Source organism: Oryza sativa, chromosome 6 (genome assembly GCF_034140825.1).
Source record: "Oryza sativa Japonica Group chromosome 6, ASM3414082v1".
Taxonomy (NCBI): Eukaryota; Viridiplantae; Streptophyta; class Magnoliopsida; order Poales; family Poaceae; genus Oryza; species Oryza sativa.
This window is the reverse complement of record NC_089040.1, coordinates 12,045,316-12,116,520: the sequence shown is the minus strand read 5'-3', so window position 1 is coordinate 12,116,520 and position 71,205 is coordinate 12,045,316. Positions and strand designations below refer to the sequence as shown.

Below are 71,205 nucleotides of genomic sequence, written 5' to 3'. Positions count from 1 at the left end.
TTTACTCTGTGAGCTCTTGCTTTCAATGCTTTATAATAAACAATACATAATGTTCATTTAAATGTCTGTACATCAATAACCTTTTTTTTTTGGTTATTGTTGCAACAAAATGATGAAGAAAACACTGAACATCGTTTGATTCAAGCAAAGGGTACAGCTCCATTAATATATGTGTATGGAAAAAAAACAGCGGTCCAGTAGCATGTCTGTGTAATTCAGATGGAGCTGAAGGTACGAACTACTATCCCATTTTCAAATAAGAGCAGCATATTCGTGGAGCACCATGTAAGTTTTGGAGATATGGACAAGCTGAAATAGGGTTGTCTGGGTCAAACTCTGTAAATATTCATATACTGATAATTTCCAAAGTTCAGTAAAGTTATATATTCTTCACCTATATGCATGGGAACAACATATTAATTAGTGTTATTATTTCTGGGACATATTTAGGTATACGACATGTTTTGGTTTATATAACTGTCTAAAGCACTATTCAGATAATGAGGGTTTTATCTGGAAATCACGTCCGCTCAAATGGCCTGGCCCATGTATACGTACCTGTTCCGCGCGGTTCTAGTGTCGACCAACTGCTTGGGGTGGATATCGAGCTGGCTCGGTTTGGCTCGGCTCAGCTAACGATCCAAGTTGGCCACGAGTCGAGCGAGCTAACGAGCCACGAGCTTTTCGTCCACCCCTACCAACTGCTCGGATAGTTGTCTTTTGATGGCAATATAATGAAATGATAATAACCACGTGTTCACGTGCTGGGAAATAATTATTTTTGCACTACTTAGGCTGTGTTCGCATGCACCTTTTCCCATCCCCTCTCCTTCGTTTTCCGCGCGCACGCTTTTCAAACTACTAAACGGTGTGTTTTTTTGCAAAAAGTTTCTATACGAAAGTTGCTTAAAAAAATTAAATTAATCCATTTTTGAAAAAAAAATTAGCTAATACTTAATTAATCACGTGTTAATGGACCGCTCCGTTTTCCGTAGTTAGGTTCCCATCTCCCCCATCCGAACTCAGCCTTAGCCAGTATATGTTTGACACATGTGGTCCATGTTCCTGAAAGTTCGTGTGTACTATGATTTCATTTTTCTGATTAATCTGACCAATGCAACAATGATGAATGACGTTTTGGTTCTTAATTTAGCGTTAGGTCAGTACCAACATCAATTTGGTAGGTTATGACATTTGATTTGTGCTAATTAGTTGGCTCCAATCCAAACTCTACCAAAGGATCGAGTTAATGGCGCATTTTATAATTAAGCAGTACCTCTTGGATCCATTGAATCTACTATTAATTTAATTAGTTATATTATAAATCCTACTGCGTTACAGCAACATGTGTTACATGCCTAGGAACACATATGAGTCAGGTTCATGTATATTCAAATACAACATCATGTTAACGGGGACCCATAACCCGTGACCCGACGGGTTTTTATTCTATTAGGAGCTAATTGTGTTCTAACTCTTGTACCCATAGGTATACTAATGGGCAAAACTCTTACCCATTGGGTACGTGGGTATGGGTCCGTTCTTTACCCACCCATACCCACCAACCCGTGGGTGAAATAAACCCGTTGATTGAGCCTAAAACTATAAGCAATATAAGTTTCAACGACTACTGAATCATAGTATGAAACTCTTTTCACATATTAATCATTGTTCCATTCTAGTTGTATGAAATTATTACTTGATTTCTTGATTATGTAATGTGGTTGTATAATTTTTTTACTTACCTTTGAACGCTAACGTTAATAGATTGTTGCTAGAGAAAATATTGATGGTTTACAACTCTATTATGGCTAATTATAGTACAAAACTATAAATGCTACAAGTCAACTATATGGGTATGGGTACCCGTTACCCGCACGGGTGTGGGTATGTGGAAGATTTTTTACCCGTGATGGGTGTGGGTATTTAAGTGGGAATAATTAGACGTCGCGGGTGTGGGTATGGGGCAAGGGAACCCGATAGGTATGCACCCGTTGCCATCCCTCAACATGTGTCAATCAATGGCTGCATCTGCATGTATTTATATTTTTTTAAGATAAATGAAATAAAAATTTCAGCATTTGCTTTAAAGAAGCTACAACCACTTATTATAGAATTCTCTTAAAGAAAGCAAACACTCAGGCGATAATAAAAACTGAAATAATAGAGCCAACACATAAGGAGAAAATAGTTATTGAAGTCTATTTGTAAATCTCCACATGTAGCTGGCGAAAATTTGCATGACCGTAACTTCTAAGTTTTGACATGTAAAATATGAAAGCTCTTTGTTCTCTTCACACTTTTTGAAATTGTGCCCGTAACCGGAGCCAATGCGTTGCCCTGAAAAACACATGCATATAAGATGTGTTTGGAGACTTATCAAAAATTATATCATTCATAATCAACCATAAGGTAGATGCTCCAATGAATGTGAGTTTTTTAATTTTTGAGTTAAACACCACCAAACCAATTTTCAGCCACATTAGAAATACTATCAGGAGGTTTTTTTTTTTTTTACTATCAGGAGGTTTTAGTCCAAAGGAAATATAAACTATTATCTAAAGAATTTATATGAGTAAGTATAATATAATTAGTTGCATATACAGTTATAGGATTATAAGTAGGCGATAACACATACTTAAAAATACACTCACTTCGCTATAATTTTATTACTAGGTTTGCAGGAGTCCGTACGCATGTTCTTGGTTAACAACTCGAGTCTGATCTTATAAAAACATATTTATGAAGTTCAAATAATTTAGTTCCAGAAAAATGAAGGGAATAATTTTTTTAACCCTAAATTTGAAAAGAAAAAAAATAAAATTATCAAATGACTGCAATCAAAATTTAATGAAATTTCATCATAAGGGAAATTACACAAATAACCGTTTTTATATTTTTTGGAGGTACACCACGAGGACCTTCGGCCGGGCCTACCAAAACCAAGCACCTAGGTGAAAGACTCAAGCCGGAGGCGCGCAACGAAGGCCGAGAAGGCAACCATATGGGCGAAAGCCACATGGCGAAAGCCGTGGCCTGAAGTACGCGGACTTCGCCAGGCGTGGACCTCATCGGAGGGCCACACGGGCGAAGACTGTGGGGGCGAAAGCCTTGGCGCGAAGGTACGGGTTTCACTAAGTACCGAACCTCACCGAGAGAAGGCCCAGCGGGCCGTTGTGTCTTCCGGAGGCTTCGCCAAACAATTGGGCCGAGCCACTTAGTCTAATAGGGGCCATGCATGTAAAGTACACTGTGTACCCCTAGTAGTGTCCATATCATAAGGGTAACCATGTAACTTCCCCTGTAACCCAAAGGGAGGAGTCTATAATAGGGCTATAAATAGTCCCCTAGGGCCATGTAGTGGGGGGATCTAAAAAAATTTTTACTAAGCAATACAATTGACTTTATTTCCAACCACTGTTGAGAGAACCACGCGTTTCGGCGTGACGCAGTTGCGGATTCGACAACAGCTGGCGCCGTCCGTGGCGACCTTCGAGCGAAACCACTGAGAGTGAGAGCGAAACCACTCATGGCACCGAAGAAGATCGCTAAGGAGAGAGTTGCCAAGCGAAAGGAGGGCAGCAGTGAGGGGGAGATGGCCGGCGAAGAAGGACCAGACCCTTCGGCCTTCGAAGCCGAAGTTGGAGCCGCGCCACTTCTGGCGGCAGCGCCATCTCTCCCACCTTCGGCACCGACCACTTCGACAGATGCGGAGACGGCGAAAGCGGCAGCCGCGGCGAAGGCGCTCCAGATTAGGGACGTAATCCTTTCGTCTCAAGCACCGGGGGCGTCTCAAGCCGCCGCCTTGATGCAACAAGCTACAACCTCGACCGCAATTACCACCTTGCAAGCCAACGCCAACGTTGAAGCTCAAGCCGAAGCCGACAAGGGGGCTATGCGTCAGAACATGGCCAAGTTGCAAGATACGCTTCGCCAGATGCAAGAGCAGCAGCAAGCGTACGAAGCGGCAAGACAAGCCAAGACCCACACCTAGCAGTTTTCGACAGTCTTTGCTCAGCCCCAAGCTTTTCCTCCACATGCTGTACCGGCTACCGCATACTTCGCTAAACCGGCCCCGGCCAACGCCGTGCGCCCGACCCCTCACATGACTTCGGCGCCGGTTCGCCCGGCGGCACCTCAAGCACAGTACCCGAAGCCCACTCACATGCCACAAGCAATGATGGAGGTAGCTTCGACCTTGCAAGCACAGTTTCAAGCCTTTTTGCAACAGCCCAATCAACACCATAACAATGTACCAAGAACTTCGCCTCCGGTCCAAGCCGAGGGAAGTCAAAGTTAGGGTGCGCTGGCCGGACAGCTGTTGGGCCAGTTCGGCATGCCAAGTCAGGCAAACCAGCCAGCTCAAGGGGCTTCGCCTCAAAGCCAACTACCACAATTCGACCCCAGTACCGCGGTTCAAGCACCCATGACCTTCATGCAAACCGTGCCCCCCGGGTACGGAACGGCCCCAATGCGGAACCATGCCTGGACCCAAGCCATGTTCGACCCGACTATGGCAATGCAAGTTGCTTCGACAGACCAGCAGACCCAGGCGTTGGTGTTCGGCACGGGGCATCAATCAGCACCTGCAGCTCAACCTCATGTGCAAGCTGTAACTTCGCCATTCGCGCTCCCATACCCATAACTAAACTCGCCCTCCCAGTATGGGGCTACGGTGAAGCCGGGTGGCGAAAAGGGTTTGCCACTAAGCTAGGGAATCATCCCATTCCCCCTCAATTCAAGTACCCTCCCATCCCAAGGTATTCGGGAGAAACGGACCCGAAAGAGTTCCTTTCCATCTACGAATCCACAATTGAAGCTGCTCATGGCGATGAGAATACCAAGGCGAAGGTAATTCACCTCGCGCTCGACGGCATAGCCAGATCTTGGTACTTTAATTTGCCTGTTAATAGCATTTAATCAAGGGAGCAATTGCGCCATGTCTTTGTCCTTAACTTTCGAGGTACCTATGAGGAGCCGAAAACCCAGCAAGACCTTCTCGGCATTCGCCAAAGACTTGAGAATCGACAAGGGAATACATGCGCCGATTCTCGCAAGCACGTTGCCAAGTGCAAGACATAACCGAAGCATCCGTCGTCAACGTAGCTTTGACCGGCTTGCTTGAGAGCGAACTCACAAGGAAGATCGCTTGCAAGGAGCCAAGGACCATCGAGCACCTCTTTCGCATAATTGATGGATATGCTCGAAGTGAAGAAGATACTAAGCGGATGCAAGAAATACAAGCCGAATATGACAAGGCGGCCACAGCCGCAACCGCTGCCGCGCAAGCTTGCTCAAGTTCAAGTTCAGGCTCAAGCCGCTGGTTCGACACATGTGTTGGTTCGCCCATCCCTTCCGGCAAATCAAGGGCAGCCTCCAAGGCCGAACCAAGCCCCCATGACGTGGAAAAAATTCAGGACCGATCGGGCCGGAAAGGCAGTGATGGCTGTCGAAGAAGTGCAAGCACTTCGCAAGGAGCTCGATGTTCAACAAGCAGGCAGCCAGCAACAACCTTTCCGCAGGAAGATCAAGAAGGACTTGTACTGCAGCTTTCACAGACGCTCTTCGCACACAACCGAGCAATGTCGAAATATCCGATAGCAAGGTAACACCCAAGCGCCGAGGCAGTAGCAAGTCAGAGCCGAAGAAGTGCCCCGCGAAGCGATTCTTGATCAAGCACCTCAGGTCGAGCAGCGCCAAGATGCACAGCGAAGAGTGATCCAAGTAATCACAAGGTCTGATCCCCCTTCGCAGATGTCGAAACGCCAGAAAAAGATGCAGCTTCAAGCAGTGCACAACATCGTGTCGGCAAGTGAAGGGGTACCGAGCTACTTGGCGCAGCAAATCTCTTTCGGACCGGAGGATGCCGAAGGAGTTTTGTTCCCACACCAAGACCCGCTGGTGGTATCGGCAGAAATGGCCGGTTTTGAAGTTCGGCGCATTTTGATCGATGGGGGCAGCTCAGCTGATGTCATTTTCGCCAGAACATATGCCAAGATGGGATTGCCGACTCTGGCATTGTCCCAAGCACCAACTTCGCTCAAGGGATTCGAAGGCGAAGTAGTGCAGGTTTTGGGTCAAGCCCTCCTCAAAGTCGCTTTCGGCACACAAGAAAACAAGAGAGAAGAAGAGATACTCTTCGATGTTGTTGACAACCCATACAATTACAACGCCATCTTCAGCCATGGCACTTTGAACAAATTCGAAGCAGTCTCCCACCACAACTATGTCAAGCTTAAGATGCCTGGTTCGGCCGGTGTAATAGTTGTCAAGGGGCTCCAACCTTTGGCCACCACAGTGGCCCCCTTTGATAGGGAAGTTCATATTGTGGATGCCGAAGGGCAAGAAAGAGCAAGACCCACGCCGAAACCTGCTCCGCATGGCAAGGTGATGCAGCTGCAGATAGACGATACCGACCCCACGAAAGTCGTATTGCTCGGCGTAGATCTGGGCGATCAAGAGGTAAACAGCATCTTGGCCGTGCTCAGAAAGAACATTGATATTTTCGCTTGGGGACCAGATGAAGTGGGAGACGTTTCGCCAGATCTCATCATGCACCACCTGGCGGTCAAGCCTGATGCAAAGCCGAAGAAACAAAAGTTAAGGAAGATGTCAGTAGATCGCCAAGAAGCGGTGAAAGCAGAAGTGCACAAGCTGCTCAAGTGTTGATGCGAAAACACGAGGCCAAATTTGGTTGATAACATCAAGGCAGGGGTAATTTAAGAAATTGACCACCTAGAGTGGTTAGCAAATCCGGTATTGGTGAAGAAGTCGAACGGCAAGTGGCGAATGTGCGTCGACTTCACAGACCTCAACAAAATGTGCCCGAAAGACGACTTCCCCCTCCCTCGGATCGATCAACTGGTCGATTTGACCGCCGGATGTGAGCTTATGAATTTCTTGGATGCATACTCCGGATATCATCAAATCCACATGAACTCGGTGGACATCCCAAAGACAACCTTCATCATGCCTTTCGGCACCTTTTGCCATCTCAGAATGTCGTTCGGCTTGAGGAATGCAGGGGCTACTTTCACCAGGCTGGTGTACAAGGTCTTGGGATTGCAACTGGGGTGGAATGTCGAAGCCTATGTCAATGATATTGTCGTGAAAAGTCGCAAGGCATTTGACCATGCGTCAGATCTGCAAGAAACTTTCGACAACCTCCGCGTGGCCGGCATGAAGTTAAACCCAGAAAAGTGTGTGTTCGGTGTTCGCGCTGGTTAGTTATTGGGAATTCTTGTGTCCGAAAGGGGGATCGAAGCGAACCCCCAAAAAATCGAGGCCATTTAGCAAATGAAGCCACCATCGAGCGTACGACAAGTACATAAGCTCACGGGACGAATTGCGGCACTCAGTCAATTATTATCAAGGGCGGCCGAAAGGGGACTGCCTTTCTTCAAGACCCTTCGGGGGGCAGGAAAGTTCAGCTGGACACCTGAGTGCCAAGCAGCTTTCGACGAGCTTAAGCAGTATCTGCAAAGCCAACCGGCTCTGGTCAGCCCAGCGGCAGGAAGTGAATTGTGGCTTTATCTGGCAGCTTCGCCTGTCGCTGTCAGCGCAGCTCTGGTGCAAGAAACAGAAGTAGGCCACAAACAAGTATACTTCGTGTCCGAAGCGATCCAAGGGGTGAAAGTCAGATACATTGAAATGGAAAAACTTGCTTAAGCCCTAGTGATGGCTTCCAAAAAGCTCAAACACTACTTCCAAGCCCACAAAATCGTAGTACCTTCGCAGTACCTTTTGGGTGAAGTGCTTCGAGGAAAGGAAATCATAGGGTGTGTCGGTGATATGGGCCCGGGGGTATCAGGTTTAGAGGGAGGAGGCTGCCCCCTCCGATGCCACGTGGCCCTCCCCCGAGGGGAGTCAGGCCCGAGGTGGGGTGGCGGCCACTCCTTTCCAAAGACTAGCCGGAGGAGGCTGCCCCCCGATGCCACATGGCCCTCCCTCGAGGGGAGTCGAGCCCAAGGTAGGGCGGAGGCCACTCCTTCCCAGAGACTGGATGGAGGAGGCTGCCCTCCAATGCCACGTGGCCCTCCCCCGAGGGGGATCGGGCCCGAGGTAGGGCGGCGGCCACTCCCTGGCCGAGACTAGAGGGAGAAGGCCGCCCCACGCGCCACGTGGCTCCCCCCGAGGGGGGATCGGGCCCGAGGTCGGGCGGCGGCCGCCCCCACCCATGACTACGGGTTGGGCTCCGTCGACCCCCTCTCTAGGTCACCACGTACGGTGGGTTAGGTGTCCGCCTCTAGGTGCCCACCTACCCGCATCTATGGCAACCCGAGCGGTCGCGCCACGCCGCATTTAATGCAGTGTGCAGTGCACTCAACCGGTCTATGACCGGTCGAATGACTGATGGGACCCAGGATGTCAGGCGCACCATCGCGTGTGTCAGGCGACGTGAGCCCGACATATCCCATCAAATAATGATGGTGAGAGGTTCTCATCCTCTTATGCCAGCCGGAGTCGGTCCTCCTGCTCTGGTTAAAGCAAGGCTCTTGATTCCCGGTGTAATAGGAGCCCAGAAGTCTTCACCCATTAAATGGTGACTGACAGGGGCACCCCCCGTGTCAGGCGGCAAGGTTTGACAGGCCCCATCATCAAGACGACGTGCGCTTGGCTTCCCAAGTCAAGAGACAAGACATGCATTTAATGCAAAGATTATAATACTTCTCCACCGGAGCTAGGTTAGGTTGGTGGGCCCATGTGGTAACCCCTTGAGGTATAAAAGGAGGTCCATGCCTAGTGGTGGAGGGGGGGACTTCCGAGCGAACTGGCGCTTGCGTCTCGCAACCCCAAACACTTGTGTTCTCCACTCAATCAATCAAGCACAGGAGTAGGGTATTACGCTTCTTAACGGCTCGAACCTATATAAACCCCTTTTGTCTCATCGTCTTTGGGGGATTGAACCCCCTCAAGATCACACAGCTTCTCTCACCGAATCCTCGAATCTCACCCGCTGCCCCCGGCCGAACTCACAAAGGGGGGGTGTCACGTCCTGATAAATTCATCCCGAAATAAAAATCATTTTCTAAAAGGAATAATAGAATTAATTAAAATTCGAAAAGAAGTTGGCAAACACTAAAATACGTACAAGAAAAATTCAAATGAGGCCCGGAGAATTTTTGTTAAATTCTCCTTGGTCTAAAAGGAGCCCTCAAATTTTAGTGGAATTTTCAGAGCACAAATAATAATTATTAAGAAATAAACAAAGTTAAAATGATTTTATAAAAAGAAAAGCTCTAAAAAGTCCTTTTTTCCCCCCTCCCCCTCTTGGGCCGGCTCGGCCCATCTCCCTCCCCCTCTCTCTCCTCTTCCCCGCGGCCCATTCGGCCTCCTCCCCGCGCGCGCGCCGCTGACGGGCGGGCCCGCCCGCCACCCTCGCTGACGGGTGGGGCCTACCCGTCGTCCCCTACCTCGCGTCGCTCCCGCCGCCTCGCCCGTGCCCTAGCGCCGCCGCCGCCGCGGATTCCGCCGCATCCCGCCGTCCCCGCGCACAATAAAGAGGGGGAAATCACTCCCCGTGATTCCCTCTCCCTTTTCCCCCACTTTTCCCTCTCTCTCTCCCTCGGATTCGTTTGGAAACACTCCCGCAAACCTCGCCGGCGCCATTGATGGAGCCCGAGATCGCCGCGCCGGTTTCCTTCCCCTCGGCCGCCCTCACTCACTCCCAACCCTATATAAACACTCCCCGTGCCTCCCTCCACCGTTTCCGCCACTCGCCGCTCTCTCTCCCCGTCGGAATCGAGCTCGCGCCGTCGTCCTCTCTCTCCGCCGTCGCCGCCGAGCTCCGGTTCGCCGCCGTCGTTGCCCCGGACCATCTCCCGCTTCGGCATCGCCTTCTTCGGGTTCGCCGCGACCTCGCCGACCTCGTCCACCTCTCCGTTTCGGTCGCCGATCGCCGGAACGCCGCCGTCCCCGTCTATCCGAGCCGCGCCGCAGCCTTCCTCCGCTCCGGTCGCCGTTCCCGTCGTCGTCGTCGACCCGGGGTGAGCCGTGGACCGCCGTTTCACTTCCCCCTTCCCTCCCCTCTCTCGGGCGCCGCTCCGCCGCGCCGGTGGTCGCCGGCGGCGACCATTGGGGCGCGGGTGCGCCGCCTCCCGTCGGCTGTGCCGGCGAGGCCGCCTTCGGGCGCGCCCCGCGGCTGCCATGTGGGGCCCGGCCGTCAGCCGCCCGCGCCCTCGGGTGCGGCTGACGCGTGGGACCCACGGCGCCGGCCGGCGTAAGCCGCGTGCACCCGGTCCACCGTGGACCGTGAGGCTGCCGCGTGGGCCCCACTCCCGTGGACCCGGTCCGCGCGCCCCTCCCCTCGGCTGACGCAATAAATCCGATTTTAAATTAAAATTTAAATGAAGAAATTCGCAAATATCCATTTAAAGAGCATATAAACTTCAAATGGCCATAACTTGGCCATTTGAACTCGGAATTGGACCGTTCAAGTCTCTAATTTTTCCTTAAGAAGTCAAGAACCCATTTTTGTGCTTTGTTTCTACTTGTTATATGGGGTTTATTAGAGTAAAAGCCTTTTCTTTTCCGTTGGTCGTGTAGACGCTGCAGCTTCGGAAGATCCGCTCTTTGTGGAAGTTGAAGCCGACGTTTGGGAAAGCGAGCAAGGCAAGTCACATCATCTTTGAACATATTGAATCCCAGTTTATAAAATTATTCTGATTTAAATTATTGCACTATCGCTTTATTTAAATTCCTGCGTTATCACTGTTTTATTTAGCCATGCCTATTTACCTTTGTTATGACCTTATTATTATTGCTATTGTTATTATTACCTTGTTCACCCTAGAATAAACAAAACCCCAACTAGTGGACATTCTATTCATGGTGCCACTAGTATGAATTTAGGTAGATGCTTCGCTGATTAATAGGACAACATTAGGTGGTTTTTATAACTTTAGACTTTGGGAAATCTCATATCTTTTGGACATTATGGAATTGTTGGATTATGGTGGAATTGGACATACCCCTCTCTTCCTCTTTCAAAACCCCTAAAACCTGTTTTCCGGTGGGGTTTGGGTGCATGCCAGTTGTGGGAAGTAGCACCCCGACCACTATAAGGATTAAGCTCGGGCCTCTGTTGCAAAGCACTACCGTACTTCCACATGTCTAGTGGGTAAGGCTTAGTTTGTGGCTCAGTCTGGTTATAAACAAAAGTACACGGATGGAGATGGACGAAATCGGGGGTCGATGGACATCTCTAGGACAAATGAAGGCTACACGAGCTGCGGCCCGGTAGTCGAGATGTCATGGCACAGGGCTGGTGTCCTGCTGCTAGGGGCTCAATCCTGCCTACCTGTCCCGGAGGTTCCGGCCGTAGGTGGGATTGGGTCGGTACTCTTGTCTATGGCTAGGATGGGTTGGGAACTATGTCACGTCTTCCGTCCGTATACCGTGGTGGTATGTGGCACGTGGTTACACGTGAGGAAGATGTGTCTTGTGGGTAAAGATGTACACCTCTGATCAGAGTATAATCTATTCGAATAGCCGCGCCCTCGGTTATGGGCAAGCCAAGCAATGTACCCAAGTTAGTGTTTTAATTCTTAAAATTTGTTCAACAACTAAAATGTGGAATGGTTGGCCTGGGTTGGCTTGGGATGAGCTGGGACCCAGGGTCAGGTTGCCAGTTCGGTCTGAATCATCGTAGGCCTTGGGTTAAGGTAGGTTCGTGCGGGTTCACGACCTTGATTAATAATACTGTGTAGCTCTAGGATCGTCTTTATAAAATGGCTTTGGGCAACTAAGTGACTTTTAAATGCTGTTTTCTGCAAAACTTAACCCCTATATTATTACCCCTTGTACCCCCTTGCATTAATCATGCATCTGCCGGTGTGGCTTGCTGAGTACTGTGGTTGTACTCATTCTTGCTCAATCTTTCCCCTCTTCAGTAAGAGAAGCTTTGGAGAAGATGTCTTAGGTGGAGTCCTGGCTTATACCCCAGTTGAGCGCCTGTGAAGATGGAGCCGTAGGCCCGCTAGTCCGCTGCTGTTTATTTTTGATTGTCAGGCCTGAAGTGCCTTTGTAATAATGTAAATATTATCGATATAATAAAGATGTGTCTTTTATATCATGTTTGTGTGGTGTACCCCGGCTTTTCCTGGGACGGGGATTAATACACTAGCGTTCGGGAAAAGGCAATTTTCCCGGTCACGACAAGCTGGTATCAGAGCCATCTCGACTGTAGGATAAGCCAAGTGGATAGAACCTAAGGACATATTTTATAGATGAAACTATTTGCGAAAGTTCCTTTTTCCTCCTTTCCCTAATGCTATTTGCAAAATGTTTACTCCCTTCTTCCTTCTTCGGATTTCAACTAGTACTAGATGGTCAGGTCAGTGAAGAAGAAGATGTCGTCAATTGTCTGCCGAAGCTCCAGAAGGCTGCAGGATCCGCTAGTGAAGTGAAGGAAGCAGTGAAGCCAGCTGTGAAGCAGGGGTGAAGATCTTGGAGAACCCGTCGCAGAACCTAAGCCACCCTCTAGTGTTTCGTTTGTCGTGTGTTTCCTTGCTTGTGTGTGTAGCGCGTGGTTTGCATCAGTGGGTTGTGATGTAACCATGCTAGGTTGTTTGCTTAATCACCTTGCAGAATAAGCCTAACATACATCATAACAGCAAAAGACTTAGATCTGTTAAGGTCCTATCCTTAGTTTCTAATCTGTCTCTTCCCTTTGTTTTCCCTCTCTCCCTCTCCAAACCTTTGCAACAGATGGCTGACAATGAGAAAGGCAATAAGGTCAGAAGTCAGGACATCGGTACCTCAAGCTCCCGAGTGAATGAAGCACCAGACACCAGTTGTGTGACACTGGTCCAACACCTGATTAACCAAAACCGATTGCTTATAGAGATACTACAGCAGCATCAGACGCCAATTCTGAACCTGAGTCAGATACAGCCTCAAGTGCAGTTGGAGGCAGTCCAAGCACTCACACCACAAGTCAGCATGCCGCCAGCATCCCAAAAGACCGATGGTGGCGTGCCACATGTTGACTCAAAAGAAGCAAGTATCATTTGTTTTATGTGTGATGAGCAAGGGCACTATGCAAGGAACTGTCCTCAGCAGAAAGGAAAAACACCAATGCGAACCGAAGATGAAGTCCGTAAGATGATCATTACCAGCACAGAATGGCCTCCACCAGGAATGACAAAACGTCAGAGAAGAAATACCTTCCGAGGTGCACCACAGTTGACAGAGCATCTTTTAGCTAATGGAGGTAGAGTGTCTGATAGTGAAGATTCAGATCAAGTCTCCTCAGATGATGAAGATGAGAAGTCTCCCCAAGGTTTCAGCTAGAATAAAATGGAACGTAAGGCGTGCTCTCGTTGTGGAGAAATCGGTCATGTTGCCAGCTCGTGTGCCACTACATGCGTTCATTGTGAGGAAGACCATCCACCCGACAGGTGTCCAACGAGCAGGATCACTTGTTTCTTCTGTGAAGGAACTGATCATGTACCAAAAGATTGTCAATTCAGTTTTTTGCTGACGAAGAAGATGGCCAACCAACCCGCCAGTTCCAATGGAGAGAAGCATCAAGGCAACACAAATCCTCGCCAAGATTACAGTTTCAGCCTAACTCCAGTGCCAGGACAGAGGAATCAAAATGAGAAAAGAAAATGCCGAGTCCGGGAAGATATCTGTTGCTTCAATTGTCAAGGAATGGGTCATTTCGCCGACAAGTGCCCAAAACCGAGAAACATAGCTGCCAGCACGTCAGTCCACGCAACTCCCTGCAATCAGAAGCTTGCTCCTCAGCGAATTGTCATCCATGCATCCCGAAGCAGTCCTATAGCCCGCGTTACAACAGCTCCAACTCCAGCGAGTGCATTACCACAAGGTGTCAATGCTCAATTTCAGCCCCAGCCACCAGTTGACAAGACAGAGGCCAGTATCGGCATTGTACCTTTGGATGTTCCAGCACAGCAGCCAAGAAATCAAGTACAAGATGAAGAACCCAAGCCAATGGGAATGAGAAAAGCATCAACGAAACCTCACCAGAGCTAATCCAAATTGTGGTTAACCAAACCAACATGTTGGCAACAGCCTTTCAACTATTACAGAATTGGAACAACCCAGCAGGGGCAACCAACGTTCAAGTACCTACAGTCCAGCAACAGTGCAAGTTATCAGAATTTCTCAAAATTGAGACTCCAACCTTTGCCATTGCCGTCGAACCTATGGAAGCCAGTGATTGGTTGCGCACAGTCGAGAAGAAGCTGGGGTTGATTCAGTGCACAGACCAGGAGCGGGTTGTCTTCGCAACTCATCAGTTGGTTGGACTGGCTTCAGAATGGTGGGATAGCTACGAAGCATCACGGCCAGAAGGACATACCATCACCTGGGACGAGTTTTCATCTGTATTCAAGAGATCCCATGTTCCCGCAGGAATGATCACACTGAGAAAACGAGAGTTCCGCTACCTGAAGCAAGAAGATTTGACCGTCACAGAGTACCTGCACGAGTTCCATCGTTTGGCTCACTATGCACCAGAAGATGTGGAAAATGATGAAGACAAACAAGAGAAGTATCTCCAGGGGTTAAAAGATGAGATCGCAGTGCAACTACTCCTAGAGGAATATGAAGATTTTGAGAAACTTGTGGACAAAGCCATACAACTCTAAAGTGAGCATAATCGGATGAAGAATTGTAAGAGAAGGATTGTCAGCATCCCAGTATTCCCATGTGGTAACCAAAGACAGCGCACGGAGCCACTTCAGATCACCGGATCTTCTGTTGCGCATCAAGAGTTTCCGCCCCAAGAAGATGGACACAATGCAGACAACAACATTAGCAATACTAATGATGATGATACCACCAACAACCATGCTTCTTGCCCCATTAGTGACCACTCAAATCAAGCGTGCAATGTCAACATCATTCACCAAGGTGTCGATGATAGTATCAATGATGGCACCCAAAATGACAACCCTAGCAATTGTGACTCTGAGAAAGACTCCAATGGTGATAGCAACTATGGTACCACTGATGCCAATGTTAGCAAGGATTTCCAACCACCAATTCCAACTCCAAGTCAGAATGATCGTCCCCAGACGGATAGCTCAGCAAAGAAGACGTTGATTTGCTACAATTGCAAAGGACCAGGGCATTACTCGAGGGACTGCCTGCAACCAAGGCAAAGTCGACCTCCACATTACCGCCAATTTACACGAAGCAGACATCCCAATCGTATTGTGGTCACTGGAGCAAACGCCGTACCCGTGAGGCCTCGTGTTAATCAGAACCCATAGCAGAAACAATGTACCGATGCTAAGCACCTTTCCTTTTAGGCAGTGCTTAGTATTCATGTAATGAGGGAGAAATGTGTAATACAGACAAGTTCTATGAGGGTTCTTTTGGAAGATGTGGATATGTGATTATGTGTATAATTGTTTACTGATAAAGGAGACCTAGGGTCTCATTTCAGAGGAACTATGTTCTAACCTTGAGTTAATAACCAACCTGATGATGGAAAAGAAAATCAAGCGATTAACCAAAGAGACATTTGTTTGGACTAAGAGTTTCAGATGTGTCTTTTTCGGATCAAAGGCAAAGACAGTCAGTATAGCTTTTGGCGAAACACTTCAAGGTTTCACTGGAAGGCAGCAAGCCAAAGGACCTCATTGTCACCAGAAGCATCCACAACTCTCGGAGTGAAGAGTACTTGGTTGACAAAGTTTAAAAGGAGATTGATAGAAGATACCAGCAAAGGTGTTTATTATCGGGCAAAGAAGTAGGTCGAAAGGTGATTGATAAGAGAAATCGGGAAAGAACACATCAAGGTCAAAGGTGTAAAGGAATACGTTGAATGCTAACTGAGGACAACATGAAGAGAATAGTGGGAAGTGAACCAACTGTAAAGAAAGTGAATCCGAGTTGCTTGTTCATGAGAGCTATTCCCAGTTATGAACCAAGTGATATGTTCGAAGATAGTCTATGGAGGTCAGATTAAAATCGCATCTAACAACGAAGCTTCAGATTTGGCAGGATAACGATCAGACCATAAGAAGTCCAGCAGTAAAGCCATTTGGAAAGACGTCAAAGCATGTCAAGTGGGATAAGTTGGTTCTGTTGAGAAACATAATTCAAAGGCAAAGTTATCGACCCTTGCATCAAATAGCAGAAATAGCTAGCACCTGGAGACCAGGAAAGCTAATATGAGGCAGTTGGTGGCAAGTTAGAAGTAAATGACAAGCATGATATTCTTATGATGACAAACATGGTATCCTAGTAATGACAAGCTAGTGTTGACGCATGGCATGAAGTGGTAACTTGTATGAGGTTGACTCCGAAGATATGAATCATGAGAAGTTCTGGAACGGAAGCATCATTAAACTACCGCAACCTAGTCTGAGTCAGCTAAAAGGTGCACCCTGGTTCAAGTCAGGTGAAGAGAAGATTCCATCCGCAACGGGAGGTCAAGCCAAGCAGTTCCGAGTGGTGAAGCTTTGCTGAAAGTTTGTGAAGACGGAGCGGAAGAAGTCAAACAAGAAGAGAAAACCACCCAACCTATCTTCTTGCTAGCCTCCTCGAATCTCGGGGACGAGATTCTTGTAAGGGGGGTGGATTTGTCACGTCCTGATAAATTCATCCCGAAATAAAAATCATTTTCTAAAAGGAATAATAGAATTAATTAAAATTCGAAAAGAAGTTGGCAAACACTAAAATACGTACAAGAAAAATTCAAATGAGGCCCGGAGAATTTTTGTTAAATTCTCCTTGGTCTAAAAGGAGCCCTCAAATTTTAGTGGAATTTTCAGAGCACAAATAATAATTATTAAGAAATAAACAAAGTTAAAATGATTTTATAAAAAGAAAAGCTCTAAAAAGTCCTTTTTCCCCCCCTCCCCCTCTTGGGCCGGCTCGGCTCATCTCCCTCCCCCTCTCTCTCCTCTTCCCCGCGGCCCATTCGGAATCCTCCCCGCGCGCGCGCCGCTGACGGGCGGGCCCGCCCGCCACCCTCGCTGACGGGTGGGGCCCACCCGTCGTCCCCTACCTCGCGTCGCTCCCGCCGCCTCGCCCGTGCCCTAGCGCCGCCGCCGCCGCGGATTTCGCCGCATCCCGCCGTCCCCGCGCGCAATAAAGAGGGGGAAATCACTCCCCGTGATTCCCTCTCCCTTTTCCCCCACTTTTCCCTCTCTCTCTCTCCCTCGGATTCGTTTGGAAACACTCCCGCAAACCTCGCCGGCGCCATTGATGGAGCCCGAGATCGCCGCGCCGGTTTCCTTCCCCTCCGGCCGCCCTCACTCACTCCCAACCCTATATAAACACTCCCCGTGCCTCCCTCCACCGTTTCCGCCACTCGTCGCTCTCTCTCCCCGTCGGAATCGAGCTCGCGCCGTCGTCCTCTCTCTCCGCCGTCGCCGCCGAGCTCCGGTTCGCCGCCGTCGTTGCCCCGGACCATCTCCCGCTTCGGCATCGCCTTCTTCAGGTTCGCTGCGACCTCGCCGACCTCGTCCACCTCTCCGTTTCGGTCGCCGATCGCCGGAACGCCGCCGTCCCCGTCTATCCGAGCCGCGCCGCCGCCTTCCTCCGCTCCGGTCGCCGTTCCCGTCGTCGCCGTCGACCCGGGGTGAGCCGTGGACCGCCGTTTCACTTCCCCCTTCCCTCCCCTCTCTCGGGCGCCGCTCCGCCGCGCCGGTGGTCGCCGGCGGCGACCATTGGGGCGCGGGTGCGCCGCCTCCCATCGGCTGTGCCGGCGAGGCCGCCTTCGGGCGCGCCCCGCGGCTACCATGTGGGGCCCGGCCGTCAGCCGCCCGCGCCCTCGGGTGCGGCTGACGCGTGGGACCCACGGCGCCGGCCGGCGTAAGCCGCGTGCACCCGGTCCACCGTGGACCGTGAGGCTGCCGCGTGGGCCCCACTCCCGTGGACCTGGTCCGCGCGCCCCTCCCCTCGGCTGACGCAATAAATCCGATTTTAAATTAAAATTTAAATGAAGAAATTCGCAAATATCCATTTAAAGAGCATATAAACTTCAAATGGCCATAACTTGGCCATTTGAACTCGGAATTGGACCGTTCAAGTCTCTAATTTTTCCTTAAGAAGTCAAGAACCCATTTTTGTGCTTTGTTTCTGCTTGTTATATGGGGTTTATTAGAGTAAAAGCCTTTTCTTTTCTGTTGGTCGTGTAGACGCTGCAGCTTCGGAAGATCTGCTCTTCGTGGAAGTTGAAGCCGATGTTTGGGAAAGCGAGCAAGGCAAGTCACATCATCCTTGAACATATTGAATCCCAGTTTGTAAAATTATTCTGATTTAAATTATTGCATTATCGCTTTATTTAAATTCCTGCGTTATCACTGTTTTATTTAGCCATGCCTATTTACCTTTGTTATGACCTTATTATTATTGCTATTGTTATTATTACCTTGTTCACCCTATAATAAACAAAACCCCAACTAGTGGACACTCTATTCATGGTGCCACTAGTATGAATTTAGGTAGATGCTTCGCTGATTAATAGGACAACATTAGGTGGTTTTTATAACTTTAGACTTTGGGAAATCTCATATCTTTTGGACATTATGGAATTGTTGGATTATGGTGGAATTGGACATACCCCTCTCTTCCTCTTTCAAAACCCCTAAAACCTGTTTTCCGGTGGGGTTTGGGTGCATGCCAGTTGTGGGAAGTAGCACCCCGGCCACTATAAGGATTAAGCTCGGGCCTCTGTTGCAAAGCACTACCGTACTTCCACATGTCTAGTGGGTAAGGCTTAGTTTGTGGCTCAGTCTGGATATAAACAAAAGTACACGGATGGAGATGGACGAAGTCGGGGGTCGATGGACATCTCTAGGACAAATGAAGGCTACACGAGCTGCGGCCCGGTAGTCGAGATGTCATGGCACAGGGCTGGTGTCCTGCTGCTAGGGGCTCAATCCTGCCTACCTATCCCGGAGGTTCCGGCCGTAGGTGGGATTGGGTCGGTACTCTTGTCTATGGCTAGGATGGGTTGGGAACTATGTCACGTCTTCCGTCCGTATACCGTGGTGGTATGTGGCACGTGGTTACACGTGAGGAAGATGTGTCTTGTGGGTAAAGATGTACACCTCTGATCAGAGTATAATCTATTCGAATAGCCGCGCCCTCGGTTATGGGCAAGCCAAGCAATGTACCCAAGTTAGTGTTTTAATTCTTAAAATTTGTTCAACAACTAAAATGTGGAATGGTTGGCCTGGGTTGGCTTGGGACGAGCTGGGACCCAGGGTCGGGTTGCCAGTTCGGTCTGAATCATCGTAGGCCTTGGGTTAAGGCAGGTTCGTGCGGGTTCACGACCTTGATTAATAATACTGTGTAGCTCTAGGATCGTCTTTATAAAATGGCTTTGGGCAACTAAGTGACTTTTAAATGCTGTTTTCTGCAAAACTTAACCCCTATATTATTACCCCTTGTACCCCCTTGCATTAATCATGCATCTGCCGGTGTGGCTTGCTGAGTACTGTGGTTGTACTCATTCTTGCTCAATCTTTCCCCTGGTGGAGGAGTTCATTCTCCGACAGGGTGGCTAAGCAAATGGTCCACCGAATTATCACCTTTCGACCTACACTTTGTTGCTCGCACTGCAATTAACTACCAAATCCTCGTTGATTTTGTGGCCGAATGGACGCCAGCATCCGCCCAGAGCTCGAACCAGTCGAACAACCATGGGTCATGTATTCCAACGGGTCGTGGTCTCACAAAGGGGCGGGTGTCGCCATGATCCTAACTTCGCCAGATGGAGTGTCGATACGTTATGCTGCAAGCTTGCAGTTCAATACAACCAACAACACGGCCAAATATGAAGCAGTGTTCATGGGCCTGAGAAAGGCGAAAGCACTGGGCATTCGGCGTTTGCTAATCCGAACGGACTGAAAGCTTGTCGCTAGCCAAGTTGAGAAATCATTCGAGGCGAAAGAAGAAGGAATGAGGAGATATCTTGAAACCGTTCGGTCAATGGAGAAAAGCTTCGCCGGAATAACGGTCGAACACTTACCCTGAGGCCAGAATGAAGAAGCTGACGCATTGGCAAAGTCAGCCGCTTGTGGGGGACCACATTCGCCAGGAGTCTTCTTTGAAGTCTTGTATACACCAAGTGTGGCGACTGACAGCTTAGACATCATGGCAATCGACCAAGGCGAACTGGGCGATGACCCGGACGATTGGCGAACGCCATTCGTCAAGCATCTTAAGGAAGGATGGCTGCCAAACGATGAAAACCAAGGCGAAGTAATTACAGCTCCAAGCTGCAAGGTACAAGTTTGTTTCTGGACAAATGTATCGAATAGGGATAGTGCAGCCTATGCTTCGTTGCGTCTCTCTCCCTGAGGGAATGTGTGGAGCACACCAAGCGGCAAGGACCGTTGCATCAAAAGTATTTCGCCAAGGCATATATTGGCCAACCGTACTCAAAGTATGTGTTGAGCAAATTAAAAAGTGCGAAAGCTGTCAGCGGCATAGCCGAAACCAAATAGCACCACAATACGAATTACAGCCAATCGCACCAATCTGGCCATTCGCAAGATGGGGTTTAGACATCATCGGCCTGTTCCCGACGGCGGAAATGGGTACAGGTTTGCCATCGTAGCCATCGAGTACTTCTTGCGATGGATCGAGGCTGAACCACTCGCTACAATAACCGCAGCCGAGGTTCAGAAATTCGTCTGGAAAAACATCGTTTGTCAGTTCGGGATACCGAAAGAGTTCATCACTGACAATGGCAAGCAGTTTGACTCTGCGAGATTCAAAGAAATGTGCGAAGGGCTAAACCTGGAAATTAGGTTCGCATCGGTCGCGCACCCGCAGTCGAATGGGGCGGCCGAACGGGCGAATGGTAAAATTCTCGAAGCTCTCAAAAAGAGACTTGAGGAGGCGACAAAGGGAAAATGGCCGGATGAAATGCTATCTGTTCTTTGGGCCCTTCGGACGACCCCCACAAGGCCAACCAAAATCAGCCCATTCATGCTCCTCTATGGCGACAAGGCAATGACACTAGCTGAACTAGGGGCTAATTCGCCGAGGGTGGTATTCTCTGGGGGCGAAGATGGGCGAGACGTGTCACTCGAACTCCTGGAGGAGGTAAGAGTAGAAGCACTAGAGCATATGAACAAGTACGCAGTAGGCACTTCAGCAACCTATAACAAAAAGGTTCGACCGACAGAGCTTTTGCCTAGCCATCTGGTGCTAAGGAAGAAGGCGAATCCCGTGGCAATCGGAAAATTGGAGTCCAAATGGGAAGGGACGTATCTGATCAAGCATAGATCGCGAACGGGCTCCTTTCGGCTGGCTACTTTGGAGGGCGAAGAGTTCGACCACTCTTGGAATGCTAACTCACTTACGCGTTTCTATGTGTAAAATGGGTGGCACCCGATTCACCAAATTGTAAAAATGTACATATTATGTAAGTCATTCGGCACAAAAAAATAAGAGGAAAATGAAAAAGAAAAAAAAATTGGACGTACGGCTATTATCCACCTTAGAGGCTCGAACCAGTATAAAAATCTTCGTGTCTTTTTTTTGGCCTTTTTGTGAATGATGTCTTCGTGGAAAAACCCCAAAGCAAACGCCTGATCAGCGAACACGCCAGGGGGGCGAAACAAATCGTTCGAATCATAGCTCACCGAATGTTGAAACCGCGACAGCTCGATTTTGGGAACAACCAAACGTCGTTGCATCCGGCTTATGCATAGGCTACGGCGCTCCAGTGCGCGCTTGCTACGAGCCGAAAACGGAAGAAAAGAGCTGGAAAATAAACATATCTTCTCGCTAAATCACGCAAAGGGGCCAACATGTTTCGACCTAACGAAAGCACAAGAGTGACTATGCGAACATAAGCTCAAAGATATGTCGAAAATAACTCACAAGTTTCAAACAGGGGAAGGCAAAAAATCATCGTGCTTACGAAAGTAGCTCTCACAAAAAGATTACATCATCATCTGCACATTCATCCACACCTATAGTACAGTCCGGCGAACAAGGTTTGTCGTCACTACTAATATTGTACACAACCCTTAAAGGGGACGGAGGACAAGCACATACTAAACTATAACAGCGACGGGTGATCGCCTCTTGGCGGCTCGACCTCTTGAAGTTTCGCCAAGAGTTGGTACTATCTTCGCGACGCGCAACGTGGTAGCGGTCGTAATCCTCCAGGGTACGACCTGTGTGCGCCCGCATCCATCCCGCCACCTTCAAAACCTTGTAACCGTTTCCGTTTATTTGCATTTCGCGGTAAACAGGCCGAAACGGACATCTAACCTTCGGCAGGCCTTTCACTGCTACAAATTTCTCGTTCTTATTTCGCCAATCCCCGAAAGGGGGCCAAACGCACGACTTTCGCCTAACACCCTACCAACATGGCGTAAAAGTATGGGGCAAAGTCAATGAAACGGCACGGAAAAGAAGGGGGAATACTAGTGAAATCAGTTATCCACCGCAAGGAGAATATGTAACTAGCGAAATATCAACGTTTCATTAACAACCTTAACACAAACCACGGTTACATGATAATAGCGGCCTACAGCCAAATGTACAAAATATCCTAAACTATTAGTTATAGTGCTAAGGCTAAGAAAACAAGAAACGCGAGGGCGAAGGGCCTCACACCTCAGGGTGGTCTTGGCCTTCGTTGCCTTCGCCCTCATTGTCAGCTGCAGCACCGGAAGGCTTTGGCTCGTCAGTGGTGGCCGCCGCGGCGGCACGCTCGGCCTTCACGATCCTCTCCAGCTGCTCTCCTAGCCGAGTCTTCGCGTTGGACCACCCGTCGCACTCCCAAAAGCCCTTCCGAAAGGCCTTCAAAGCCACTGAAGCGGATTGGGAGTTCTCGGGCCAGTCCTTCTTCACAATCCGAGGAAAGTCCTCGACATGGTCACAACTATGCTCGTGAAGAAGGCTAAGAACAAACCCCGTGGCAACCCGGGCGCAGCAATCGCTGTATGCACCAGCCACTTCGACAACTGACCCAGCCGCGTCCTGCGTCCACTCAGAGAAGTCGTAAGCCCGTCTTCGCCAGGAGCACTGTTCGCGCACGCGCCAACGTCGGTAAGGGCTAGGCGAAGCGTGTAGCAGGCCTGCTTAGTAGACTCCATCGCCGGCGCCAGAGCTTTGGCAGCAGTTTCTGCCGAACTAAGCCGGGCCTCAAGGGACCTAATCTTCTCCTCTACTACGGCGAGCCGCCCTTCCCGTTCGGCGGCATTCTTCTTCGACTTCTCCAAGTCGGTGCAAAGAGACTTGTTCTCCCCAGAAAGGGATTTGCTCTCCGCGTTTGCCTTCTTGAGGGCATCTGCCATGACGCGGCGCTCGTCCTCCTTGTCGCGAAGGTCCTCCTCGGCTTTCCGAAGGCGAAGCCGATACCCGTCCAGCCGAACCAGGGTGAATTTCTTCGCGCTGCAATGCGCCGCAAGAGCCTAACAAAAAAGAGAGAAACTGTTAAAGGTGAGAAGTAGGAGCCAAAGTAAACAGGACGAGGAGCCGAAAAGGAAATCGCCGTACCCGAATGAGTAGGCTCTCCGCAGCCGCACACCCTTCGCCGAACTCATTTAGCTCGGTAAAAGGGCTAGGGCCGCCTGACGGTGAAACAATTTGACAAACGCCTTCGACGAAGGGACTGATCTCCAGTCGACAGGCGAAGTTGGCGGATATGAAATGGGGGGCGGTGTTAACAACCAAATTTGGTAAGTATTCGTATCAGGAAAGGAGATTTGGTCCGAGAAGAGTTGGAGGCGGAGATCGAGTTCTGGAACAGAGCAGGAATCGGCTACGGTTAGGATCGGCTACGGCTAGGATCGGCTAAGGTCGAGTTAAGCTAAATAAGCTGGTATAGCCGATTCTTACGATACAACTTGTGCGCGACGTCGTGCTCAGGTTGATGTGCTTCAAGATGATTGCCACGCATGGATAGAGTCCTGGGAAGGCAATTGTATCTATTAATTAGGATTATTTATGTAAATTCCTTATAGATAAGTGTGGGCAAGAGTCTGCCGCAAAGACTTGTGATATTTTAGAGTTTGTTAGAGATAATGGTCATGGCCGGTACGGGCATATCTTGTAATCCTCGGGTATAAATAGACCCCGAGCCCTATGTAATTTGAACACACACACATTCAATACAATTCTGGCGCATCGCCACCTTTCGTTTTTGTTTTATTTCGACGAGTTCTTGCTTTCGGGTTGAGCTGCATCGGTTTCGATCTTCAACAAGAGGTAAAACTCGTTATGACGAATTATGTTCTTAGGGATTAGTGCTTACATCTTCATGACACTCTAATCTCGTTTATATAATTCGCCGAGTTATCATATATCTTACATAATCTTCAACAATATCTCTATCTAACCTATTATCGGCTAACATTTGCATGCAAAAGACAGCCGATTAGGTTAGATCTCGACGTTGATTTAGATTATATAAGATATCTACCATTCTATGAATCTTCTAGCGGCTTGATTGTCTAGATATTGTTCTTCTTTTCATACTTAATGCCGCATCAATTGAGTTTGATCTATTGAGTCGTGCTTAGAATATTGATCTCTAGCCTGCCATCTAGTTGTCGATTAGAATAGCATCGGAGTTTCAGCCAATCGTATATGATTTAACCGTACTTATTCTGTTTGTCTCACTGATATGTTAAATCTAACCTTTATATTGAGACATTGCTATATCCAAATGTGTTAAATTATTGTGCAACATATCATTTACTGTTTCAACGTCTTGATACAAAGCAGTATCGGAGTATTAGCCGATACATGCTAGATCTATCCGATCGGCTATGCTATAAACATATATAATCCTGTTATGGATGTATATTTCGATCTAAGTGATTTATACTGTCTCGGTGTGGTAACCGATCTATCCCAATCACTTGATTTAAGTAAATATCAATATAAGGATTATATACTGTTAATATTTACAGCCGATCAAGTAAGTTTAGTTTTTCCTTACTTATTCATGACTGCCGATCGATACACAGATGACATCGTCTCGAATATAAATGATATGTCATCGGCATCTGGCCGATCGGCTATCATTTATACACTTAACCACGGTTCCTTTGTCTTTATTTCTTGTTGATTACAGGATCAAATCAACTGGCACGCTCATACATCCGAAGGCGAGTTTCGGACATGCACTGGAGTTAAGCAGATCTCCCAGGCCTCGTGTTTTCTGTCAACACGCTTTTGGCACGCCCGGTGGGACCTGATCAGAAGTCAGATGTCAGATCTTCCTCATGGCCGAGAAAGCAGTGCCACCAAGCCCAGGCTCCGTTAGAGGCAAAGCGCCAAAGCCAGGGTTGACCGACATCATTGAGGACAATGTCCTGCCGGTTGATCCCGACAAGTTCACACTTGACCAGAAGCAGGAGTTGGAAGCAATGATGCAACAAGCGCGAGATCAGTATCTGAGCTCATTCATGCAAACTCGGAAGGGAACGCTGGTTCAGAAGTACAAGATGAAGCTAGTCGCCGATATCCCTGGAACCGGTTCTTCTAAAGATGGAGAAGTGAAACAAGATCCAGATGGCTCGGCCTAGCCAAGCATCAAAGGTGCTACCAGTGGTTATGCAGGAAATCAAGGCGATAACCTTCCAGAGATGCTTGGAGCTCTAAGTCGTATTGCCCAAGAACTACAAGGAGGAAATTTCAGTCAAGATATTCAGGAGTCTTTCAACAACTTTCAGGATCGGGTTGACTACGCGGTGCACCATGCTTTGATCAATCAATCCGGGGTATTAGTCAACACACTGTCAAACATGATGAAGACGATAGCCGATGGCTCGATAGCTGAGCATCAGGCTACAGGCCTGGTCTACTTGCCAGGAGGTGTTTTTCCAAGCTATCGAACCTTAATCACTGATGCTCAACCAGTTGTGCAGGCAGCTCCACCTATCGCACCCGTGGCTCAATCAACAGCATCAGCATCAACACCCTTACCTGCTGCATCGGCTACCGCGGCAGCTCAGCCGATGAACCCTCGATTACTAATGAGGGAATATTCACAGCCTGCTGGACAGACCTCGAATCAGCCAACTCAAGATCAGGTTGCTGCTTTGTTTCTCCCACCACCACCAGTTGTTGATCCGGCGCAACAGCAGCCGATCCAGCAGGCACCACCAATTCAGCTGGTGGTGCAGTCGATCCAGCAACAAGTCGTGCAGCCAACGCAGCAGGCACCATCAACTCAGCTGGTGGTGCAACAGATCCAACAGCAGGTCGCGCAGCCAGCGCACCAAGCACCACCAACTCAGCCGGTGGTGCAACCGATCCAACCGCAGGCCGTACAGCCAATGCAGCAGGCACCGCTAATTCAGCCGATGGTACATCCGGCCCAACAACAAGTTGCGCAGCCGGTTCAACAAGCGCCGTTAACCCAGCAGCATCTCCAACCAATCCAGCAAACGCCACCAAGGCAACGGCTTCAGCCGATTCAACAGACTCCGGTACGGCAACAGCCGATCCAGCACTTGGGGTCAGCCAATGCATCGGCTGGGTTCGCAGCACTTGGGGGGCAACCTGCGCAGCAAGTTGTGAATCAAGCCACCCCAGAACATTTGGTTCATCACGTACAACCGGACGGCACCGTGATACCCCAGATGGTTCCTGAGCACTTGGTACGCAATATCCAGCCGAATCTGCATAATTACCAAGGAGGCAACTTAAGCTATCAGTATCAGCCTCCATCCCCGCAAGCCCAGTATCAACCAGGGGGATCGGCCCAGCAATAGTTTGTTCCCCAGTTTGGTCAGTTTAAGCCCATGCAGCAGCAATCGCATGGAGCAGGTCAGCAACGACCATGGGCCGATGTGATTGCCGACGTAATGAGGGAGCAATTTGGGCTCAGGCCAAAAGAGACTGGGAGTTTGTATCGGCAACCTTATCCCGAGTGGTTCGAGAGGGTTCCTCTTCCCAATCGGTTTAAAATTCCAGATTTCTCCAAGTTTTCAGGACAAGAGGGCGTGTCAACTTATGAGTACATCAGCCGATATCTTGCTCAGTGTGGAGAAGCATCGGCTGTGGACGCCTTGAGAGTTAGGATGTTCCGATTATCTTTGTCCGGATCAGCTTTTACCTGGTTCTCATCTTTGCCATATGGGTCGGTCAATAGTTGGGCCGATTTAGAGAAGCAGTTCCACAGCTATTTCTACAGCGGGGTCCACAAAATGAAGTTGTCCGATTTAACAGCAATCAAACAGCGGTATGATGAGCCTGTACACGAGTATATTCAGAGGTTCAGAGAGATGAGGAACAAGTGCTTCAGCTTAAGTTTGACCGATGCCCAGTTAGCCGATTTGGCTTTCCAGGGTATGATCCCTCCAATCAGGGAGAAGTTCTCATCCGAAGACTTCGATAGCCTATCACATTTGATACAAAAGGTAACCTTGCATGAGCATAGGTCGGTTGACGTCAGGAGGAGCTCTAAAAAGGTTAACCACGTTTGCCCGTATATGTATGGATCGGACGATGAAGATGATGACTCTGAGATAGCTGCAGCCGAGTGGGTAAGGAGCAAAAAGGTTATACCGTGTCAATGGGTGAGAAGTCCTAGAAAGGAGCAAAAGTATGATTTTGATATCACTAAAGCTGACAAGATCTTTGACTTGCTACTCTGAGAAAAGCAGATTCAGCTTCCTGCCGGTCATACGATCCCATCGGCTGAAGAATTAGGCAAGAAGATATACTGAAAGTGGCACAATTCTGGATCTCATTCTACCAACGATTGCAAGGTTTTTAGACAGCAAATCCAAGTGGCTATCGAAGGGGGAAAGATTAAGTTTGACGATTCCAAGAAGCCGATGAAGGTCGATGGGAATCCTTTTCCCGTCAATATGGTGCATACAGCAAGTCAAGCAGCCGATGGACCTCGTTCAAAGGGTTTCCAAGTACATTCGGCTAGAATTATTGATAAATATCAAAGGAGGTATGATAAGCACCAGGGGAGACGTTATGAGGAGAACGACAATGGTTTTGATCCTCATTGGGATTGTGAGTTCTTCAGATTCTGCTGGAACGAAAGAATGAGGTTGCCATCTATTGAAAACTGTCCTGGGTGTAGTGATGTCATTGAGAGCTCAAGCCGACCACATAATAGGGGTGATCGGCCAAGACAGACAAGACTCCCTGTTCATCAAAGGTTGGGTCCGATGGGTCAAGATCATGGTCGAGAAGACGAGCCGACCAGGAAGAATCAATGGTGTCCTTCTGGTATTTTCACAAAGAACCAGAAAAGGAGGGTCCAGAGATTGAGGAGCAGGGAACATTTTCAGGAGGTTGAAGAGGAAATCAATCATCGGCTGAAGAAACCAAGACCGAGGCAGGTGTGGCGCGTTAAGAGTCAAGCTCCTGCAGCCGATGATGCTACAGCCGATGAAGCGAAGAGGTTGGCAAAAGGAAAGAGTGTTGTTACAGCACCAATCAACATGGTCTTTACGCTGCCAACCGAATTCGGAATTAGTCAGGCCGATGTCGATGAAGTGGAAGAAGAATCGGCCAAGCTAGTCCTATCATCGGAGCAGGCGGTATTTGAGAAGCCCAAGGGAACGGAGAATCGGCATCTTAAGCCATTGTATGTAAATGGCTACGTCAATGGGAAGCCGATGTCTAAAATGATGGTCGATGGTGGGGCTGCGGTGAATTTGATGCCTTATGCTACGTTCAGGAAGCTGGGTAGGAATGCCGAGGATCTCATCAAGACAAATGTGGTGCTCAAAGATTTTGGCAGTAACCCATCAGAAACCAAAGGTGTTTTAAATGTGGAGTTGACAGTCGGCAACAAAACTATTCCTACCACGTTTTTTGTCATTGATGGGAAGGGTTCATATAGTTTATTGCTTGGAAGAGATTGGATTCATGCCAATTGTTGTATCCCTTCAACTATGCATCAGTGCTTGATTCAGTGGCAAGGTGACAAGATAGAGGTTGTGCCAGCCGACAGGTCAGTTAATGTTGCCAATGCCGATTTAGCTCTTTGGGAGATGGATGGCCTTGATTGCTTATCTGGGAAAGTCTGGGATGGAGATTTTCTAAAAGTGTCCGATTCTGATATACAGCCAATTGAAGATGGAGAATCCAAGCTATTACTTTGAGGGCGTTGTGGAGGGTTCAGCAGGGTCAAGGTTTTATGTCGGCCGATGATTTGGAAGAAATTGATATAGGTCCAGGTGATCTGCCAAGGCCGACATTCATTAGCAAAGGTTTGTCTTCGGAGTTCAGAACCAAGTTGATAGAACTCCTAAAAGAGTTTAGAGATTGCTTCGCTTGGGAATATTATGAGATGCCCGGACTCAGCCGATCGATCGTCGAACATCGGCTACCTATCAAACCAGGAGTTAGACCACGTCAGCAACCTCCAAGGAGATGTAAAGCCGATATGCTCGAACCTGTTAAGGCTGAGATTAAACGATTGTACGATGCTGGTTTTATTCGTCCCTGCCGATATGCAGAGTGGGTCTCTAGCATAGTTCCAGTTATTAAAAAGAATGGCAAGGTCAGGGTGTGTATTGATTTTCGATATTTGAATAAAGCGACACCGAAGGACGAATATCCAATGCCAGTAGCTGATCAGCTGGTCGATGCCGCATTAGGAAACAAGATTTTGCGTTTTATGGATGGGAACGCAGGTTATAATCAGATCTTTATGGCTGAGGAAGATATACATAAAACGGCCTTTAGATGTCCTGGTGCAATCGGCTTATTTGAATGGGTTATTATGACTTTCGGCCTGAAGAGTGCTGGAGCGACATATCAGCGGGCCATGAACTATATATATCATGATCTGATCGGCTCATTGGTCGAAGTTTATATTGACGATGTGGTTGTCAAGTCCAAAAAAGTTGCTGATCACATAGCCGATTTAAGAAAAGTCTTCGAGAGAACCAGGAAATATGGCTTGAAGATGAATCCGACAAAATGTGCTTTTGGTGTATCGGCTGGCAAGTTTTTGGGATTTCTTGTTCATGAAAGAGGGATCGAGGTAACTCAGCGGAGCATTAACGCAATCCAAAGAATTAAACCCCCGAAAAATAAAACCGAGTTACAAGAGATGATCGGTAAGATTAATTTTGTCAGAAGTTTTATCTCCAATTTGTCAGGAAAGTTGGAACCTTTCACGCCTTTATTGAGGTTGAGAGCCGATCAGCAATTTACTTGGGGGGCAGAGCAGCAAAAAGCTTTGGATAATATCAAGGAATATCTTAGCTCTCCTCCTGTTTTGATTTCCCCACAGAAGGGAATACCGTTCCGATTGTATTTATCGGCCGGTGAGAAGTCAATCGGCTCAGTTCTGGTTCAGGAGCTGGAAGGGAAGGAGCGAGTTGTGTTCTATCTTAGTCGACGGCTCCTGGATGCTGAGACTCGGTATTCTCCCGTGGAGAAGTTATGCTTGTGCCTTTATTTTTCGTGTACGAGGTTGAGGCATTATCTATTACCTAATGAGTGCACTGTTATATGCAAAGCCGATGTAGTCAGATACATGCTGTCGGCTCCGATATTAAAGGGACGAGTTGGAAAATGGATATTTTCTTTATCCGAGTTTGATCTTCATTGTGGACAAGCTATAGCCGATTTCATTGTGGAACATCGTGATGATTCAATCGGCTCGGTTGAAATAGTGCCATGGACTTTATTCTTTGATGGATCGGTCTGTACCCATGGTTGTGGCATCGGCTTAGTTATAATTTCCCCTCGGGGGGCATGTTTTGAGTTTGCTTATACTATTAAACCATATGCAACTAATAATCAAGCTGAATATGAGGCAGTGCTCAAGGGGTTGCAGTTACTCAAGGAAGTTGAAGCCGATATTATTGAAATCATGGGGGATTCTTTGCTAGTAATCAGCCAGTTGGCAGGCGAATATGAATGCAAGAATGATACATTGCTGGTTTATAATGAGAAGTGCCTAGAGCTAATGAAAGAGTTTCGGCTGGTTACTTTGAAGCATGTATCTCGAGACCAAAATCTTGAAGCTAATGATTTGGCTCAAGGGGCATCGGGATATAAGCCGATGATCAAGGATGTGAAGGTTGAGATTGCAGCAATATCAGCCGATGATTGGAGGTACGATGTGCATCAGTATTTGAGCAATCCTTCTCGATTGGCTTCTAGGAAATTACGATATAAGGCGTTGAAGTATACATTGCTGGATGACGAGCTCTATTATCGGACGATTGATGGGGTATTACTTAAGTGTTTGAGTGCCGATTAGGCTAAGGTTGCAATCGGTGAAGTTCATGAGGGAATCTGTGGTACTCATCAATCGGCTCACAAGATGAAATGGTTGCTTCGATGTACAGGATATTTTTGGCCGACGATGTTGGAGGATTGTTTCCGATATTATAAGGGTTGTCAAGATTGTCAGAAGTTTGGAGCAATTCGACGAGCACCGGCGTCGGCTATGAATCCTATAATCAAACCATGGCCGTTCAGAGGTTGGGGAATTGATATGATTGGCATGATAAACCCACCATCAAGCAAAGGACATAAATTTATATTGGTGGCGACCGATTATTTCACCAAATGGGTAGAAGCAATTCCCTTGAAGAAAGTTGATTCGGGAGATGCCATTCAGTTTGTTAAAGAGCATATAGTCTATCAATTTGGTCTTCCTCAAACTATTACTACGGATCAGGGTTCCATATTCGTGTCCGATGAGTTTGTTCAGTTTGCTGATAGCGTGGGTATCAAGTTGTTGAATTCTTCACCTTATTATGCACAAGCTAATGGGCAAGCCGAGGCGTCCAATAAGAGTTTGATCAAGTTGATCAAGCGGAAGATTTCCGATTATCCTCGGCAGTGGCATACTCGTTTGGCTGAAGCATTATGGTCTTATAGGATGGCTTGTCATGGATTGATCCAAGTTCCTCCTTACAAACTCGTCTATGGACATGAGGCTGTTCTGCCTTGGGAAGTTAGAATCGGCTCTCGCCGAACGGAGTTGCAAAATGATTTGACAGCCGATGAGTATTACAATCTTATGGCCGATGAGAGGGAGGATTTGGTTCAGTCACGTTTGCGAGCCCTTGCGAAGGTTACTAAGGATAAGGAACGAGTTGCTCGGCATTATAATAAGAAAGTTGTGCCTAAGGATTTTTCAGAGGGTGAACTTGTCTGGAAGTTGATATTGCCGATTGGTACTCGTGATAGTAAATTCGGCAAGTGGTCGCCGAATTGGGAGGGACCGTTCCAGATTCATAAAGTTGTTTCTAAGGGAGCATATATGTTGCAAGGGCTTGATGGTGAAGTTTATGGACGAGCGCTTAATGGTAAATACTTGAAGAAGTACTATCCGAGTATATGGATCAATTCCTGATCGGCTCCTAGTGTCGATACATGGTAGCCGATGCGTGTGCATCGCCTTGAGATGGCCGATATTGTTATATCGCCCTTTGTTGATTTATAATGTAATCGGCTGACAGTTGCCGATTTACAATGGCCGATATTGCTATATCGCCCTTAGTTGTTTTATAGTTTTATCAATGCCGTTGACATTGTAAAACTAGGGGGGCATATACAGAGCATATACAGAGAGGCAAAATTTTTTGAGCAAATCCTACAGTTATAATAATCTCGGCATAGAAGGATGTTAAGTGATGAAGTATCAAGATGTTTAGCCGATTACAAAAAGTCTGAGACCTATTACATTGAGATTACTGTGATAAATACTGCTGAATAGCCGATATAGCGTTCTGCCTAATTTGCTCTACTTCCTCTATGGCCTGAGCGTCTTGAGCGTCGGTTCCAGGAATAACTTTTAGGGACTTGGTCAGTTCAGAGACATGCTTAATAGCCGATTTAAGCCTGGCTTTCTGCTCTTCAATGGACTTGGGGAGATCGGCTAGTTTCTTGCGCTCCATATCTAGCTCAACGTTGCATTCTTCAAGTTGTGCTAGGAGGTCAATCTTGCGAGCTTCAAGCCGATCAATGTTAGATTTGATTGGACCTTCAGATAGTTGATTAAGCTTGGATTTTTCTTCATGCACAAGTTGTCGGTTGGCTTGGATAGTGGATTCAATGTCTTTGCGTTCTCGCCGTTCGGCTAGTCTTAACTTCGCTTTCTCCAATTTGAACTGGTGTTGCTCAAGGTAGACAGCAGGAGTAAGGATATCGGCTAGCTCATCTGGAATTGAAATTTGAATTTCGTGCAGCCGAGCTCTGATTGGGCCACAGTCAACCACTAAGCTGTCTAGCGATGATGCTTCTAGCCGATCCAAGATACTTTTTAGAGTTTTCTTGACATCATCAGATAAGGGAGTCAATGCTTTGCTTGTAGTATCTTCTTCTCCTTCATCAAGATAGTCTCTGATATCAAAAGAGAAAAGATCGGCTAAGACCTGTGGCGATAATATGAAAGCGGTTAGAAACTAAACAATTGTAGCCGATTTGTATGCTTACTAGGAGACACTTACTGGGATAGCAGGAACGGCTGGTTGTTCTTCTTCCTCGACATGATGACTTCCTGCGGCTGAAGGGGTCTGGTCACTTGATGATTGTTGAGCCGAGGGAGAAGGAGGAGGTGAAGGCTGAAAAGAAAGCAAGCGTTAAGTAGAGTTGGCCAAAATTAGCTGTTGAACAGTTTAAATTATCTTACTGGAGGGGCTGGTTTAGATGTTGTTGCAGCCGATTTCTTTTTCACTGCAGTCTTCTTTTTCTGCAATTATAAGACTTGGGAATAATCGGCTATAAGGTAAAAGGGTTTTGAAAAGAATTAATGAAGAACACTTACCCTTGAGAAGTGGACTGGGGCAGATGGAGTTGGAAGGGTTTGCTTAGGTGAAGTCGATGGTGTCCTTTCAGTATCGCTTACTTCAGCTGCGGCTTGATCGACTTCATCTCCAATTGCTTCTTCATCTAAGGCTTGTTCGATAGATGGATCCAGGTCAGGCAGATCATCGGCTGGCTTGTCATCTGGTTTGGCTCTCTTGACTCTGGTCTTTTTCTTTGGAGCCAGGATTGAGGTGCTTATGGTTGAAGCTCTGGTCTTCCTTTTTTGGCCTGCATAGGCTGGTTCTCTAGTGAGGCCATGGAGGAGAGTTGATGTCCGATGACAGGGGGAGATAATTCCTCCGTTTGGAATCAAGCCTGCAGCATATTCGATATCTTTACCGCTGTTACTTTGATGAGGGGGGGGGGAAGATTCTGTTGTCTGCAAAGTGGGGAAAAGAGATTGGTTAAATAATAAATTGATCAATTGACCATACAAACTTGATAATGACAATATTTACCTGGGGTACGACGTCAGGGAAAAGATCTGTCATATACATCGTGGCCGATTGGTGAAACACATGTAGCTTCCATTCACCCCACCATCTGTCGAAGTTTTTGCTTCTGAAACCGGCTAACTCAATGTTCTCAATGCTGCCCAGAGGAGGTCCTGGTGGATTGAGAAGCCAATCCATCATTAGAGCAGATGTGATTTGGCCCCGACATTGAATCTTATCGGCGAAGAACAAGCCGATTGGGAGTTGGCCTAATCCAAGTTGCCTGGCTGAGCTCATTGGGTGATAAAATTCATAGGACACTTGGATGTTTCTTCCTTGATGGATGCCAATGGGAAGGATGCAAGGGCTGATTGCGGCTGTAAGGACTTCTCTGGATTTCTAGAATTTCTCATGATTTATGTCTTCGAATCTGAAGTCTGATGGAAGTTCAAGGTCTGTTGAGTCTTCATATGGGAACCAGAGTCGAGCATCTTTCTTGAAACCTTCATAGAAGCTACAGAACCAGTCCTTGAGCAGTTCAGCCGATAGCTTTGCTCCAGCATCGGTTGGTGTGGATGCATATTCCCCATATGATGTGCACCTGCGATGGGTGCGTTCTTCTCCGTCGTCACCCACAATCGGCTCTGGCAGAGGGAACTCAGCTTCTGTCACAGGAGGCTGATTGACAACCTTCATAACCATCAGGTTTAACCAAGTCTGCAATAACCACCAGGGTCCACCTGCTCCAACTGCCGAGCCGACGGCAATTCTAGCCGATGCATTGTTTAACATCTGGTACAGGTAGCCGAGAAGAATTTTTCCCAAAGGGAATTCTTTCTTTGACTCCAGGGCTTCGGCTACAAATTGCCAGTTGGTTGTGGAGCCGCAACTGGATCTGCAAAAAAGGAATTTTTCCAGCCACATGAGCAAAAAGGCTACATGCTCTCGGGGGGTGACAAACCCTTGACCCATGTATGTTGCTACATAGCCGGACCAACCACCTATGCTCTTAGTCTTGAAATCGAACTGGTTCCGAGTGTTCATGCTCATGGGGTTGGCCGATGAAGTCACATCTAATCCGGTGATCATGGTGATATGGATTAGGGTTGGAGTCATCGGCCCTTGGTTGAACAGGAAGCCATTGATGGTGTTTGACCAAAAATAAGTGGTGGCAGCCATTAAGGGTTCGTCTTTGGCAGAATTGGCTATGGTTAAGATGAGTGCTTGGCCGATTCCGATCTCGTCCCAATGAACTTTCTTGCTAGCCGATACACGCTGATACCAAGTGGACCAACTCCTGTCAGGTGAAAGTTTTTCCAAAGATGGCCAGGACTTAAAGGTGTTCTTCCAATGACCTAGGTTGGGGTTAGCTAGCCTGAAAGGAATCCGGTTGGTTTCACCACTAATGAAATCGGTGGGGTCGAGATTGCCGATTGGGCCAAGGAAATAGTGGTTTCGATGCGAAAGACTTGGAATTGCGACTTGATGAGAAAGGTGCTATAAAACCAGAGGCAATGGAAAAGAGAAAAGTGGCATAAGACAGAAGAAAATCAATCTATTGTTGAGGAAAGAAGGATTTAGCCGATTAGAACTTACCTCAATGTATTCAGCTGTTGGCGCACCCGATGGGCTGGCGGAAGAAGACATGGCTGCGGGCGGAGATCTCGTCGAGAGGGGAATCGCCTTTGCATCGGAGAAATCGCCGGAGAGGAAAGGGGATTGGATTTGCTTGAGCGGTGAGAACGGAGGTCACGGTGTGAGGTTTCTCGGGGGTGACGGTTAAATATTTAAAGCGCGGCGGTAACGGTCGGAAAACGGTAAAGTGCGAAACTTACTCGGTGTCGGCTTACAGCAAATCCGGAACATTATCAAATATCCCGGACTTGGGGGGCATGTGTTAACAACCAAATTTGGTAAGTATTCGTATCAGGAAAGGGGATTTGGTCCAAGAAGAGTTGAAGGCGGAGATCGAGTTCTGGAACAGAGCAGGAATCGGCTACGGTTAGGATCGGCTATGGCTAGGATCGGCTAAGGTCGAGTTAAGCTGATGTCACGCCCGGAATTTCTATCCAAAATTCCAAACGCTTACATGTGTATAAACCCTCGTCCAGGAATCAGCCGAGGCACACAATAACAAATTGATAATAGAGTACAAATTATTACTCTAATTAATAAGCAAACAAAATGTTATTACAGAGGTAGATAGTTCCTCTCAATCAATAAAGTCCTAAGCAGAGGAAAAAAATAAAAGAAACAGCGCAGGCGACTCCTCTCCACAGGCAGCTTGACCAGGGCTATGCCTAATCATCAACTCCATCGGCATCACTGTAGAACTCCTCCTCTGATGAATGATTGCAAGGTGAGTATATGACATACTCAGCAAGCCACGCAGCAAATATGCAAGTGCACAGGGTAACAAAGGATGGCATAGTATAGTCTCATTTGCATAAACAGCATTTAATAAATATTTCAGAATTTAATAAAACAGTGGAGTATTAAATAAACAGTATTAATCCAACGCTATACAACATACCCTGTTGTATAGGCCCAACCATCATGCACAACCAATCCCGGCTGCACAAGTCTATCTCCAAACCAGGAATTAACCATTCCAAACCAGGAGCTAAACAAGTTAATAACATCATCATTTAATATAGTGTGGGGGTGAGACTAATCACGAAAGACATTGTTAGACCCGCCCATAACCGCGGGCACGGCTATTCGAATAGTTTAAACTCTGATCAGAGGTGTACCACTATACCCACAAGACACAACCTCAACATCATGTCAACCATGCGTCGCGATACTTGACAAGTACCCGAATAGAGATTGTGACAATACCCTCTATATAATACAATTCAAAGCAGTGCACCGTTCCCGGATCATAATCACCCCCTTATAAACAAGGTATGGACTCCCCAGCGACCTCCGTGGACTTATCTCCGCCACTTCACAGTCTGGTGCTCTACTATGAACCATACTATACAGAAAGTAAAGCCGTTGCCCACGCTGGCTTGTGGTTGGCACGGTAAATGTTTCACAACCGAAAATCGTGAACCGGTCCTTAATTGTCATGAGCACAACCATCAAAACCATATGCTCACAACCCACCATTATCAGGTTTTAGTTGGCAAATTAATTAATTAACCAATCATGATTGACCATCATGAGCTATTATTAAGCCATCAATAAATAATAGTGAAGCATAAGTTATCCCATTAGTGAACTAATGTCTCTAAGCATGGCTAAGCAATTATACCTAACATCTAGCTGAACCATTATATAAAGCTCAACTAGTCAAATAATAATAGCCCAAGGTATCAAAGAATAAAGTAATCAAGTACAAAAGGGCCATAACAAAGAATAGGTTAATTCCACCCAATGACATTCGAAAATAGATGCAATAGTTGAATAGAAACAATAGCTTTAAATAGGATCAACATGCTCAAAGGGTTGTTTGGGATCTGTGTGACTTGCCTTGCTGGCCTTGAAAATCCTCAAAGTCTTCTCCTGCAAAATCGGACTCTCCGGGAACGTCGGAATCTAAGGAGAAAAGAACAAAATCACCAAAACAGCACATAAACAATCATGAACAGTACATGTGGATATTTTTAACATGTATATCTCAATTTTAGAAAAATTTAGAGACTTGAACCAACTAAATCCGAGCTAAGATGAATTAGTTATGAATTTTCAAAGATTAAATCGATTTAAATCATTTATATGGATTTCAATTGAATTATGACGCAATAATGAATTATTTTTGAAAACGAAAAAGGGGTTTATTGCGTCAGCGGGCTCGGCTCACGGTGGACCGGGTGCACGGCGGCGGTTCACGAGATTGGACGGCTGAGATCTATCCTATCTACAACGGACGGCCGAGATCGATTGGATCCACCGCGGCTCATGGATGGACGACGACGATGACGTCAGCGACGACGTCACCACCGGCGGCGACCGAACCACACGAGCTCGTCGGCGAACCACGGCACGACAGTGCGAACGGAAAGCACCTACGGGTTGCGGGCGGCACGGCGAACTCACCGGCGACCAAAGCGACGGCGGACGATGACCGGACGACGTCGGCGACGAGAAAGAAACGGCGGCAACCTTCGGCTTGACGACGGCGACGGTGCTCCGGCGGTCGACAGCGACGGCGAAGGGGCGGGCGAGAACGGCGACGAGACGGCGACCACGACGGCGACCTCCCCGAGCGACGGTGACGACTGGAGCGACGGCGACGCACGGCTGGAGCGGCGGCGGCGACGGCGGCGCTAGACTGCACGGGGCTAGGGCGCTACGGGCGGCGAGGGACGAAGGCGAGGGTGGCGGCGGGTAGCGGCGGGCTTGGGGGTCAATTTATAGCGGCTAGGAGGCGGCGACGGAGGCCCACGGCGACCGGCGGTAGGATGGAAAGTCTAGGGTTCGGAGGAGAGAGACCGATCCGAATCGACCTCGAATCAAACACTTTCCAAGCGATTTTAGCCGGTGATTCCAAAAGAGAAAAGATAGAGGAGATCGAGAAGATCATTTCCCCTCTATTGATTTCACCGATATGTTAACCGTACTTATTCTATTTGTCTCACTGATATGTTAAATCTAACCTTTATATTGAGACATTGCTATATCCAAATGTGTTAAATTATTGTGCAACATATCATTTATTGTTTCAACGTCTTGATACAAAGCAGTATCGGAGTATTAGCCGATACATGCTAGATCTATCCGATCAGCTATGCTATAAACATATATAATCCTGTTATGGATGTATATTTCGATCTAAGTGATTTATACTGTCTCGGTGTGGTAATCGATCTATCCCAATCACTTGATTTAAGTAAATATCAATATAAGGATTATATACTGTTAATATTTACAGCCGATCAAGTAAGTTTAGTTTTTCCTTACTTATTCATGACTGCCGATCGATACACAGATGACATCGGCTCGAATATAAATGATATGTCATCAGCATCTGGTCGATCGGCTATCATTTATAGACTTAACCACGGTTCCTTTGTCTTTATTTCTTGTTGATTACAGGATCAAATCAACTGGCACGCTCATACATCCGAAGGCGAGTTTTGGACCTGCACTGGAGTTAAGCAGATCTCCCAGGCCTCGTGTTTTCTGTCAACAGGCGGTGAGCGAAATGTCGAACACCGTCATCTCGACTGCCAGACTCTTGCCTTCCCGTTGCCGACTGACAAAGGGCAATGTGACGACCCCGTCGGTGCCGAAGACGTTGGCCCCCGCTGGTTGCAGCGCCAGATTCGACGCAGCAGCAGTAGCCGAAACGCTACCCCCGGTGGGCGCATCGGCATCGCTAGCAGGCGGCGGCAACGATAACCTCTTCCGACGTAGGGGACGGCGTAGCGCCGGCGAAGTTGGCGCTCCGCCCAAAGACGCCACGCTGTCGGAGAAGCCGCCGGATACCTGCACCACCTCTTTCTTCTTCTTGCGGGCAGCAGCCCCTGCCATCGACCCAGCGCCGGCGATAGCCAACAGCACATTAGCGCCAGCGACGTCTTGGGGACATGGTGGCGAAGTGCTAGAGCCGGCCCTAGTTTTCGCCCTGATGGGGCTCGGGGTATACCCGCGCGACCCGGCGTCATCGTCTAACACCTCTTCCCTTTCGCAGTCGTCGTCGTCGTCAGCATCGGTCTCCGCAGCGTCTTTGGCGGCCCGCCGGGTCTGAACCGGGCCACCCTTGGCAATGGCACGCTTGCGCTTCTTCGACGGCTCGACATCGTCGTCCACCTTTGCGGGGTTCGCCCGGCTAGCCAGTTTGCCATTATAGACGCGGTTCGCCCGGCCGTTAGATTGCCGCTGCAGCAAGCGAGCGTATTCGGCTGTTATAAGGCCCCTGATCATATTCGCCGCTTCAGCCTCGGCATCTTCCAACGAGCGAACTAAATAAAAGAAGAGAAAAAAAGAGAGGCGAAAAGCAAAGTAAGGCCAAAAGCATGCCCTGACAAATAAAGTGCAATGTCGAAACGGGGAAGTAAAGCTTACAATCGCTGCCGGAGGGAAGCACAAGGCGGGAAAGCCCGAGCACTTCTTCATCCTCTTTAACGGTAACCCCCCAGTCATGCGCGAGGGGGGGATATCCGAAGCAGACAAAACTGCTCGCAGAGGTCGCGGGTGCTCAGCCGACACGCAACTTTGAGAAGGAGGATAAGCCGTGATTCGAGCGTGCCGTCGACCTCCACGCTCGGTTTGCTGACGACGGCGACTGGAAGGCGCCGAAAGCGAAGCCAATTCGCCTTGTCATCTTCGGCGGGGTACGGGTTGTCGACGTAGAACCACTTCTGCATCCAATTACGATTCCACTTTGCCATCGACGCAGGAACTGGCCAGGCATCCGAGCACTCTGGCCAAAGCATAAAGCTTACACAGCCGAAAACTGTTTTCTTCGGCCCTGCCGGCGTACTGACATCCTTGGTCGTCGCGCACGCCGTGAATAGAACGGCGAAAAGCTCTGCGGTAGGAGCGAACCCGCACGTTCGGCACATCCAAGCAAAAACGGCTAGCTTCGGGAACGCCGATGGACTAAGCTGGGGAAGCTTGACTTCGTACATTTCCAACACTGACGGCAAGAAGTCGTCACACGGAAGGCGAAGCCCAGCGGCAAAGAAGGCGGCGAAGACCAACATCTTCGCCCCCGCAAGTTGGTTGACACTCCGCAAGGACGCCAGTTAGGACGAGCTCGGCCTGGTCGGCCTCCTTTACAAGGGACTTGCCAAGGTAGCACGACCACCCTTCGCTGAGGCTCCCAGGGTCTTCGCAAGTTGTTCCTGCCTTAGTAGGCTTGCGGGGATCCATCTGACCCATGGTGAAAAGGATGACGAAGGCGAAAGGGGGCAAGAGGCGAAGACAGGAAAGCCGGGGTGGAGAGCGCGAGAGTTCAACGGGGGCGAAAGGCTAGGGCTGAAGGCACAAGAGTGTAACAACAGTAAAAATGAGAAGTGGAGGAGTGACAGCGACCCGGGGCGGGGTTATATAACCCCATCGCGCGACGGTTCGACTCCCACCCAATCAGAACCCGCCACGTGTCCATGGGTAGACGAAACGGTAAATTCCCATCGGGCCAGGGCCAAACAGTAAAAGGCCAAAAGTAACGACAGCACGGCCCATCAGTCCATTACTGTTCATAACAGTCCAAATATATCAAATCACTTCGCCAATCATAGGCGAAGTAAGGAAGAAATTTTGATCGACAAACTTGTTAATACAAGATGCCAGACCTTTTTTCTTCACAGGTACAAAACATAGGTTTTGGCAGGAACATCGGCAGAAAATGGGCGCCTCATGGTATACCATACGACTTGCATGGTCTCGGCCGAAGCTCCCTACTCACCCTTGCCCGTGAGGGGCTTGTTCGAGGTACACCACGAGGACCTTCGGCCGGGCCTACCGAAGCCAAGCACCTAGACGAAAGATTCAAGCCGGAGGTGCGTGACGAAGGCCGAGAAGGCAACCACATGGGCGAAAGCCATGGCCTGAAGCACACAGACTTCGCCAGGCGTGGACCTCGTCGGAGGGCCACATGGGCGAAGACTGTGGGGGCGAAAGCCTTGGCGCGAAGGTACGGGTTTCGCCAAATACCGAACCTCACCGAGAGAAGGCCCAGCGGGCTGTTGTGTCTTCCGGAGGCTTCGCCAGACAATTGGGCCGAGCCACTTCGCCCAATAGGGGCCCATGCATGTAAAGGAAATTGTGTGCCCCTAGTAGTGTCCCTGTCATAAGGGTAACCATGTAACTTCCCCTGTAAAGCCTAAACCCTAAGGGAGTAGTCTGTAATAGAGCTATAAATAGTCCTCTAGGGCTATGTAATGGGGGATCTGAAAAAAATTTTACTAAGCAATACAATTGACTTTATTTCCAACCACTGTTGAGAGAACCACGCCTTTCGGCGTGACGCAGTTGCCGATTCGACAACAATATTAAAAGAATTAAATCAACTTGAATCAAATTTGAAGAAAATTCTACAAACAAAGCGCGCACTGAAATTGACATTCAATATTACATTGAATTTGATTAAAAAACATTTTAAAATTTAAAATTTGGAGTCAAATGATTCTTTATACATATAACCTACGATTTTTTTGAACTGAAATTGATCTCATGTTGAGAATGATGTTCTTTTAAGCTTGCGCTTATTTACGTACGTGCAAGGTGAAATATATTCATTATAGAATTCATACAGTAAACTGAAACTGTTCAGAGTTTCCGCATTAATAAGAACAAAAAAATCACATCCATCGAGTTGATTTGAGTGGTATCCTATTAATTTGAACGGTGTATACTGATGTCCCCAATTAGTATGTTGAGTTCCATTCAACTTTTATATACATATTTCTATCCAAAGTCCAAGATATGATTAACCAAGAAAATTAGTGCACTCCGAGTTGGTCTCACAAAATCTTGAAGAAACCTGAAAACATATATATACGTTATATTACCTGGGAATGCATGGTTAGAAATCTACTCCCTTTGTCCCACAATTAATATAGCTAATTCTAACATTCAAATTTTATTTCAAAATATAACTACTTTTCCACCTAGTTTCTCTTCTTAACCACGGCCATCTTCCATTTCATTTCTAATTCCTGCTTTCTCATGCATGTCAACAGATCACAATCATCCCCTATATAAGTTTACTTTTCTCTTAATCCTGTGAAATACTCCAGAATTGTTTATATTCCAGGATGGAGGGAGTATATTTTGTTACATATCAAATAAGTATGCTTGATACAAACATACTGTACATAAAACTTAAATAATTACTTGTATGTGCAAAACGAAAATAAATAAAACTTTCATGTTGAAAGTATGTTGCCCATGGGGATGCACGGGTTGATGCCAAATTGCAAGTAGTACAATATAATAGCAGAAGATACTCGCTCCATCTCTCTATAAAACGGGCCATTGGAGGAGTTTGAGAGCAGGAAATCTAATAGGGTCAAACAGCCATACACAGCGAGTGCCATATGGAGATAGAGCGAACCCTACACATGGTTGGAGGGGACGGAAATGACAGCTATGCCACTAATTCTAGGCTATCTGTAGTTCTCTGCTCAATTCCGTACATACATACGCTCGCGTCGACGTTGCTAGTTTGCTCTAGCTCTTATTGATTTTACTGTTCGATGATCTGCAGATGAAGGCCATCATGGAGACCAAGCCAGTGCTATGCAAGGCAATAGAGGGGGGTTTTGCGTCCCTATCCTCTCCAGCTCCAGCGAAGATCGTTATAGCTGACCTTGGTTGCTCGTCGGGTCCCAACACGCTGCTAGTCGTGTCGGGAGTGATTGGCATGATCTCCACCAGTGGCTACTCGGAAAAGACGGAACTGCAGTTCTTCCTTAATGACCTACCTGGCAATGACTTTAACTACGTCTTCCGGTCGCTGCAGCAGCTCAAGCAGCAACTTGCCGACCGGAAGGAGGGATTGTTGGAGCCACCATACTACATCGCTGGTCTACCGGGATCGTTCTACACCAGGCTCTTCCCTTGCCAGAGTGTCCACCTCTTCCACTCTTCCTACGCCCTCATGTGGCGCTCCAAGGTACGCTCTGCATACAATCAAATTATCGCAAAATTGACAAAAATGCAAGAGAAAATCTGATCACCTATAGAACTGCACAACATTTTTTTTCTCACGGGAAGGGGACCCCTGCACACGAACCACTACACAAACACAACAAGTATTTGACAAATTAAATGTAGCTAAACGTGCAGTCTTCACAAATTTGAAATCGTTTGAGATCGTTTGGCTGGCCAAATATTTATTATAAACTCTCATATCTTTTTTTTCTTTTGAAAATAAGGTATTTTTGTAGGCGGTTCTTTATGATGTCCAAACTTTGAAAGTTCATAGAAAACCCATTTTAAATCTGATTGAGGTGAACCATAGTCAAGATAGTTGTTTTAGGGACATAAAGTCTCCCATAGTTTTGAAATGCTTTATAACTGGTAAGTAGCCTACACGTGAATGAGAGGATATCGGTTTGAATTCTATATTTCGCATGAAAAATCGTGTGATTTGTGAGTAACTATTGCTGTATAAATGCTCACTAAGTTATAAATATTTTTTGGGTGTTTCCCATGAAAAATGAAAAATCAGAAATTTTCACAAGCTGTTGTGGATCCACTTGTACAAATCGCTGATTTCTCGAGGACCTCAATCAGAGGCAATTTGTACAGGCGGTTAATAATCTAGTATTTATTATAGATCCGCCTATATAAATCAGTTATCAACTGCCTCCACAAATGGTTTTCCTGGTAGTGATATGTAATATTTGTCTTTTTATATTGACATTATATAAATCAATGATCAGCATTACATTATAATCCTCCCTGCAAAAAAAATCCATGGTGAAAGGTCCCTGAAGAGCTCTCAAGTGGCGTCCATCTGAATAAAGGCAACATCTACATCGGAAAAGCTACGCCATCACATGTCGTCAAATTGTTCCAGAAGAAGTTCAAAGAGGACTTTTCATTGTTCCTCACACTGCGCCAAGAGGAACTCGTAAGTGGCGGCCGCATGGTGCTAACATTCCTAGGCCGAAAGAGCTCACAAATGCTGGCGCATGGCGACGTCGGCACCATGTGGGAATTGCTCGCCCAAGCTCTCCAAATTTTGGTCCAAAAGGTATTAACATAGTTTCCCCTCCTACTTTATTTGGTGCCGGAAGAGCTAAACTTAATAGTCTCAACATAAAAAAAAAAGACAGAATCAATTATTAGGGACTTCTTTGGAGCTCACAAATCGTATGCATAAATATTTAGTTCACATCCATTACTAGAAAAAAAATATATTTGTGCAGATGGCCAAAACACATTTTTGCAGGCGGCCATAACCTGCACCTGTAACTAAAGGCCTGTGAAAATCGATGATTTTTGCAAGCGGGGAAAAATTAGATTCCTCTCTACATAACTTGGTAGGTGTATATTCACAGCTAAAAATAAGATCCGCCTGTAAAATTTATGAGCCCTCGCTGTGAAAAATCGTTATCCTTAATTTCGATCGAACCCGTTCGGAATTTCCATTTGAAATTAAGGAGGTGTTCAATCTTGTGCCAACAGGGGCGCGTGAAGGAAGAGGATCTGACCACCTTCAACCTGCCGTTCTACGCGCCATCGGTGGACGAGGTAACAGAGCTGATCGAGGAGAGTGGGCTCTTCGACGTCGAGCACACGGGCGTCTTCGAGTCGAGTTGGGACCCCCACGATGACTCCAAGTCCAACGGCGATGTGGTGGCCGACTGCGCCCGCAGCGCCGACAGCATCGCGAACTGCAGCATCAGGGCCGTCATCAAGCCGCTAATCACGGACCACTTCGGCGAGTCCATCGTTGACGAGCTCTTCCAGGTGTATGTCCCCATTGTTGCCAAGCATCTTGAGAAAGGAAGGGCTATGTACCCTGTCATTGTTGTCTCCTTGAAGGGAAGGCTCTAAAAACTGGACACACCGGCCGGTAGCCCATATAGTGTGCTATTCTTATGAACTTATATGTTATGTATGTTTGAGTCATATACTTTTCATAATGTAATTTAAACCAACCTCCCTATCGAAATTGTATCGCGGCGCCTACAAATCGGGCGCCCGAACGTTGTTTCACCAAGTAGATCGAACATGTTTCACTAAATAGATTGAAAATGTTTCAGTCTTTTAAAAAGCTGAAACACAACCAAATCACCTCATGAAACATTTTGCTATAACGTATGAAACAACAATTTCCAAAAATCAGGCGCTGTTAAACTCTATAAAAAAAACAATATTTCAGCAGATAAGGAAATAATGTTTCAATTCTTAAAAAAAAGTAAAATACGGTCAGATCACTAGATGAAACAATTTGCTCAACATATGGAACAAACGACTTGAAGCTATTGCAACACTTAAATCCCATGTACATCGACAACCCATGTATCCATCAAGTTAAAATTATTAAAACCGTATCAAGATCCACTGCAACATTAGATTCATACATAGTAAAACATCACGAGTACATTAGCTGAAACATTGTTGGTGGAACAAAAAATGAAACGGATCCCCTTAATAGGGCGTTTCCATTATATCCGGGCAACTTTGCAACGGGGTGCACTGTGGTGGGGACGCGTGGGGGCGCGGGCGCATGTGGGGCCCGATTTTTCTGGCACGCGTCGGGAGCCCGATCGCTGGCGTTTTCCAAATTGTATTCAAGTACTCCTTGTATCACAATCCTGTGTATACTAATTAATCTTACCACTTAACCTGTCCATCGACCTCCTTCCTCATGTTGCACACAATCTGCAACCACCGTCTCCCAAGAAAAAAAAAACTAATTAAGGGCATGTTTGGGGTTTCTAACAGCTACAGCTTCTCCCACCCCATAAGTGGTTGTTGAAGAAACAAGCAGAGCTCATGCTTTCTGCACAATCGGCTCCCACCCCAGATTTATTCCCAGTAGCATAGCTCAAAAAAATAAATTTTCTTAACACATAGGCCATCTTGTAGCCTATAGTTTATGAGCCGAAAGATCTACCCTAAACCAATCGGCGTTTTTTTTTTCTTTTTGAAAGCCATAAGCCCTTTCTAGCTTTTCTTTTTTTTTTTTTGCTCATAAAGTTGAGACGGGACTCCACAATTAAACATAAGGCTTCAAAGCCATTGGCTTATAAACCATGTAAGCCAAAAAGTTGGCTTAAAAGTATAAGCCAATAAATCTAAATCTAGAGGACCTTAATATCCATGATAACACATGTATCTTTCTAGTTAGATAAATGAGAATAGCAAAAATGTTCAAAGTGTTTTAATCCTTCATAATTTTACTAGATGTGGGATTTTCTTTTTAGCATAACCAAAGAGAGACAATATATAGTGTAAACCACATCTATTGTGGAAACTTAGAAATTACCATTAGATCTAAAAATAGATACTTAAGATCTGTCCGCATCACATTTTTAATGTTGGTGACGTGGACAAAAATCTCATGCATCAATCCAGGAGTAGTTTATACGTTTCCACTATTTCACTACATACTTTCCCATCCAAACATGTGATAATATGAATCCTTAAGAAGGCATATTTTCTAATATAAATATAAAATTTTGTACCATTTTTATCTCTATGTAAAATTTCTCTAACTAAAAAATATATATATGCTTATGCACGCACAGAATATATTTGAAGTATTAATTGTGTACTTGTAACTGCAGGCACCTGGTGATCTTAAGGAGAGTAGAATCCCTTTTTATGATAGCGATGAGAGCTTGAGGCTATCGAGGCGTCGACAAATCGTCACACAGATGCTTATGCTCAGCGGTTTAGGAAGGATTTCAAGCAGTTCTTAGAGCCCGAGGGCCTAGAGGTCAAATGGTTATCTCAGTGTACGTCGTCAGGTGGTCACACAAACCTAATTCTGAGTTCTCTCACTACTCAGGAAACCCTTTTCAGTCCCGGTTTGCAACTCTTTTAAGTCCCAGGTTACAAACTGGAACCCTGAATCCGTGTATCTTTAGTCCCGGGTGAAGTAACCAGGCCTAAACATGGTAGTGATACCGTCTTTAGTCCTGGTTTCTCTTTTTTTCCATTGTTTTTAGCTGCTTGCATATTCTTTTTTTCATCCTTTTTTTCCAACAATCACATATCGAAATGCAAAACATCAAAATTATTTTTTCCAACGCCACAGATGAAATGCAACAAAATCAAAATTAACATCACAGATTGACATCACAAAATCATCAACAAATTAACATCACAAAATCATCCACAAATTTACATCACAAAATCATCCACAAATCATCCCCGGTGCCGCCCGCCTCTGCTGACGGAGAAGGGAAGGGGAGGAGGGGGAGGAGAGGGGAGGGGGAGGAGGAGAAGGAGGGCCCCCGGTTGTTCGGCCGCGCTTCGCCGGCCTGCGCCACGCCGATGGGGCCGCCGCCACCCCGCGCCACGCCGATGGGACCACCCCCGCGCCCTCCCTCGTCGCAGCCGATGCCGCCACCTTCTGCTACGACCAGAGGATGGCAGGGAAGGAGGTCGCCCTATGCCGCAGATAGAGAGGGGAAGGGGTAGAGAGGAGGAGGGGAGGAAGGAAGCCACCAGCTGCCCACTGCCAATGGAAAGGGGAAAGGGAGGAGAGGAGGAGACGGGAAGAGAGGATCGGAGACTGGATCGGAGGAGTTACGGAGGACGTGGGAAGTTCGATCTGGAGATAAGGTCGAGGATTCGATTGAGGAGATAATAATAAGGTGGAGAGGCGCGTGCGTCTTCGCGCACTTTTCTGGATTTTTAGTCCTGGATGCTTCTACCTGATATCTTTAGTCCCAATTGGTAATACGAACCGAGATTAAAGATTCTTGGGGCCTGACATGGTTTGCCAACTTTTTGGGGTACTGCTAGTGGGGCGGGTGATCGCTTCCCCCTCCCCTTAGCGATCACCCGTCCCTCCCCCCTATACACTCTTCTTCTCTCCCTTCCTCCTCCCCTTCTTCTCTTCCTACTACAGTATACCATAAAATTTTAAAAAATAAAAATAACAAAGTTGAAAAAAATTATGGATAGAAATACTATATATAAAAAATTTGAATTCAAATTCAAATTTGAAATAGGTATGTAAACTTTTGACATATAAACTTTGGGTCTATAAACTAATATTTGAATTCAAATTTAAATTTGAATCAGGTATGTAAACTTTTGACTTATAAACTTTGGGTCTATAAACTTTAGAAGTATAGAAATACTATATATAAAAAATATTTGAATTCAAATTCAAATTTGAATCGGATATAATTCAAATTTAAATTTGAATTGGGTATGGAAACTTTTGACTTATAAACTTTGGGTCTATAAACTTTAGATGTATAGAAATACTATATATAAAAAATATTTGAATTCAAATTCAAATTTGAATCGGGTATATAAACTTTTGACTTATAAACTTTGGGTCTATAAACTTTAGGTGTATAAACTTGAGATGTATAGAAATACTATATATAAAAAATATTTGAATTCAAATTCAAATTTGAATCAGATATATAAATTTTTGATTTATAAACTTTAGGTCTCTAAACTTTAGATATGTAAACTTGAAGTGTATAAACTTTATGTGCATATATTTACTAAAAAGGGAAAGTAATGCGGTGCCAAAAAAGGAAACAGGAGAGGGAGAGGGGGACGCCACGGGCGATCGCTAGGGGCGATCGATCGCCCGTTAGCCATCTCGAACTTTTTGAACCGGGACTAATATCAAAAAGTTTCGGTGGGTTTTTTAACCGGGACTAAAAATAATCTTTAGTCCCGGTTCCTATTCAAACCGGGACTAACGTGGTTTTTGCACCACCTAGCCAAGATCAGTTTTCTAGTAGTGACTCAACCATTGGAGCCCATACCGATCTCTTTAAATGACATGGCATTGAAGGTGAGCTGGTCAATTTCTTCACTTTTATTATCAGCCACAACCAAAATTCAAATTTCAAATCACTTGAAACCAGTACAGATCTCTTGATTCTGATATTCTTTTTTCATAGTTTACTTTTCAGCATTAACTTTTTCTCCCTCCATCCAAAAGTCTAACAATTCTTTTTTTTCACCAAAATCAAGAAATATTTGATTCATCCACCATATGTAAAACCAACAAACTATACACATGCATACAACCAATAAGCAGTAAGATGACTTATAGGGTAAAATTTAATTCAACATATAAAAACTACAAATAGACCTTAGACTTTTAAAACAAAACAAAAAATGAAATTGATCTTAGACTTTTGAATGGATGGAGTAAGTCACTAGGAACACGTATATAAAAGTTTTATCTATAAATTATTATTTATCGATCGCCATTAAGCGTTATGGCTTATAACCAGCAATAGAAAAGGCACAAGTGTATTATCGCTTTTAAGTACATCTCTGGGTCACATTGGTTGCTTGATAATGTGACACCAAGGCTCCTAACTCTACTTTTCTAATCTTTTATTTACTTCTAGGGCATGATCAATAAAGAAAAGATCAATTCCTTCTACATGCCCTCTCATTGCCCTCTGAATAAGGACGTAATTAAATAGGATCATAGAAGATAAGGGTTCATTTGAAATCATCAAGAGTATACTGATCCAAGATATATTCAGTGGTGTGGATATATCCTTTATCAATCCAAACATGATGGACTTGGGGATAGGAGCAGCGCATACGAGCCATTAATAGTGCATCATTTTGGATCGTCAAAAGAAATGATAGATGAGTTCACGAGAACGATGGAGCGGCACATGATCAGCTCAGTGGGCATGGAAGTTTTGCTGGCTGCTGAAGCTGATTACCCATTCATTAGCCTTCATCTACATATGCTTTCATTCAAGCTAGTATTGTAATTAAATTTGTAATTCATATAGTATTTACTTACAAGGTACCGAATAGTTTGGACCTTACATTTGATTGGCGATGATGCCTATCTTCGGTGGGTACTGTTTTGATTCCCATAAAGACGGATGCAGGGGAAAATAGAATTAAATTTAAAAATATACTGTTCCTCCAATTTTTTATTTAAGAATAGTCAGGATGTAAATTTTTTTACAGAAATATACCGTCGATCTCGCATAATCATTGCGCGAAAATAACGCGGACGTGATGTCACGGACGGTATCGCGCGGTAAAAGCGCGAGAGCGCACGGTCTCGCACGACGACAGCGCGAGACCGCACGGTCTCGCGGAACCAAAGAGCGAGACCGAACGGTCTCGCTGATTGAAAGAGCGATACCGCACTGACATGCCAGATAATTAGTGATTAATTATCTTGATTAGCGATTAATTAATAATTAATTAATCGCTAATCAGAATAATTAATTACTAATTATTATTAGTTAATAGTTAATTAGGTAATTAACCATTGACGGCCGGGACTGCCATGCCGGTGTCGCTGCTTCAACCAGCGATACCGAGCGGACTAACTCTTTGCTTCCGCGAGACCGCGTGGTCTCGCGTCGCTATCGCGCGATACCGCACGGTCTCGCGCTTTCATCGCGCGATACCGCTGGTGACGTCATGTCCACGTCATTTTCGCACAACGGTTACGCGAGATCGATGGTATATTTGTACAAACAAATTTTCATCCTGAATATTCCTGAAAAAAAATTAGATAAACAGTATATTTTCAAATTTAATTCGGGGAAAATATGCAATGGAAACTACATATGTACTGGAAATGATTTGCGCTATATATTGTTCCTGTACGGGATGCATGTAGTCCGGAGTACGGGGCATTTAACTACTTGCCACTCTTAAGAAGTGATGATAACATATTTACCACTCCTTGTCTATGACAAATGGACCCTCGTGTCTATAACATGCGAGCCAGTGACAAAAATGTTATCATCCCTTGTAAGAGTGGCAAATAGTTAATTATTCCCCAAAGTACTGCACATGCTTTCATCACAACTATAAAAAACTTGGTAAGGCTTCAAACGAAGAACTAGCGTATTATTCCTTTGTCTTACCATAATTGGTAAGGTTTTTTTTTTCCAACAAACTATGTAATTTATAACTGAATCTACCCTGCCAAAGTCACGTATACTTCTGGTCTCGAGAATCGGGATCATATCTTGCACCGCATATAGCGCATACTAATACAGGGTTACAAAACATGTTTTTGTTCACGCGCAATGCAACCACAGAATGCCGTGAAAAAAAACAACGAATAAAACGTCATGATTGGCCTCATATGGCCAATACAGAAACGTTTCTAAAACTACCCTTGCTATTCCTGTGACTGACTATGAGCAAATTAAGTTTAATATGCACCTTGAGAGAATCGTTTATAGGGATATATATTGCTGACGGCCATAAAAATGTGGTCGAGAATCAAGAATACTGCTAAACCATGTGAATATATATCATTACCATGTTGAGATTCAATAGCCACCGGCAAAGAACTGCCTCCCTGCCGTTGTTGAAAACTTGAAGTTGATTCTCTACTGGCAGTCTGTCACTCAAGCTATCAGCACTCGACAGCATGTTTACTATACAGGCTTCTCTGTCCATGGTTTGCTTCTCGAATGATGCTGCAAAAAGAGTTTGTGTTTTATAGAACGGGAATTTTCTGTACCAGTAGCAGCAGTCTTTAGGGTGGTATTGAGCATTGCCACCCAGGGTCTCCTTCTCCATACAGCCTTTGCAAACGACATGACTGATTGGTTATCAAACTATAAGTCGAGGGACGATCCCGTGCCACAACGGAGAAATTATCACCATACATGTGTGTTCCTTCAACCATCAACTGCCAGATAAGAGCACCACTACCCGCCTGCAGCTTTCTTGCCGAATCATAGATTTTATCATAAACAATTCTTAGAATAATGTCTCTATCAACTGTGCTGTTACTGTTTGCATCTGAATGCTGGAGGTAGCCTACTTCTGTAAATAGGACAGGTTTTTTCAAGATTTGTTCACTGTCATTCAGGTGTGAATCAACCCAATTGGAAAGATATCTGACTTTTTCTTCCAAGCTTGCCCTTGGTAACCTGACAACAAAAGAAATACAATGAACATCACTATAACGGCATGATACGTACCAGGAAAACTTCGGGAAAGAAATACATACCAGCTATCGGGATAAGCATGAACAGAAGCAAAATCAATATGTTCAACTGCTGAGTTTTGTATGAAGTCTGAGCAAAGTGAAGCTGCCCATTCCCCGGGATTAACACCCAGTCTTTCAGCTATTCCAGGACCATAAAACCCTTCAGTTCCAACTGTAACTAGATGATTAGTGTCCAAACTTTTTACATATGCAGCCATCTCTGCAATCCAAGCCTGTTAAGGAACCATCAGGGTTTCCACTCTGACAACTGCATTGTTGTTGAAAATGGAAATGGATAGTACCATATTACCTGAAGGTAGGGGCCAGATGAGTTGGACACACACCTAGGCTCATTCATGAGTTCCCAAGCAAATATAGCAGGTTCATCAGAGTATCTTATTCGACTGTAAGAGTTTCTTCTGGTCAATATTGCCTGTCAATAATATATTTTGTTACACTTATAGAAGTACAATGATTTGTCAATTTTGGTCAAGACTGGAGAGCATCCAGTGCTTAAATAGAAGCTACACAAACATGGCGCAAATTTCTTTTTACTTGGTGGACTGTAGTCATAATAGTTGTGAAGAACATATTTACTTTTTTTTTTTCAAATAAGTTACAAACTGTATGCAGGAAAGCCCCTAGTAGACCTAGCAAAAGAATGTTGAAGGTCCTTGGCATCCTTAATATGTGGCAAAACTGCAAAAGTATAGGTATGAAGATAAGGACGAACAACAGAATGTTTTGAAAACTTAAAAGTTTGGATATAAAACAAATGCCATTGTGATTGGCCATAGTGGTGTCTCATCAGTTAATCAAAGTCATGGCAGTCACCTAATGGTGGCCGCAAGTCCACAACACATACTCCCAGTAAATCACTCCTAGATAAAACATTGAGGATATAAAGACTGCCATCTTAGATACATTTATTTGAACCACAGAAACCATACTCCTTATATAAAACACATTTTTCTAACATAACTTCACATACAAGTAATCTATGGTAAAGATATCATATTATATTAACTATCACTGTTAATGCTACACACTGGGATCTGCTCCTGCCTATTGCTTCTTTGTCATGTAACAGCACTCAACAAAATTACAGCAAATATACAACAAAATAAATGCTGTGACAACAGAAAACAACAATCTTTGAGCTAATCAGTTACCTTCACATAATCCTTGTAGTAACGCTTAATAGTTGGATGTGAATAAAAAGAATCAGTTGAATTTGTCATATTAGCTCCAGCTGCTTGTGCCCACTGGACATATTGAGCCTTCCCTCCAAGGTTATCGAGGTTGTTCACAAGGCAAAGAATCAATCTAATATGATTTCTCCGGGCTTCATATATGACATAATCCAATACCTAAAATGAACAAAGGCCAGTTAAATGTGTATGAAGAATAACCATTAAAAAGTCTTATTAGCTGAGGTCCTGAGAGTTTCAGAGTGCTCTAAAAAAATTAAATGCACCTCCAAAAATGATACATTAAAAAAATTAATCCAGAATAGGCAAACTAGCTAGGTGCATGTGTATTGCAATGGATTTCAAATAAATATATCACAAAAGTTCTAAACTTGCAAGGTGGATTTGAAGCCAAATATCTATCCACAAATAGCCCAATTATAAGCCACATATACAAATAATCTGTTCCCCAACAAGGCACCAACATCCATACAGATTAAGTGGTAACTAGCTTCTAGGGCCAGTGCCACCAAAGACTTCAAAAGTAGGGGCTTCCCTTGGAATGGGGAGGGAGGCTAATTTAGGGCACTGCCCTCATAGATGGATTAGCATGTCAGACTACACTAATCAGTGGGAGGTAAATAGAGAGAAAACAACTCAATTGCTAAAATAGCTAGGTGCTAACCATTGAATTTATCATATTTTACTTTCATGTTTGTGTTATTTGTAAGATTATTATAGAATATTGCATACTAGTAATATGTAGTAATATGTAGGTAATAAATTATATTTGGGGATAATTATTTATTTACTAGTACAAATTCTATTTTAGATTATAATATATTTGCTTGGGATCCATAGCAATGCACAAGCACAGACATGATGGTAGTTTGCTAAAATAGCTGTTGCCTGTTGATAATGGAATGCCTGGAGGATATTATGGAGGCACTGAATTTATGGATTTAGACTACCGAAGCTCATGTCTGAAAATAGCACAGTCCAATCTGTTACAGAAGACGCTATGGCGCTACTACATGTCAATAAAAATGTGGGGCTCCTATCCTAAAAAGCACGATGTGCATATCATCATATAGATTACGGTAGCAGAAATCTAAAGCTGGTTAGGAGTAAACTAAAAGGGTTTCCATCCGATAATACTCAAATTTTAGCAAATTTCAAGGGGCGGGGGGACAGCAATTCCCCATGATTTGTAATATTCACGGTCCATCATTCTTTAATTCGTTGCTTGTTCGTCGTCAAACAAACACATTCCCCCTTAATATCGTCAGCATGGTGTCCAAAACCCCTATATTGTGCCGCACTACCACAAACGCGAAAAAAATGTGTCATGTGTCCACACACGTTCGAATCAATCGCCAACTGCAAATCCTAATCCACCAGATCGCATGCTGTGGCCTCCATTTTGGATCAAGCGCATCAGCTAAGCACGCCACAATTTGCAGGCAACATTATGGTAAACTGCGCCGATTTGAGGACGCGGGGAGGAGAAGGGGGATCCCGCACCTGGAAGACGGCCTCGCTGAAGCGGCCGGGGGAGATCTGGAGCGCGCCGGGGCCGCCGTCGCTGAACGCCCAGGTGCGGCAGACGGAGAGCCCCATCCGGCGTCCCCGGCGCAGCATCTCGGCGGCGAGCGCCGGGGACCGCGCGGGGAGGAGCCAGTAGGAGTTCCAGCCGTTGACGTAGAGCGGCGACCCCGTGTCGGCGTCGACGAAGTGGGTGCCGCGGCGCGCCGCGAAGGGCATCCGCGGCTGGAGCCACGGCACCGGCAGCTTGACCCACCCCCCACCACCGCCCCCGCCGCCGTCGTGGGTCGTCGGGAACCAGGTGAGGTAGACGACGGCGAGGAGGAGGAGGAGGCCGAGGAGGCTGTACAGCCGCCTCTCCTGCCGCATCGCTCCGCCGCCGCCGACGACGCCGCGCGCAGGAGGCGGCGGAGCGTTGGGTGTGGGCCTGTGGTGGATGGTGGCTCGCTGACTGGTGTGGCTTGGCGTTGTCAACGACTCTAGTACAAAGGTGATGTCCCGTTTCGTTTCGATGGCGTCGGCCGGCCGTTGTACGCTGCTACTACTACCGTTTCGGTCTGAAAGACGCAAACACGCACGTAGACACGCAGGCAGAGATGCCTTAAAAACTGAAAGACACTTTGCCCCTGCGTGTTTTAGTTTGGGGATTAAGGTGAAATGAGTTAGTCCATCTCTATATTTTTTTAGTATGGAATTAATGATTCCTTGTATGTTTTTAGCGAATGATATTTTTTAAAAAAATAAGACGGTGTGGTGCATATGTCATTATGTCAATGAGAATCAGGAAATGGGTTGGATTAATCTTTCTTAGGGCGCGCTCGTTAGTGTAGGTTTGGCTGTGTTGCGCGTTCAGACAGACATCAGGCGTGGAGGAGGGGGCGCTATTCAGTAACGTGGGTAGGCAAGTAATGGTGACGGTGTTGACGAGAGGTAGGTAGCCATATGCCTTTCCGTCATGGTCCGGAAACCCTATTACCTAACGGTTTTCACAGTGAGCTGAACTTTACCAAAAAGCTTGCGTGTTGTGTTTGGCCATTCACCCTTCCTTCCAGAGCAACGCACCACCATTCTTGCATCTCCAAGCTCGAGCTCACCTATTGCCCAACATATAGTGCTGTGCCCTCCCCATTGTTCTTCCTCCTTGAGCCGCCGCATTGTATTGCACAGAGGGCATCTCGAGGTCGCCTGCAGGAGTGCGAAGACAGGCGGTCGTCGAATCTCGAATCATTTCAGCAAGCACAGAGGGCAGTCGTCGTCTGCATCGTCTCCGTCGTCGTTGCAGCAAGCCTCGCAGACCACGCGCATGCCATAGGCTGCTTGGCCTAATAAGGTAGCATCCACAAGCCCACTTTGGTGTGCTGCATCGGAGGAGGAGAAAGGTGTCGTGCCTAGGCGCATCGATGCATCGTGCAGAGGGAAGGCATCAGCTGCCCGATTTCGGAATCGCTGCGGCCATTGCAGAGACCGGTCATCTCCGATCTCGTGCTGCACTGTTGAGGGGGATTTGGCGCCCTTGCATCGCCATTGTCGAAGGAAGGAGGTGCTCCTTGCTCGATCTAGCTCTTTCATTTACCGTAAGCACGCTTCCCAAACTGCTATATGTTTTATTTACAAAAACTTTGTATACATATTTTTTTTTTAGAAAAAATAAACTCATTTTCAAGTTTGTAATAGGTAATACTTAATTAATCATATACTAATAATATTTCTCGTTTCGTATGTGACAAAAAAGCAAAAGATAAATGATCTCAAACTTTAACGGAGTTGTTGGGTAGTGGGTTTGCTTCCCACATATATTTTTATTGTGCTTCTCAAACGGCTAAATAATATGTATTTTAAAGAAAACATTTGGTATAGAAGTTTTTTTAACAAAGATAAAAAAACTCAATTGTAAAATTTATAGTGATTAATATTTAATTAGTTATGCACTAATGGTTTATCTCATTTTTTTATGCGATGAAGTTGACACGTCTAAACTCTCTAACGAACTGAGCTTTAAGCCAGTGACAAAACCGATGATGGGCTCGGTTTAGTACCCTACTAGAATTTTCGTAGTGTCAAAGTTCAAAATTTTTGGCTGGCATTTTGGCGTGTGAGAGAGAAAAGAAATTAGTTTGATATGATTCCAATTTGCGTCAATAATAGAAAAGTGTGAGCACTGCCAAAATATCGGTATAGTATGGTTCAAAACTTCGGCACTACCTAAACATTAGTAGGAGAGCAACCCAAATCAGTTCTTTCGGCTATTTTGAACTGCTATCAAACAATATGCCCTACTATTATTGCGCAATTCCAGCAGTAGCTTTAATTGCTTGTATTGAAGGACAATATGTTACACGTTTTAAGGAGGCAGGTGAGGCGAACGTTGGAAGAGATAGGTGGTCTGTGTGTGTTGCTTTGGCGTGTGTTTGGTTCTAGGACAAGGTGGGATGGGATGAAACCATTTCTGATTTTGGGGTTAGGACGATTCCACCTGTGTGTTTGGTTTGTTGAATAGGACGATCCCAGTTTTTTTGTTTGGTTGAAGGGACGAGGGAGGAATGGGATGAATACCGTTTGCAACCACTGACGACGCCGTTTGCAATAACCATGGCCACCTCCGCCTCTGCCCTCACCTCCCTCTCCACCACCGAGATGCGTCGCGCCGCCAGACAGGAGGGAGCTGCCGATCTGCGGCGGGCAATGGTGTCGGCCTTCACTGCGAGCAGCTGTGGCTCGGCGACGACGGCATCGGCGAGGTCCGCGGCGGAGAGGGAGAGGCCAGATCCGTCGCCGCAGCCCTCCCCATCTCCGGATCCGCCGCCGCAGCACTCCCCATCCCCGGATCCGCCGCTACTGAGCCCGGACGGAGGAGCAGGCCGACGAAGGAGCTCGCCTCGACGAGCAGGACGGCAGCGAGCAGGTAGAGGAGCCGGTGACTCAGCGGGCCGGCGAAGGAGCAGCGCCGGCAAGCGACTCGGCAGGGGCGAGCACGCAGAGCTTCGCGAGTGGGCGGCGCGACTCGGCGAGCGGACGGCGACTCGGCGAGCGGGCGAAGGAGCGTCGCCGATAGGCGATTCAGCGGGCACGAGCACGCGCAGCTTCGCCGGCGGCGACTCGGCGGAGGAGCAGCGTGCGGAGTAGCGGCGGCGACCGACGTTGAGGTAGACGACCGGCGTCCAGGCGGAGGAGTGCGACCGACGTCGAGGTAGACGACCGGCGTCCAGGCGGAGGAGCGGCGGCAGGGTACGGGCGGCGCCACGACAGAACCGAGCGGGAGGTGGCTGGAGCGAGTGACGCCGTTCTCTCCATCCAAGTGGGATCGATTGGTCCGGCCGATTTTGGCGGATCACTTCATCCCGGATCTGGAGAGAATATTCCCATCTAGAATCATTCCATCCCACCCATCCCTCCATCCAAACAACTGGAAAAATGGGATCGACCCAACCCATCCCGTTCCATCCCACCAACCAAACACTACCTTGGTGATTTTCTCTTGCACATCATGGTACATCAGTATTGTAATTTCGGCATCTAGTATGCTTCTAGATGAACTGTTTTCTGTGGAACTTTGTATGTACGTTCTGACCAACTTGTCAAGTTTGTTCGTGGTTTGAGTACTTGACACCAACTTTGGTCTTTGGCTAACGTCATGAACCCCTATTAATAGTACGACGACTCTAAGACTTAAGTCAAAAACTAGGTGATACTCCGTGCGTTGCTGCGGAAATACATGAGGAGATTGATTGATGAAGCAACATTGTAAACCAAAACTAAACTTTGTACATAATATAAGAGCACTGTAATATGAGTCTTTATAGTATTATATCCATGACTTCCAAAACACTGTTAGCGACATACCAAAATCACGTATTGGTGCTTGTGCATGTATATATGTTTTCAGCTTTCAGTAGCAGACCAATGAAATAGGGAACAAAATGAAAAATGAACAAAATGCAAAAACTTAAATGGGTATTGCAACACCGTTAGTTATTGATCCATGGTGTAAATCAAGAACTAATATAACATACCCACCATAACTAACTAATGAGAGGAACTGGAAGAGAAAAAGAGCACATAGCAGTAAAATAGTTAAGAATGCACATACTGTTGCATGTCAATGGAGCGTCATCAGCACATGAAAGCTGCGAGATTTTAGATACAAATAAACAAATCAAGGCACAACACATAGGAGAACTCTTGTACTATACTACTAAAGCTAGCCACACAGGTGATTAGAACAGAGATCAGGAAAGTAACACTGTATCTTTCAGATAAAATATAACATACAATTCGGGGTAAAAGTGTGAAAAACTGAAGTTTTGAAGTTCAAACCTGATGTCAAACTGGTCCATGGAAAGCACAATGTGAAGCAAAGGAGGCGCATGCTGTAGAATTTGCCCGACAGGGGAAGATATCAATCATCGTCGTTCCAAATAGAAACGATACGATTGATGACCATGAATCTTGTTTTCGCTGGAGATGAGATGCACACCGCTAGAACACATGCGCTGAAAAATCTCTCAAACATAGTGCTGGCTGATCTCTGGCATCTGCAACTTATATGTGATTATACCCTGAAAAATCTGGATGAATTCAAAGAAATTTAGTAGGGGAATAAATGGGATTAATCATGGGACGTGGCCTCTGATCTCCACACTCTTGGCGACAGTTTTTGGTGCAATTATTGAAGAACGAATGCTCGATTCAGGGACGGAAGAGCCGGGGAAGGTGAACGCCATGATTTTCTCGCGAATCGCTAGCGTCGCAAACTCGTGCAGATGGCGGCTCGGGGTTGTGGTTGTGGAGCAGCCGCTTTACCCGTGGTGGTGGATGGGCCGATGCAAAAATCTTGGACTGGGCCTCGCCTGCTGGGTTTTACGTAGAAAATTACGAAAGATGATAGGGAGGCGTGGTGGGTACCGCCCGTCGAATGGAAATAAATCGCACAGCTGAGTCTCTTACTACAGATTAAATCGGACGGCTTGGTTTAATCGATGACGTGGCTCACTCCTAGAGCTGCTTTATAGTAGTAAATGTAGATAGGGGGTTCCAACTATGTAGGAAGAAAGGATTAATGTCTAGAAGTGCATCGTTGAGATCTATAATAGTAGTGAATCTTTTATGGGGTTTCTTTTTGTTTCATAACTATTCTTCATGGAAAAAGTACGTTCCCCCCCCCCCCCGAACTATTGCGACAATATGAATTATCCCCCCGAACTACAAAACCAGACATATTACACCTCAAACTATTGATACCGGATGAATTACCCCCCGACTCAACCCTGAGCGGTTTTTCTCCTACGTGGCATACACGTGGCGTCGACGTGGAAATCCAATCAGCAAAAAAAAAAGTAAAATATAGGGCCCACCTGTCATTACCTCTGTTCAGTCTTCCCCTCCCCCCTCTCTCTCAGCCTCACAGGTGCGCGTCGACGGCAGCGGGCGGCGGCAGCGGCGCGCGGACGGGCGGCGGGCGCGGCGAGTGGCGAGCGCGGCAGGGCGTGGTTGGGCCGGGGCAGGCGGCGGGCGTGGCGGGGGCGCGGCGGGTGTGGTGAAGAGGCGGCCGGTGGCCGGCGGGCGTGACGGCGCCCTGTGCCCCCCCCTGTCGCGGCGGAGGGCGGCGAAGTGGCGAGGGTGGAGGCGGCCGCCCTTCTGCTCCGAGTCCCGGCGGCCGCGGCCATCACTGCCGCCGTGCCCGAGTTCGTCGTCGTCGTCGTTGTCGTCTTCAACCTGGGGCCGTCGGTCTCTCTCTCTCTCTCTCTCACCCCTCTCTCTCGGGCCGTCGGGAGGTCGGCGCGCGGGTCGACATGGCCGTGGCCGCCGCCATTGCCGCCACCGCGCCCGAGCTCGCCGTCGTCATCTTCAATGTCCTCGGCGCCCGCCGCCCGTCTCGCCTTCCCCACCGCGCCCGCCGGAGCTCGGGGATTACGACGGCGATGACGGCGGAGGAGACAAGGTCGGCCGCGGAGGAGGCGAGGCGGCGGTGAGGCAGGCGGAAAGGCGGCGGCAGCGGCGAGGCGAGTGTGAGGCAGGGCGGAGGGGCGGCGGCGGCGGCGAGGCGAGCGCGGCGGCGGAGGAGGCGAGGCGGCAGCGAGTGACCTGGAGCCTGCCCCGGCCCCACCACGCCCCGCCGCGCCCCCGCCCCGTCCGCCGCCTGCCCCGGCCCAACCACGCCCCGCCGTGCCCCCGCCGCGCTCGCCACTCGCCGCTGCGCTCGCCGCCCGTCCGCGCGCCGCTGCAGCCGCCGACTGGCGTCGACGCGCACCTGAGAGAGAGAAGGGGGAGGGGAAGACTGAAGAGAGGTAATGGCAGGTGGGCCCTATATTTTCCTTTTTTTTTTTGCTGAATGGGTTTCCACGTCGACGCCACGTGTATGCCACGTAGGAGAAAAGCTGCTCAGGATTGAGTTGGGGGGGTAATTCATCCGGTATCAATAGTTTGAGGTGTAATATGTCTGGTTTTGTGGTTCGGGGGGGGGGGGTAATTCATACTGTCGCAATAGTTCGGGGGGGTAAAACGTACTTTTTCCATTCTTCATCGTACCGTTACTCCCCTAATTATATATGGTGGCAAGATGGGTTTGAAACCGACTTGAAGTCATGTATTGATACTTCATTGAATGATCAAGAATTTGATACAAGTTGGGATGCAATGATTGATATATAAGTTGCACGAGAACAAGTATATGCAACACCTCTACGATAACAAAAAGAAATAAGTCCCCTGTTTTTTCATGTATTGCTTCTTCCCTTCATGAGCACCTCCAAAATGAGTGAGAGCATGAACAATTTATTTAAGGACTTTTGTCTACCCAGCTGATTCAAACAGAAACTTCATCTTGCATTATGAGAAGCTTACTCAAGCTGTGTTCGGCTCTACTGGTTCTCATCCTCCCCTCCCTCGTTCTTCGTGCGTACGCTTCCCAAACTATTAGATAGTGTATTTTTTGCAAAATATTTCTATAGGAAAGTTGCTTTGAAAAATCATACTAACCCATTTTTTGAATTTTTTTAGCTAATACTTAATTAATTGTACACTAATCCATCGCTATGTTTTCCGTACGGAAGGTGAGTGTTCCCAACCCTCACCCAATAACACAGCCCCAATCTTGTCTTAAAGGGATGGCAATCAACGCTACATAACAGTCCAAACAGAGACTATACAATGGAAGAACAAGCTTCAAAGTTCTACACACGTGCGATATTTGAGAAGTTTAGGGACAACGAATCCACTTTACTCAAGTGAACAATAATATCCTGTAGCAAAAATTGCTATCTTAACATGGTGGCCTTGCATCTTGGAAGTTGAGGAATCTAGTTTAAGTAGTTGAGACTTGGGAGTTTATTTTGGCCCATAGCGTATAAGGTTTCTTGAGGGAGTAATCGTTAAAATGTTTCACATACAGTAAAGGGCTCAAATAATTTTTTTTTACTGTACATTATTTTTTTTAATATATACATACAAGCAGACGCTGTGTTTACACTTCTATACACTAATTTACATTTTAAATATTTAGAACATAACAGGTTGAAATCATACAACGGCATATCTCTCAATGGAGATATTGAGTACTATGTTGCTAGAATGGCAGAAGTCAAACGGTACCAAAAGGAAAGCTTCTGAAGGGTAAATACCTGTCCACTGCCTTGTATTTGTGACAGAAGCCTTCAGTTGCAGTCTATTTTCAGGTTTCTTTCTACTAGTTGCTTCAATTTGGTAGGAGAACATCCAATTTAGATTGCCACTCCTAAGACAAACTACTGAAAACGCATGCCCGAAGGGCGTCAGGTTATTGTTCTGGAGAAGGAAAAGGTGGTCATCCTCTCCAAGAAAAACCAGAAAAGGCACCGATACCTCAATATTTACTTCAAAAGGCTGACCATAGATGAACCTCATAACATCTGAACTATGGCTGGTAAGGAAGTGTCCTGACCAACGTCCAGTGAATCCTCTATATCCACAATTAGAGATTGGGCACACTGAAGGAGCAAAAAGACAAGCTTCTTCATGAGCATCTCTTTGTGCGTAGTTGATAAACTTGCAGCAACCCCACTTTGCATATGAGCAAGAGGACTTGATTGACTCAACAATCTTCTCCAATGCAATATTTCGAGCAAATTTGGCATCGCGAGAACAAATGTGACACTTATTGCTGAGCTTGGACCAGCAGGAAAAGCATGCTACATGGCCATTTTGGCACTGAAAATGATACAAATAAGCTGTGAACATGCAAGGCGAAGATAAGAGTATGTCTATTATAACAGAAATAGTCTGCTTAAAGTATAGTCAGGTGAAGTATGATTACAATTACAACAGAAACCAATCCAATGTGTTAGTATGTTTGTAGTAAATTGTCAAGAGTGTAGAGAATTGCTTTGATACATGTGTTAACTCTTTGCATCAGTTCTGCATATGTTTTCAGTCAAATAAATATTATGTGCTTGTATCTATAGGTAAAGGAACAGTTTACTAAACATGGTTGCAATAATGAACTGGTTTCTGAGAAAATTTATTTTTATTGGTTACCTTTGGGCAAATATGGTTCAGCATGGTCTTGAAAGCTCCTCTGGCTTCTGAGGTGTTTGATTCAGTGGTTTGTAACATATCCCATTAACAGTGGTAAGTGGATAAGTTTCTTACTTTTTAGTTCGCACTTGGTAGTTACAAAGCAAGGTGGGAGAACAATCCACCAGAAAAGCCACTCCAGCCTAAGCTGACTGGTTTAGCATGCCGTTACCATGAACTGAGAGCTGCTCCATCTCAATCCCTATCTTTAGTATTCCGGTATTCCCTTCCTCATCATGAGTGGCACTGCTTGCGAGCTCCACAACTCCCCAGTTGTGACCGAGTGACTCGCACTTGCATTAGCTGCATTCACCTCCTCCAATTCCCATTTTCCCTATCCCTCTGTCTCTCTTCCCCTCTCCATCTACCCTCTACCCATTCCCTTCCCCTCTCCCTATCAGTTCAAATTCTTCTCATTAACTGGTGGAAACATGCAATTACAGGGTAAGATGTGTAACCCTAACCAGCAAATTATTTGCTGCTCAAACAGTTGAGTGCTTATATATACAAATAAATTCCCTTTTCCATCCAAAATTGTGTATACAGTTGTGGTCATATGAACTTTTCATATACTCTCTCCTTTATATGTGACATTGGTTAGTTTGACACATGCAAGCCTGTTAGGACTTTTTCGGATTTCTCGACAAAAAAGAAACAAGAGAAATTATTGAATTTCATATGTAAGAGGGCCCATAAGTCCAACTATGCAGCCATGCAAGCGCAGAAACAGGCCATGATTGATCCAGTAGGCCACTTTTCAGAACAATGGTTACTTGTGAGTTAGGTCTGGAAAAATAAACAGTGGAAATATGTTTGGAAGGCTGCAGTTGACACAGTACATCAATTACAAGCACAACGCAGAAGCCTATTAATCTTGGATCACCACGCATTGTAATGAAATAACTTAGCATGCTTGGTTTTGTATAAGCCGAAGAATGATTGGAACACAAAGCCATTCAGTCTGTGATCCATGGCCATTATTGTTATCAAAGTAGGCTAAGAGCTAGCTGCTTAATTTCAGTTCAACGCATTGCAAGCATGACGCTAACCAATTCTAGTACCACGGTAATTTTAGCTGTTTCAACTTAATTCGTTGGAAGCGCATGGATGCTAGTACTATTGCATCCAAAAGGATGAACACATAGTGTATCTCTTATCACTAAAGGGCATAGCTAAACAAAAGAATGCTAGAGATTTTTTGTTCTTTTTATTTAAGCTGAGCTGATAATTTTGTTTCGTACCCAAACCCGAGACAACAGCATTGACCAACCCCATTTGGGAATTCCCCTTGCATAGTTCAAATTGGCACATCAAATTAAGCAACCAGCATATCAAATTGCAAGCAAACACCAAATTCCTGCACAGAATTGGACTAGTACCTGGTAGAGGGGAGGGCGGAGGGACTCGAAGCAGATGGAGCAGTCGAGCACGTCAGGGTCGATCTGCACGCTGAGGCCACCCTCGACCTCCCCGTTGGCCATCTCCTCCGCCGGCCCGCGCCGCCCGGCCGCCTCCGCCTCCGCGCCGGGCGCCGCTGGCTCGCGGCCCGCGACCGCCGAACCCCGGGCCCTGGGGGGTTCGTCCTCGGCGTCGGCGGGGCCATCGTCGCGCTTCCTCTTGTCGCGGGCGGTAGCGACGGGAGGGTCGTCGTCGGCGTCGTCCAGGGTGAACTTGGCCATGGATTTGGGAATACTGGGGAGAGAGAGAGAACTAGCTGTTGCAGTTAGCAAGTTGCAAGTGATCCGCTTACCCACGATAGCACGCAAAAGGCAAAAGCAATGGGCTTACGAGTTTTGATGGGCTCGCGAATTGGGCCATAGCCCATAACCTCGCGCCGAGCTGGTTTGGCTCGGCTAGTTATGCTAACAAGTTAAAAGCTTGGGGCCTGTTCACTTTGATGTTATTTTTGATCTTATCAAATTTTGGTAAAGTTGCCAAAAAAATGGCTGCATTTAGTTTGTTGCCAAATTTTAGTAACTATATAAGAAATCCTGCCAAAATTTAAATTTTGGTAAGTTGGATCTTTTTTGGCTCATTTGCCAGCTCATTTAGATGGTACACCCTCCGTCCCGAAATATAAGAGATTTTTGGTGGATAGGATGTATTCTAAAACTACGAATCTATACATGCTCCCTGTCTAAATTTATAATATTATGGTACGTTACATCCAACCAAAATCCTTTATATCTAGAGACTAAGGGAGTAAGTCGTGGTTCGGTCGAGAGGAGGAGATGACCTCAAGTTTTCCAAATGGCTAGAAGCAAAAGAGAGCAAGAGAGAATGGTGCTCGCCTCGCGCGAAGTCAAGCATAGGAACGAGCAGGAGAGGGGGGATCTCACTAGTGGCTAGGAACCTCACAGGACAGACGAATCCCTGTATGGCACGAGCTCGAGCTCGTCGGCCGCTTCAGGAAAGCACCCATGCTCACCGATGATGCTGGTGACTGGTGTTGCTCGCGTTCGTAAGTGATGATACACGTTGGTGATTAGGGCACAGGATGCCGGCGAACGACAAGTAACAACGGTTCCATACTTGGCACCTAGCATGGGGCGGCGGCGGGGCAAAGCTCCTCGACCTCGACGTGGAAGACGATGGGGAAGGACCCAAGAAGTGGGGCAAACGGTAGAGAGATAGCAACGGGTGAACATCTTTCTTTAAAAAAAGAGAGAAGAAGCCGATAGGTGAAGTAGGCTTTAGAGTATGAGTTATGTTAGTTACTCCCTCCGTTTCACAATGTAAGTCATTTTAACATTTCCCACATTTATATTCATGTTAATGAATCTAGGCATATATATCTATCTAGATTCATTAACATCGATATGAATGTGAGAAATGATAGAATGACTTACATTATAAAACGGAGGAAGTATGTGGGCTTATTGTTTTCTTGGACTAGCTTTGCTTGTTTTTCTTTGCATCCTGACTCAGTTTGGCTCGTGAGTAGCTCGAGCTGCGATGTTAAGTTTGCTAAGTAGAAATGATAGCTTGCCTCGTTAGCAAAAGATAACAACCCGAACAAGCTAACGAGCCACTATTTTTTCGTCCAGCTCTACTAGTGCGGAGGAGCAAGCTAGAGAGGCATGCTCACGAGAAGAGAAAGACCTTGTCGATGACTACAATTTTGGTATAAAGCTTTTTTTTAATCTAATATCAATTGAGAAACAATCATTTATTATTATAAAAAAAGTAATACATACTTCGGTTGATGGGTTATACCCAACTAATGTAAGGTACAATTGATACCAATGTATATATACACATGTATGGAATAAGACAATATGGGACAATGATTTTTATACTGGTTCAGATCTCCCGAGAACGATAATATCCCTATTTTAGTTTAGATGTATTAATCTGGAGTGTATCACTCTGAGTATAAAGAGGGAGCAAGTTAGCTAATCTAGTATAAAAATCAACAAGAACGGGATGAAAGGCTAGTTCGGCAACTGTTTTATCCCCCTGATGCTAACGAAATTCTCAGGTTGCACGTTCCACATTCGCCCAACGATGATTTTATAGCATGGCACCGCGGACCAAGGGTGCTCTAGCTTGCAATTCAACGGGAGATCCCTGTTCATTTCTGCTTGTAGCAGAGAATAAAATTTTAGATTACCGTGCCACGTTTTTCAAACTACTAAATGATGCGTTTTGTATGAAAATTTTCTATATAAAAGTTGCTCTAAATATCATATTAATCTATTTTCAAGTTTGTAATAATTAAAACTCAATTAATCACACGTTATTTTACCTCTTTTGCTTACAACACTTAATCTTTATCTTCATCTTCATCTTTAAAAGATTCAAACACCACGGAAAAAACACATGTTCCACAGAAAATCAGTATCTTTGCTTGCAGAGCAGCAAGAGACTGTCTGGCTACACAACACAATAAACACCGTATACGAATCATGGAGAAACCAAATAGAGTAAGATATGTGGAAGACGCATTCCATGCATGCGACGGTAACCTGTATGAAGGCTACAGCCCTACGTTCTGAGTTACACCAGATATAGTGGCTGCCAGCTGAGAAGGACTTTGTGATCAATCGGGACTTGACTGGCTGCTATCCTTCTAAACCAGCTTGATCCCGAGTGGAGGGCAGCAATCCTCCTCCTCTTATGGCGACCTTGGTATCTGCGGAATCATATTGTTCTTAACAACGAACAGTCATCGGTACGCTTGCAGAAACATTGTTCCTCGTCCGACAAGAATCAAATGACCCGAAAGGAAAAGCTATTAGCCAAATTGGTAGGCTAAAGATGTCAGGCCTCCCTAGCACCTCAAGGAGCCATGCATGAGATGCATTGGCGTCCACCGGCAAATGGCTGGGAAAAACTCAATGTCGCCGGTGCTTTCAACCCAGAGGATGGAAAATGAGCAATAGGGATTGTGGTCGGGGACTCGATCAGCAGGACAGACCCTCCTCACATGTTGGAAAGTCGTCAGGAAATGTGCGGCAGCCGAGGGGAAACTATTTTAACAGCTCGAGTAGATGTCCACCCGTTTATTGCATGTCATTTAAATGGTTATGAAAAAAATTAAAAAAATATGAATAAGATGGATCAATATGTAATGTATCAATCCACAAACATGCAAGTTAAAATTCAACTTCTATAGATTGTAACAAAAATAACAAACAAAACTCAAATTACTATATGTATATTTACAGTTAAATTTGTTATTTTTGTTACAACTTGTAGAAGTTGAATTTTAACTTGCATGTTTGTGGAGTGATATATTACATATTGATCTATCTTGCCAATTTTTTTAAAAATTTTTCGTAGTCATTTAGTTGACATGCAATAAACGGGTGGACGCCCACTCAAGCTATTAGAATGCATCCCCGGCAGCAGAGGAGGTAGAATTACTAGCTTGCTATGAAGGCCTTAAGCTAGTGGCCGAATGGATTCCGATGCCAGTACTGGAGGTCGAAACAGACTGCATCACCATTAATTCTTGCTAGGTTGTCGACTACGAAAGAAGAGCGGTCCAAATGGACCTTTTTGCTATGCAAGACAAAGACGGCGATGGCATTCCTGTAGGAAGTGCGTTTGATGCACTATAGACGAGAGTGTAATTGTGTAGCACATGAACTTGTTCAGCTTGCTAAATGATCGGGGCAAAGCATGGTTTAGCGTGATAGTGCACCGAATTGTGTTATGCAATATCTGAAACAAGATTGTAATCCTATTACGTAATCGATAAAGCTCTCGTTTCCCTCGACGATCCCTGGACATGGGTTCAATTATAACCACATCTCTTGGAGTAATAAAAATGTGTATAATATAATCAATTTCTTGCAGGTATAGCATACCTGCACACAGGGCCGCCCCAGATGCTCGCTATCTCCAAAGTTAATTTTCGTGTACATGCGTGCAACATATATGGAGCATCCATCTATTGGCATCGTTGTTAGTGTTCCTGCTTTAGTTTATGCAGGCCTTCCAGTTCTCCACTAGCTAATCTACTGTTCAGTAGTCAACCATTGTGATCTGTGAGATCCGATTTCGCCGCATGATCCATAATTTTCGTTGATCCATTCTGACTTCTGCGCCAATTAGTTCAGCAGTTTTCTTTAGAAGACTTTGCAGAGGAAGTTCATGATCTAGAACCACGCATCCATGCATGATCCGTCATCGATGAAAAATGATGAGAACATCTATTGTTTCTGCACTCCTTTCGTTTCTAAATATTTGACACCGTTGACTTTTTAGCACATATTTAACCGTTTGTCTTATTCAAAAACTTTTTGTGAAATATGTAAAATTATACGTATACACAAAAGTATATTTAACAACGAATCAAATGATAGGAAAAAAATTAAGAATTACTTAATTTTTTTTTAATAAAACGAACGGTCAAACATATTTAAAAAGTCAACGGCATCAAATATTTGGAAACAGAGGGAGTACATTCTTTTCAAACTATTTGACTGTCGATCTCATCTATTGCTGCTGTGTGGTGACATTTGTAGGGTTATTTTCCTAGTTCAGCTACCCTCTCTCTTAGAAAGGATGGTCCTGGTTTGTATGATCTTTTATCTCAGGCCATGTACAGCAGTACAGGGGATTTCATGTATCCTAAACTGTCTTTGATATAACTAGAAAAAATACACGTACGTTGCAACGGGTGGAGGCTATTTTAATTTTCTTATTTTTTATATGGTTTAGTGTCAGGGTTATAGATACCACATAGCTAATAGTAGTTGACTGAATCTTAGCAGGACACACCACATACCATATCCTATACGGAAACAACCTGCGGATATAGGAGGAGTTCCGGATAAGGAAAGACAACCAGAGTTCTACATGGAAACGACAAGGACTACTCGAATTGTATCCATATTTGTTTCCGTAGTTCTACTTGGACAAGGGGACACCTATGGGTATAAATACAAGGCCCCCTAGGAGGAGAGGGGGCACCCACAATCAACATACACGGATCAATAGATTAAGACAGAAGATCAACATACAAGCCAACATATGCTAAGACAAGCCGCCAGATGTCGACATTAGAGATACGCCTGGATCGACCCTATCCGGTACCTACAGAGGCCGGCCGTAGGGATCTAGCGTTGTCTCTGATCTCGCCAGGCACGAACTCGAGGAGGAAGACTACCCTGTTGTCGACTACGAGTCAGAACTTCAGACCGCCAAGTCGGCAACAGTTAGATAGGCTACCCCTAAATATTGTACTGGTGTAATTATGATGAATAAGAGCAATACCGGCTTCGGCCAACAGGATGTAAGGTTATTACCTGACAATTCAGGGGCCCGAACCTGTATAAAAATCCTCATCTCCGTCTCTTTTACCTCAGTCTCGCATATATCCTAGTACCAACGATCCCCATACTATGCAAATACCGGAATCGCGACATCAAACGTCGACATTTAGTTAATACGAAATTCATTGTCGGAATTCGCTTGGATAAATATATATTTTTAGAAAATCATGAGCTGCAATTAGAAGTCTTTTTTGTATTTCTAAAAACAAACGAACTTAAAAACCGACTCAAATACGGATATATATTTCCAAAACTGAACGAAATTAAATAACCGACTCATACACGGATGACGTACCAAAGCTTCGGCAAAAACATCTTCAATTTTTATAATAGTAGAGATATAGATAAACTTGCTTTGGTTAAAAAAAACTATTTGACAGTTTTAGTAAATTTGTTTGAAGATATTTCATTCTAATTTTGAAGTTAAT

The 71,205-nt window shown here is 46.1% G+C and overlaps 4 protein-coding genes and 1 non-coding gene across 6 annotated transcripts; 2 read left to right on the top strand and 3 right to left on the bottom strand.

Moving 5' to 3' along the window:
* The first annotated feature begins 5,916 nt into the window (after positions 1–5,916).
* LOC136356983 (uncharacterized) lies at positions 5,917–6,669 on the top strand. The gene has a single exon (XM_066311709.1). It carries the CDS (start codon positions 5,917–5,919, stop codon positions 6,667–6,669), a length of 753 nt encoding a protein of 250 aa, XP_066167806.1.
* Positions 6,670–43,144: 36,475 nt separating this feature from the next.
* Positions 43,145–45,614, top strand: LOC107276025 (anthranilate O-methyltransferase 2). The gene is made up of 4 exons (XM_015787318.3): positions 43,145–43,219; positions 43,315–43,722; positions 44,539–44,808; positions 45,243–45,614. Exons 1-4 carry the CDS (start codon positions 43,145–43,147, stop codon positions 45,612–45,614), a joined length of 1,125 nt encoding a protein of 374 aa, XP_015642804.1.
* A 6,093-nt stretch (positions 45,615–51,707) lies between these two features.
* On the bottom strand, positions 51,708–55,945 carry LOC4340863 (mannan endo-1,4-beta-mannosidase 6-like). The gene is made up of 5 exons (NM_001421588.1): positions 55,425–55,945; positions 53,883–54,080; positions 53,021–53,143; positions 52,732–52,943; positions 51,708–52,651 (listed from the first exon to the last, which is right to left on the bottom strand). Exons 1-5 carry the CDS (start codon positions 55,812–55,814, stop codon positions 52,252–52,254), a joined length of 1,323 nt encoding a protein of 440 aa, NP_001408517.1. The 5' UTR covers positions 55,815–55,945; the 3' UTR covers positions 51,708–52,251.
* Positions 55,946–59,187: 3,242 nt separating this feature from the next.
* LOC112939379 (uncharacterized) lies at positions 59,188–60,267 on the bottom strand. Its single transcript, XR_010741991.1, has 2 exons — positions 59,760–60,267; positions 59,188–59,569 (listed from the first exon to the last, which is right to left on the bottom strand). It is a non-coding gene; the product is annotated as an uncharacterized protein (transcript).
* Positions 60,268–62,836: 2,569 nt separating this feature from the next.
* Positions 62,837–65,686, bottom strand: LOC4340862 (putative E3 ubiquitin-protein ligase SINA-like 9). Of its 2 annotated transcripts, none has more exons than XM_015785892.3 (2): positions 65,372–65,686; positions 62,837–63,646 (listed from the first exon to the last, which is right to left on the bottom strand). In XM_015785892.3, the coding sequence occupies exons 1-2, from the start codon at positions 65,669–65,671 to the stop codon at positions 63,608–63,610; spliced, it is 339 nt and encodes a 112-aa protein (XP_015641378.1). In that variant the 5' UTR covers positions 65,672–65,686; the 3' UTR covers positions 62,837–63,607. The 2 variants fall into 2 exon arrangements, with proteins under 2 accessions (XP_015641378.1, XP_015641377.1); XM_015785891.3 differs by having other exon boundaries at positions 62,837–63,626.
* Between the last annotated feature and the right edge of the window lie 5,519 nt (positions 65,687–71,205).

What these genes read in the sequence shown, in the direction of transcription:
- LOC136356983 (XM_066311709.1), top strand. Translation starts at nt 5,917, where the DNA reads ATGGCCGGTTTTGAAGTTCGGCGCATTTTGATCGATGGGGGCAGCTCA.
- LOC107276025 (XM_015787318.3), top strand. Translation starts at nt 43,145, where the DNA reads ATGGAGATAGAGCGAACCCTACACATGGTTGGAGGGGACGGAAATGAC. An exon ending in CCCTCATGTGGCGCTCCAAG is followed by an intron (nt 43,723 to 44,538) that starts GTACGCTCTGCA and finishes CCATGGTGAAAG; the next exon opens with GTCCCTGAAGAGCTCTCAAG. An exon ending in TCCAAATTTTGGTCCAAAAG is followed by an intron (nt 44,809 to 45,242) that starts GTATTAACATAG and finishes TTGTGCCAACAG; the next exon opens with GGGCGCGTGAAGGAAGAGGA.
- LOC4340863 (NM_001421588.1), bottom strand. Translation starts at nt 55,814, where the DNA reads ATGCGGCAGGAGAGGCGGCTGTACAGCCTCCTCGGCCTCCTCCTCCTC. An exon ending in CATCTGGCCCCTACCTTCAG is followed by an intron (nt 52,944 to 53,020) that starts GTAATATGGTAC and finishes GTTCCTTAACAG; the next exon opens with GCTTGGATTGCAGAGATGGC. An exon ending in CATGCTTATCCCGATAGCTG is followed by an intron (nt 52,652 to 52,731) that starts GTATGTATTTCT and finishes TTTTGTTGTCAG; the next exon opens with GTTACCAAGGGCAAGCTTGG.
- LOC4340862 (XM_015785891.3), bottom strand. Translation starts at nt 65,671, where the DNA reads ATGGCCAAGTTCACCCTGGACGACGCCGACGACGACCCTCCCGTCGCT. An exon ending in TCCGCCCTCCCCTCTACCAG is followed by an intron (nt 63,627 to 65,371) that starts GTACTAGTCCAA and finishes TATCATTTTCAG; the next exon opens with TGCCAAAATGGCCATGTAGC.